Here is a 72,089-nt window from a genome sequence, read left to right as displayed (position 1 = left end):
GCAAGTACTTTAATCACCAGTGTTAACTTGACATTATTAATATTGCTTGCAAATGGCAGGTCACACAAAAATACCACTTCAGCAGGTGCCTTTAACCCTATTAGGTATTTCAAAATACAAAATGCAGCACCTCTTCTTACTTGATGCTTGGTACAGCGGCACCAGTTGCACAGCCCTAACCCTAGCACTGTTACGGTGAACCTACCCACCCCCGGTACATTTTGTCTCGAGAGTGCAAGCAGATGAAAGTTAATAGAACTTAATGCTTGGAGCCTAATCATATTTAAAAGTGAAACCATTCTGAATTGGACAATTCATTGCACACTATGGGCCTTATTTAAATCTTGGCGGAATCAGTCCCGCCATCGACTTTCCATAGAATTTCCTGCTCATCGACTTGGCAATCCGCCCACTCTATTTAGTTGTTGGCAGGCCCAGAGACGAAAGTCCATTGATGAACTGCTATCAATGCCAGGATTGCACACCCGTGTTGACGGCGCCATAGGCAAAAGTGGTGAGCGGTGGGACTCCAGCGGACCGATCACAATGTGCCTTCCTGCCGACGTAACTGTGGTGGCTAATCCTCGACACCTGTGTTGGTTGATTGGGAGAGATATAACCTCAAAACTTACCTTTTTTAAAGTGTTCTCAGTTCCTGCACCATGAACTCGAACTTACAAGTCCTACCATTGCTTCTGCTATTGGACCATGGCGAAAATCAACCCCATCATTGCCGGAACGGCAGGTAAGTGGATGTTTTACCTGTTATCCACTGAATTGTCGGTGTATAGTAGCACTGAACTCGTGCATGTTTAAAAAATACTTGCAAGCAATAGTACAAAGATGTGCAATGCATATGTGTGTAATGTGGTAGATAGAAAAAATTAACAACACACCTCAATATATTATTAACACTTACCAATCTGGTGCTAACTGCATTCATGCCAATGGATAACTACACAAAAAAGTCACATCAATCCCTAAATCGAAATGTGTCCATACAGCTGTGTGTAATCTTTTCCCCTAAACTACCATATCATATACATAAACATTGTAATTACATGGAGCCAATATAATGTAGCACTTGCACTACACAATGCAACAAGTAGGTTTACACAGAATGTACAACCAATGTTACCTCTAAACTTCAGACATGTCAGAGATGTATTAAGGTCACATGTCCCCTTGGTTTGTGTAATTTCTGTTAAATATTAAGGCACATATTTATACTTTTTTAGCGTTGCATTTGCGTAATTTTTTTAAGCAAAAGCAGTGCAAACGTACAAAATACAATTAAATTTTTTACGTTTGTGCCGCTTTTGCGTCAAAAAATTATGCAAATGCGGTGTTAAAAAAGTATAAATATGGGCCTAAATATCATTTAACTCTAACATGTCATTTTCCCTGTGTAATGCATATGTGTATATCACTAACACATCATGTTAAAATAATCACACATACATTCTCAAGTCACAAAAATAGAAATATTTATAATTTTGGTATAACTGTCCTGTAACATGATGAATGCGTGCACCAAATTAACATGTCCATCAGAAATGTGCAACACTAATGTATTCACTCTATAAATATGCCAAAAATAAAACTTGTGCTTGTCACTGTCAGAAATGAGCATAAGTGCATGTCACACACACTTTCATAAATAACATCAGCAAACAGCAATACTCATAATCTAAAATAAATGTCTGGACAAACGTATTGTAAATGACTGGAATATTAATATAACAATGAGATGCTTATCTTCATGAAATAAAAATAAAGAGGAATAAACTGTTCAAAGAGTCCAGGAGTGGACATGTGGGCTTCAGGCCATGAATGTGCCTCCTAATTGCACTGTCGAGAAGAACCTCCTCAGGAAAGAGCATCTATTGGGCACAGAGCAGGCACCTCAATGATCCTTCTGGAAGTGGGAGGGTTTGGTTTGGGAGGGGTGGGCTTGGTTTAAGGATAGGTGGGTCTGGGAGTGGTGGCTTGGGTTTGGGAGGGGAGGGGCGGGTTTACGTTTTAGAGGGGTAGTTTAGGAATTGGAATGGGTCTCGGCCAGGGCAAATCAAAGATCTTATTTGAGGAAATGGGTAGGATGGTTGGCAGGGAGTTGGGTTTGGGAGTTAGAGGGAGTGGCAGTGGGTGGTGTGAGTGTGTATGTTGAGGGTGCAGTTGCCTGATGGTCTACTTTATGTGGTGTATGTTTGGGTTTGTTTTTTTCCTGGGTCTATGTTTCTCAGGTGAGTGTGGGCGTTTGTGTCCGGAGGCTGTTGTGTCTAATTTATGTGTGTTTGTGTGTGTATGTGTGTGTGTATGTGTGTGTGGATGGGTGTGCTGTTGGTGTTCTGGCTGTGGTTGCAGTACTAGCAGATGTGGTGGTGCAAGTGGGTGAGGTGAAGAATGTGCATGTGGGTGTGCTGTCTGTGGGTGTACTGGTGGTGGCTGTGCATGTGGGTGTGCTGATGGATATTGTGTCTGTGGGTGTGATGGTGGTGGTGGCGCTGCATGTGGGTGTGGGGGAGTGTGGTGTCTGTGGGTGTGCTGGTGGCTGTTCTTGAGGGTGGGATGGTGGGTGAGGTGCCTGTGGTTATGCTTGTGGTGGCGGTGGGGGTGGTGGTTGGTGTGGTGTCTACATGTTGTTTGTGTCTCTCTTTGCTGTGTTTGTGTTTATGTGTGGATGTGTTGCTTGTGTGTTGGAGTGGGTGCGTGCAACAGAGTGAGTGTGTGTTAGAAATGGGGTCTTTGGTTGGCAGTCAGGTCACCCCCTGTCCAAGCAAGGACCCTCACTCTAGTCAGGGTAAGTCACACACAATGCAAATTATCCTGCGGCTACCCTCTGGTAGCTTGGCACTGAGCAGTCAGGCTTAACTTAGAAGGCAATGTGTAAAGTATTTGTGCAATAAATCATGCAATGACACAGTAGAGCACCACAAAAATATACCACACAGTTTTTAGAAAAATATATAATATTTATCTGGTAAGATGAAGGTCAAAACGATCAAGATTCAATAAGTATACGTTGAAATATCACATAAAAATGATATAAAGTGTCTTTAGTCTTTAAAAAAGCAAGAAGTGTCTTGCAAGCACAAAGTACCTGGTTTGAATTCAAATTCTCTGCAAGGGACTGCAGAGGAGGAGATGCGTGGAAAACAGGGAGGCGTGCGTTGATTTTTCCAGCGCACACAGACAATGCGTTGTTGAGTTTCCATGCAGGACAGGCTTTGCGTTGATTTCTGGTGTGTAGACTGGAATCCTTTTTGGGTTGCAGGGATTTCGGATGCCCCGGGGCCGATGTGCTGAAATCTGGCACTTGCAGAATGAAGTCACGGGGTCTGCGTCAATCCGGTGGGCGTTGCGTGGAAATTTCTACCGCACGGCAGGTGCTGCGTCGATTCCTCTCAGGAAGTCGGGCTGCGTTGTTCCAGCTCAGCTTTGCATTGATCCAGTGGGCCATGCGTTGAATTTCCGGTTGCTACACTGGTGCTGCGTCAATCATCTCCTTGCGAAGTCGGGCTGCATCATTCCAGTTCGGGCGTGCAGTGATTTTCTCACCGCAATGCAGGCTGTGCATCATTTCTAGCAGGCTGTGCATCGATTTTCACTGCACAAGGAGTTCTTTTGCAGGAATGAAGTCTTTTTGGTCATGAGACGTCAGGCAAAAGGTGGCAAGCTCTATACAAGCCCTTGGAGAGCACTTCTCAGCACAGCCAGAGAGCAGCAAGGCAGCAGGGCAACAGCAAGGCAGCAGTCCTTCTCAGAAAAGTAGTCCAGGTGAGTCCTTTGGGCAGCCAGACAGTTCTTCTTGGCAGGGTGCAGGTTCTGGTTCAGGGATTTTTCTCTAGAAAGTTTCTGAGTTGGTAGGGTCAGTGACCATACTTAAATACCCAAATGTGGCTTTGAAGTGGGGAGACTTCAAAGAGTGGGTTAGAGATGCACAAGGCCCCCTTTCAGTTCCATCCTGTCTGCCAGGGTCCCAGTAGGGGGTGTGGCAGTCCTTTGTGTGAGGGAAGGTTTCAGTCCTTTGACATGTAAGTGTTAGGCCCTCCACCCTCCCAGCCCAGGAAGACCCCTTCAACATGCAGATGCATGCAAGTGTGACTGAGCATCCTGTGTTTGGGGTTGTCTGAGTGAATGCACAAGGGAGCTGTCAACTAAACCTAGCCAGACGTGGATTGTAAGGCACAGAAGGATTTAAGTGCAGAGAAATGCTCACTTTCTAAACGTGGCATTTCTAAAATAGTAATATTAAATCCATCTTCACCATTCAGCATAATTTTGCATTACCATTCTGGCCATACTAAATAGGACCTTGTTACTCCTTTCAGATCAGAATCTACCACTCAAACAGTATATGAGGGTAGCCCTAATGTTATCCTATGAAAGGAGCAGGCCTCACAGCAGTGTAAAACTAATTTAGGAGTTTTACACTACCAGGACATATAAACTGCACAGGTACATGTCCTGCCTTTCCATCTACATACCACCCTGCCCTGTGGGTTACCTTGGGCCTACCTTAGGGACACATACAATTTAAAAAAAGGGGAGTTTAAGGCTTGGCAAGTACTTTTAAATGCCAAGTCGAAGTTGCAGTGAAACTGCACACACAGGCCTTGCAATGGCAGGCCTGAGGCATGGTTAAGAGGCTACTTGTGTGGGTGGCACAATCAGTGCTGCAGGCCCACTAATAGCATTTAATCTACAGGCCCTAGGCACATGTAGTGCACTTTACTGGGGTCTTACAAGTAGATGAAATAAGCCAATTGGGTATAAGGCAATGTCACCATGTTTTAAGGGAGAGAGCACATGAACTTTAACACTGTTTGGCAGTGGTAAAGTGCGCAGAGTCCTAAAACCAGCAAAACCAGTGTCCAAAAAGTGGAAGAAGGCAGGCAAAAAGTTAGGGGTGACCACCCTAAGGCTGTTAGGTCTATCATGTGTGTCCCCCAGCTGAAAGTGGGGAGAGCTACCCAACTCCTGGGAGCTCTCATCGCTAAGGCGGAAGTATCTGGAGAGACCATCAACGTTGGCGTGGTCGATGCTCCATCTTAAAGTCCATCCCCTGTAGGGAAATGAACCACCTCAAGATTTTAGGATTCTCGCCTCTCATCTGCATGAGCCATCTGAGGGGCCTATGGTCTGTCTGAACCCGGAAGTGAGTACCAAACAGGTATGGTCTCAGCTTCTTCAGTGCCCAGACCACAGCAAATGTTTCTCTCTCAATAGCACCCCACCTCTGTTCCCATGGTAATAGTCTTCTGCTAATAAAGACTACTGGTTGGTCTTGGCCCTCCTCATTTAGCTGTGCAAAAACTGCCCCTATGCCATGCTCTGTCTGCACAATAAATTACTGGGAGTAGTCAGGAACCTTGAGCACAGGGGCAGTGCACATGGCTTCCTTCAGGGAGTCAAAGGCTTTCTGACAAGCCTCTGTCCAATTCACCAACCTAGGTTGCTTTTTGGATGTGAGTTCTGTCAAGGGTGACACAATGGTTCCATAGCTCTAAACAAACCTACGGTAATAACCAGTGAGGCCCAAGAAGGCCCTCACCTCAGTTTGGGTTCTAGGTGGTTGTCAGGCCTTCATAGTTTCAATCTTGGCCTGGAGGGATTGCATCTTGCCACCACCTACTAGGTGTCCCAAGTGCACCACGGAACCCTGCCCAATCTGGCACTTACTGGTCTTGAAGGTCAAGCCTGCCTGTTGCAGGGCCTGAAGCACCTCCTTGAGGTGGAGCAGGTGTTCCTACTAGCAGAAACTATAGACGGCTATTTCGTCTAGGTAGGCTGTGCAGAAGGCATCCTTGCCAGTTAGGACCCCGTTAACCAACCATTGGAAGGTAGCAGGGGCATTTTTCAAACCAAAGGGCATTACTCTGAACTAGTAATGGCCCTCAGGAGTGGAGAAAGCGGATCCCTCTTGAGCCCCTTTAGTCAAGGCGATCTGCCAGTTCCCTGATGTGAGGTCAAAGGAACTTGGCAGTGCAGAGCCTGTCTACGAGCTCTTCAGATCTGGGGACGGGGTGAGCATCTGTCTTCGTGACAGAGTTGAGACCCCAGTAGTCCACGCAGAACCGAAGCTCTGCCGTGGCACCGCAAGCAGCAGCCTTGGGAACCAACACAACTGGGCGGGACCAGGGACTGCTGGACTTCTCTATCACCCCAAGATCCAGCATCTTGGAAACTTCATCCTTGATACTAGACCTCACTTTGTCTGACACCCTGTAAATGTTATTCTTTACAGGTGGCCTGTCTCCTGTTTCAATGTCATGGACACACAAGTGTGTGAGTCCAGGAGCGAGGGAGAACAGGGAAGAGAACTGTTCCAACAACTCGTAGCAGTCTCCCCTCTGATCTAGAGTCAGGGAGTCCTAGAGATTAACACCCTCCACTGACCCATCACCTTCATTGGCAGAGAGGAGGTCAGGGAAAGGCTCACTCTCCTCTTCCATGCCCTCATCTGTCACAAGGGTCATACTGACCTCAGACCTCTCAAAATGAGGCTTCAGTCAGTTGTGGTGGAGAACCCTTAGGGGGGTGTCTAGGGTTCTTGAGGTCCACTTAATAAGTGGCCTCCCCCTTCTGCTCCTTAACTTCGAATGGGCCAGTCCAGTGGTCCTGGAGAGCTCTAGGCTCTACCAGCTCCATCACCCCCACTTTGTCACCAGGTGAGAATTCAACCAGAGTGGCCTTCCGGTCATACTACTCCTTCATCACCTCTTGACTGGTCTTGAGGTTGCTCTAGGCCTGCTTCCAGAAGTGCTGTGTCTGGTTGGGGAAGGCCAGCATGTAACTGACCACATCCTGGGGAGGTTTCTTGGGAGTTTCTTCCCATCACTCCTTTACTATGCTTAGTGGTCCCCTGACAGGGTGACCACAGAGAAGTTCAAAGGGGCTGTACCCCACCCATTTATAGGGCACCTCCCTATAAGCAAAGAGAAAGCATGGCAAGAGGACGTTCCACTTAAGCCTCATGGCCTCAGATAGGCCACTAATCATGCCTTTTAGGGTCTTGTTGAATCTCTCAACATGCCCATTGGTTTGAGGATGGTAAGGGGTGGTAAACCGGTAGGTTGCCCCACACTCATCCACATGTACTTCATGTAAGCTGACATCAAGTCTGTGCCTCTGTCAGACACAACCTCCTTTGGGAACCCCACACGGGTAAATATTCCCATCAGAGCTCTTGTCACCACCGGTGCGGTCACTGTCCCTAGAGGGATTGCCTCTGGATAGCGGGTGGCATGGTCCACCAAAACCAGGATAATCCTGTTGCCTTAGGTGGTTTTGGGGTCCAAGGTACCAATGACATCAATGCCCACCCTTTCAAAGGGGGTGCCATTGACGGGGAGTGGGATCGGAGGGGCCTTAAGCCTTTTCCCTGTCTTCCCACTAGCCTGACAGGTAGGGCAGGCCCTACAAAAGTTATCTGAGGCTACCCACATTCTAGGCCAATGGAAGTGGGTGACAAGCCTGGCAAAGATCTTGTCTTGGGCAGGATGATGTCGTGAGCCAGACCCAGTAGGAAGGCCCAGTAACACTGGGGGACCACCAGCACATAGGCTGCCCCAGCGGCCAGTACCTTAGGCTCACTGTATAGGAGATCATTCTCCCAATATATGTGGTGATCACCAGAGGCTTCACCTGCTGCTTGGGCTGAGGCCTGTTGCCTCTGATCCTCAAGTGTGGCACACTCCTTCTGCGCTTTGCAGAAATCCTCCCTAGTTAGCCCACCCTCTACTTGCCAGCCAGCAAGTTCAGGCAGGTTATCCAGGTCGGCAATATCCTAACCCAATTGGCTCATGGGCCTCCTCCTCTGGGACCCCGTCCACCACAGTGGGAATATCTGGGGCTGGCTTCCCGCGGCCTTGCCCTTCCTCTGTGCTGCTGTCCGGGTCATTGTTCCAGGCTCCAGACGCCCTTGACTCCCTTCCCAGGCAGCCATGGACGTTGTGGTCATGCAGACACACTCAGGCAAACCTAACATCTCCAGGTAGTATCTGAGCTCTATCTCCTTCCAGGCAGTATGCTCAAGATCACTGCCTAACAGACAATCTACTGGCATGGCAGGACTCACAGCTACTTTCAGACCACCAGATACCCCCCCACTCAAAGGGAACCAGACTCACTGGTAGGTGACTCTCGTGATTGTCAGCGACTATGACCTGGTGAAATGTATTAGGGACTATCTGCTCTGCTGACACCAGCTGACTCTTGACAGTAGTCATACTGGCTCCTGTGTCACGCAGAGCCTCCACCCTTTGCCCATCAATGGCAACCCACTGCCAATACTTCAAAGTATTTTCTGGCATATGGGCTTTAGGCACCATCTCGCCTTCTCCCAGGGACATTAGGGAAACCTCTGTCTGCCCCCCAATGCTAACTGGGACTGTCTCCCCACTGAGCACTACACTAGCCAACCCAGGTGTCTGTCCAGTGGTGGACTGCGCTCAGTTGGAACACTGGGAGTCCCCCTTAGAGTGTCCATGTGGGTAGCACTCTAAGCATTTGGGGATGAACTTCCCTAATGTTCTATCAAAGTACCCTGGTTTCTTCCCAAATCTCGAAGAGGAATGGTTACCACCCCCCTCTGGGAATTGTTTTGGGAGCCTTTTGAGAACTCCTTCTCATCCCCCCTCTTTCTTCTGGTGGTAACCCTGACCACCTTTGTGGGTGCCCCCCAAATGCCTTCTTGGACACTCTGTTGCTAATCCAGAGGTCTGCCTCCTCAGCAAGCTTCCTGGGATCAGTCAGCTTACTATCTACCAAGTGCTGGCACAACTCTGTAAAAGAAATACTGAGCATATGCTCTCTCAGAATCAACCCTTTGTAATCATCTACTTTGCTGCCTCGCACCCATCCATCCAGTGCCTTGTTGGAGAAATTATAACAATCCACCCAAGTTTGTGTTGAAAGTTTGGTGCTGTCCCTGAACCTCTGACAGTATTTCCCAGGGGTCAGCCCAAAATTGGGCAGTAAAGCGGCTTTCATGTGTGAGTAGTCATTTCTATGCTGTGGAGCTAGTGTAAGAAGTGTGCCCCTCCCCACTGCTGGTACATAAAACCACAAGGCCACCCCCCAGTGCTCCTCAGAGGTCCCATGGGCCCTCAGTACAACTTCATAGGCAGCCAGCCAGTTGTCAATGTCATCTCCACCACAAAACTTGGCACTACATTCTTGGGGATAAGAACCTTTTTGTCCCCAACAGTCCTGCAAGTATGCTGCCACCATCACTGCTGGACGCAGACTGTCTCGCCTTGATCTCCAGCTCCTTGATACTCAGTTCATGAGCCAACAAAAGTTTATTTTCAGCCAACTCTCTCTCAGCTGCAGCCTGACTGCCTTCTATCTCAGCTTCAGCCTGTTTGGCTTCTCTCTCTGCTCACCTTTCCCCCTGTTCAGCCTCAATTTTTTTGCCTTGCCATCTGCAATTGAAACTCTCTCTCCTCTCTCCTTTCCTCTGTGGTCAGGCCTTGATCAGAGAAACTGCTCCCTGGTTTGGCAGGAGGCAAAATTGCAGCAGAAATCTCATCCACTGGTGGCAAGAAATCCTCTGAGGGGCCATCCTCTGGACCCTCTTCCTCAACATTCTCCTCTGTTTGGGCTTCTGCCCTAGCCCTCAGAGCCATTTGGAATTCCTCCTTCCTGGAGGCTTTCTGGGTAGGTACACACATATCTCTGCAGAGCGCCCTAAGCTGTTTACCACTGTAGGTCTCCAGCATAGCCATATCAAAATCTTCATCTCCTGCTTGAGACCCAGCCAGAGACATGTTGAATGAGGATTTTAGTCAAACAAATTGACAGGAAAAACAAAATTGCAGAAAAAGATTAAAAAATCAAGTTGACCTTTAACTGTGGGTAGGTAATGAAATACTTAGCTACTGTATGTCACTGCACAAATAAAAGTCCTATCCTCACCACTGACCACCAATGTTAGAAATGGGGTCTTTGGTTGGCAGTCAGGTTACCCCCCGTCCAAGCAAGGACCCTCACTCTAGTCAGGGTAAGTCACACACAGTCTAAAGTATCCTGTGCTCACCCTCTGGTAGCTTGGCACTGAGCAGTCAGGCTTAACTTAGAAGGCAATGTGTCATGCCTTGTGCCTCCACAGCACCCTCCCCTATGGGTTAACTAGGGCACACCTTAGGGGTGTCTTATATGCAGAAAAAGAGGAGTTTTAGGCTTGGCAAGTACTTTTAAATGCCAAGTCGACTAGGCAGTGAAACTGCACACACAGGCCTTGCAATGGAAGACTTGAGACAAGGTTAAGGGGCTACTTTAGTGGGTGCCACAATCAGTGCTGCAGGCCCACTAGTAGCATTTAATCTACAGGCTCTGGGCACACGTAGTGCATTCTACTAGGGACTTATAAGTAAATTAAATAGTCCAAATGGGTGAGATCCAATGTTACCATGTTTAAAGAGAGAGAGCATTTGCACTTTAGCGCTGGTTAGCAGTGGTAAAGTGCGCAGAGCCTAAAAACCCACTAAAACAGTATCTAAAAAGTGGAGGGAGGCAGGAAAAAAGTTAGGGGTGACCGCCCTAAGGCAGTCAGATCTAACAGTGTGCTTTAGACAGGGCTGGAAATAGGGAACTGGGACCGGGAAGGGGAGGGTGTTGGGGCACGAGGTTGGGATAGTTTGGAGGCTCTGGTCATTGATGAGGCTAGATCTTGTACCTCTGTAGGCAGACATAGCACTGTGAATGTGCTCCATGTAAGCGACAACTTTTTGCATCTGGCATCTAAGCCCCTGGATATCATTCAGGAATGCAGTCTGGCCTACAAAGATGTTCTGTAGAAGGTTGATTGCCTCTTCACTCAGCACACCCGGGGGGACAGGAGCAGGGGGAGATGCCTGTGGCGACGGTGATGCCACCCCTTTTATGGGGTGGGTTTGGCCAACTGGGGGGGAACAAGAGGGAGGGTAGAATGGTTCTCTGGGTGGCGGACCTTAGCAGTAGGCTCCGCCATCACTATGGATTTGTTGTCTGTGGTGGCCCTCGAAAATGACAGACTAGAACTCATGGCAGCCGTGAAGGTCCCCTTACCCTCCGTGCCACTAGGTCACTTGGTGTTAGTAGTCTCAACACCTGAACCACAGTGGCCAGCTGCTTCCCCGCCTACGTGGCCAATCTCTCCTCCACCTGCTCCAGATGATGCTAAAATGACGGATGCATAAGGGAGAAACATTGCACTGAAGCAGCAGGAGCTGTCACACTACAGTGCCCAGCCCTCTCCAGGCCTGAGGGAAAGGCCCACCTACTGCTAAACATGCCCAGAGACACAAAGATAACTGGTGTTCAGTGTTCCCACATTGAGGAGCGATATTGCACCGTGGCAGCATTAACTGCTGCATTACAGAGTCCAGCCTGGTTCTGGCCCGAGAGGAAGCCCTGCCTACTGCTAAATGTGCCCAGAGGTACGAAGGTAACTGGCGTCGGGTGATCCTGCAGCATGGGAGAAACATTGTGCTGTGGCAGAAGGAACTGTCAGACTCCAGAGTCCAGCCTGTTCCTTGCCTGAGGAGAAGTCCTGCCAACTGCTAAACACGCCCAGAGACCCAAGGATAACTGGTGTCAGTTGTTCCCACAGCAAAGGAGAGACATTGTGCTGTGGCAGCAGGATCTGTCACATTAAAGAGACCAGCGTACTCCTGGCCCAAGGAGAAGCCCGCCCACTGCTAAATGCACCCAGAGGCATGAGGAGCCACTGCTAAATGTGCCCAGAGGGGCGAAAATAGCTGTCTTTGTGTGTTCCAGCAGTGCAGGAGAGACAATGTGCTGTTTCAGCAGGAGCTGTCACACTACAGAGTCCAGCCAGCTAGTGGCACGAGGGGAAGACCCGCCGACTGCTAACCATGCCCAGAGACGCAAAGATAATTGGCGTTGGGTTTTCCCGCAGCACAGGAGAGATATTGCACTGTGGAAGCAGGAACTGTCACACTACAGAGTCTAGCCTGCTCCTGGCCCAAGAGAAAGCTCTGCCTGCTGCTAAACGCACCCAGAGGTTCGAAGATAACTGGTGTTGGGTGTTCCTGCAGCACAGAAGAGACATAGGGGGTCATTCCGACCCTGGCGGTCATAGACCGCCTGGGCCGGGGACCGCGGATGCACCGCCAACAGGCTGGCGGTGCATCCAGGCCAATTCTGACCGTGGCGGTAAAGCCGCGGTCAGAAAAGGGAAACCGGCGGTTTCCCGCCGGTTTTCCCCTGGCCTGAGGAATCCTCCATGGCGGCGATGGGGATTCCGACCCCCTTCCCGCCAGCCTGGTTCTGGCGGTTTTGACCGCCAGAACCTTGCTGGCGGGAACGGGTGTTGTGGGGCCCCTGGGGGCCCCTGCAGTGCCCATGCCAATAACAGGGCCCCACAAAGATTTTCTGCATAGCAGACACTGAAAATCGCGACGGGTGCAACTGCACCCGTCGCACCCTTTCCACTCCGCTGGCTCCATTCTGAGCCGGCATCCTCGTGAAAGGGGGTTTCCCGCTGGGCGGGCGGGCAGCCTTCTGGCAGTCGCCCGCCGGCCCAGCGGGAAACTCAGAATTACCGCGGCGGTCTTTTGACCGCGCTGCGGTATTCTGTCGGGGGAACTTCGGCGGGCGTCAGAATGACCCCCATAGTGCTGTGGCAGTAAGAGCTGTCACACTACAGAGACCAGTCTGCTCCTGGCCCAAGAGGAAGCCAGTCCACTGCTAAATGCACCCATAGGCATGAGTATAAGTGGCGTTGGGTGTTTCTGCAGCACAGGAGAAACATTGCACTGTGGCAGCAGTCTCTGTCACAGTACAGAATCCAACCTGCTCCTGGCTCAAGGGGAAGCCCTGCCCACTGCTAAACACACTATGAGGCGCGAGGATAACTGGCATCAGGTGTTCCTGCAGCACAGGAGCGACATTGCTCTGTGGCAACAGGAGCTGTCACGCTGGAGTCCAGCCTGTTCCTGGCTGGAGGGGAACCCCACCCACAGCTAAACGCACCCAGAGGAACGAGGATCACTGGTGTTGGGTGTTCCTGCAGTGCAGAAGAGACATTGTGCTATGGCAGCAGGAGTTGTCAAACTACAGAGTGCAGCCTGCTCTTGGCTTGAGGGGAAGCCCTTCCAGCTGCTAAATATGCCTGGAGGTGTAAAAATAACTAATGTCAAGTGGTCCCACAGCATGGGACACGTACACGGGTGAAGACTGGGCCAAGAATGGGCCGTCTGCGCTCATCCGCAGCCAGACAGGCTGGGCCTGCTCTCTACTCCCGAGCCACTTTTTTCTCCTACGGTATTTGGTACCCGCAGGAGGTAAGTGTTATTTGCAGCCAATATTGGCAAAATGTAAAGCAGGTGGGGCATTGGTGGGACTGACAATCACTCCAAGTATGACTATTACTAATAACAATATGCTGGAACCGGCTATGGGGATAATTTCAAAGGAAATCACACTAACTGAGAGCAGGTTATCATTGAGTTATTGCTCTAACTGAGAGGCCTGCCTTGACAAACCCTTTCCCAGTTGTACTTCAGCAAGTCCTCATCCTTGCCTTATAGGGTCTTCGGCTCATTCACAGGTTCCTTTATTTGGCCAAGAGGTGGTTCAGGTTGGTATATAAGAGGCCTCAGCTTCCCAAAGCCCCGTGAGTAGTTTGTTAGAATCTGAATCAGCTGTGAAAAAGAAAAGGGTTACTGCGAAGTCGCCACTGGGGGTAAAAAACATAGGCCCATATTTATACTTCCTTTGCGCTGGATTAGCGTCATTTTTTTTTACGCTAATCTGGCACAAACTTAATACCATATTTATACTTTGACACTAAACCCGTCTAACGCCAAAATGTCAGAGTGTGCGTCATTTTCTGGATGTGTGAAATCGCCTTGCGTCAATGAGATGCAAGGTAGGCGTTCCCGTCCAAAAAATGACTTAAATACCCGTGCACCATATTTATCCAACTGGGCAAAAATAGTGCACGGCTGGGAGGCGGAGCCGGAAAATGATGCAAATCCCAATTTGTACCAAATTTTAACACCTGGGTCAAGGCAGGGCGTTAAAATGGAGCAAACACACCACTACTTAAGGAAAACTCACACAAGCAACATCATTGCTCAAGAAGGAAGACATGGAGGTGCTCGAAGAACCAGAGCATAGGACTAACAGCAGCAGCTACCACCACATCAACATCAACCCCAAAGGCAACGCAGAAGGCAGGAGAGAATATTCAGGACCAGGACAACCCTTCAGGGCCTCAGGGAACATTATATCATCCAGAGGTACAGACTAAACTGGCAAGCCATACAGCAGCTGCTGAGCCACAGTTGGCAGCCAGCTTGCAGACACCCCACATCATTCCACCAGAGAACAAGCTGCTCGCTGTCCTGCACATGATGGCAAGTGGCTCTTTTCAAAGCACTGGTGCCCTGGTTGCTGGGATCTCACAGCCCTCATTCTCTGCCTTCCTTCTCAAGGTACTTGATGCCATCATCTCCCTCACACCGCACCACATCAGCTTCCCCAACACACAGCAGAAGCAGCAGGAGACCAAATAGGGGTTTTGTCAAATTAATGGCTTCCCGCATGTGCTTGGTGCTATTGACTGCACACATGTCCGGATTGTGCCACCTGCTGCAACCGAGCACCTATACTGCAACAGGAAGCACACACACTCCATCAATGTGCAGGCCATTGTTGATCACCAGGGATTGTTCACCAGCATTATGACAAAGTATCCTGGGAGTGTACATGATTCATTCATCTTCCACCACAGCACCATCAATCTGCACTTCCAGGATGGACAATATGGCAATGGCCTACTAGTTGGTAAGTGCAGAAACCTAGAAATTTACACACAGCACAGCAACCCTGTAGGACACCCAACACATACACCACTACATTGACATGTGGACAGGAAGACACTGAGGTGTGACACTGGTAGTCATGTTTGATATCCTGATCCAATGGGATACACACCTATGGACAAATGACGGACGCAAATAACAATAGATGCCACTCTAGAGCCACACAGGACCAATTTAAAACCACACAGTGACAATGACATGGCCTTAACTGGCAGTACAACTTGGAAGATGAACCTTTCAATATCACATAAGGCTACAGTAAATCCCACACACTTCCAAGCAATACGTCCTGTGTAAGGGGTGTGTAATGTATGTTGCTGCAGGTCAAACACCATGAGACACATAGCATGATGACGCTGACTCTAATGAAGGTGACATGGAATTTTTGAGGCAGTACCAACATCTCACATCACTCCTGGGGTGACATTGCCAGCTAGCAATAAGGAAGTGGACTGTGCTATGAAAACATGTGGATGTGACACTAATGCAAAGTACACACTGCTACACATATGGATTGAGATAATTCCCCATATGCATAACAGATGTACAGGGAGATGGTCCTTCCTACACTAAAACCTTCTCCCCCCCAACCAAGTTAGCAAGCTCACCTGGAGCAAGTTCAGTAGTGTAGGTGCACAGTTGCACATGAGCCAACTGGATGAGGGAACAAAAATAGGTTTGCATAGAACTTGTCACATGTGGGATAATTGTGCCTTGTCAATAGTGAACACTTCAGTGCTGCCAACGTATGGAGATGTGTTGTGCATTGTCACCTAGCCAAATCAAAGGGCCTCACTGTTGCATTTCACCTGCAATTACATTTGTCGAATTGGATGGGATGTTCAGGCCATATAGTGCAACCATGTAACCACCACAGTGGAATCTATTGTGTGTATGGAAGTATCATGTCACCTCCAGTGAATGCATACGGACACTTCTTTCTCACTACATAACGCATGGGAGATACACACCGAACTGCAAGTTTCTAAATATACCACAGATATCATGTAAATCAGCCAAACACCAGTTTTGCTAGTCAAACAACCCAATGCAGAAAGAACATCACAGAAGCATAGGATCCCACACAATACCACAAACACATATGAGTCACAGACCACACAAGAAAACAACTGCCATGCAAAGTGACAATCACAGTGCAACCAACAACAAAATACTTACCCACATTTTCTCTTTCAGCTGATAAGGGTTACGGGATCCAGCCATGGATTATGACCCTATTTGCCACCCCAGACACAGCAGCAGAGCGTGCCTATAATGAAGCACATAGTAGGACAAGCACCATAGTTGAGCGGACTTTTGGCATCCTGAAGTCCAGATTCAGGTGCCTGGACATCACCGGAGGCAGCCGCCTATATTCCCCTGAAATGGTCTGCAAGATCATTTTGAGCTGTGCCATCCTGCACAACATTTGTGTGAAGAGGAACATTCCCCTCTATGAACCGGAACAACAAATGCCTGAAGAGGAGGAGGAGGAGGATGCTGTCCGTGAAAATTAGGGGGAACGTCCAAACACAGCTGCAGGATTGCGTCGCAGACAACAGATCATACAAAACATCTTCTAACTATAGTCACCATCACCACTTTGTTATCATATGGAATTAAAAACCTCACTTCATCACTCATTCATGCTCTGGGTAAGTATTTATGCATCACATGATCTCTAGGAATCATAATCAGAGTTTTGCCTCATGGAGCATTGCAGAAATACAAATTTGCATACTGCAAAAGCCACATCACATTTGATGGGTATGAATATAAAGCAAACATTATACACGTTATAATGACATATATCCTGTCTATTTCACATTTGAAGGGCAATATCATAGGACCACAGCTATGAGACACATCCATGTTGCCAACGTGGTCCATTGCAGCATATGACACACAACTAAGACACCATCAATCATAAGGTAAAAAAGTGCATCATACTTGAGGCAGGGGATGTGCAATTGCATTGGTAACAGGAATGTATGACCAGACCCTTGACAGCAGTAAGTGTGACATCAGCTATCTCTGCAAGGAGCATGTGTGACAAGAAGTGCATCAAACATGAAAATGGATAGCACAAGTGCCGCAGGTATGACAAGCATTGCTCACAGGACATGCCCTGTGCAGACCATTCAAGGTAATAAGTCCTGTCACTGCCATGTTTTAAGTCTCTGCCCACCCTTCTCTAGGGGGCGCTGTAAATGGACTATCTGTACCCTGAGAATCATCATCTACACTCACCCAGACTCCCGTTCTGACTCCTGTGTGCTTCCCTCTTCAGTATGGCATGTCATAGTTCTAGTTCATCAGTCTGCATGGACTTCAGGTCCGATGATGCACTGCCTGGTAGTCGGTAAGACCTGTAATCTGTTGTCCATTGCTTGCCATGTGAAAGGTCTGGTTGGCCCTTTGAACTTGATTCTCAACTCCAGGACTTGTGAGAGACTGAAGCTGCACACACCTGTGAGCACTTCATTGCAGCCCAGCCATTTGAACCTTCCCTGCCCTTGTTGCTGCCTGAAACTGCTTAGAAGCTGCCATTTTCTGAATCTCCTTGTTGTACATTGGCGTACAAATTACTTGTGTACCAGAGTCCTTGGGGGGATTGTGTAACCGTGCAGACTATAGCAGAAACTGATCTTTGTTCCCACAGTGTTGTTCCTGCTTGTCCCAGTCAGAGTCTGCTCACTGTGTATTTGCCTTGTTCATTTTTGTTCCTGACAGAGCCTGCATCCTGTTAGCTAGACTGCTTCCAGTCTTTGCTTTAACCATAGACGTTCCATGTGGCTATATTTGGGTCATAGTTGGTCTCCATGCCCTCTGTTTCCTCTTGGGGTATTGTGTTTGGTAGGTCTACGATAAATCCTCAAATGTATGTATAGTTTAATTACTTTACTTATCGTATTTTGTCCGGGGACATGTAATCAAATGGCCTAATCCAGCCCCCATCCCTTGTCTGGTTTTGCATGTATTCATTAGTGCCAAACAGTGACAGTGTGCTTTGGCTGTATGCATGGATTTGGTATTGTGCCTCCAGCACAACAAACAAGGGTTGCTAATTTGTATGTAAGGACAAAACATGTTTGTGCCCTGACGGTCCTGACACAGATTCACTTCTGCCGCCACCTTTTGATGGGGCTTGCGTGGTGACTAGCTGTGAGATAAACAGCACAGAGGCATTGATGTTCCCTGCTGGAGTGGGAATTTTAGAGCCCATCCTGTGTACAAATGTTGTGATGAAACCTGCCTGTTTCCTATTACTGATCCATAACATATTTGAGCACACCAAGGTTGCTCTGTCGTCAGCCTTCTAAAATTTCTGCTGTGCTATAGCTGGACTATCCCCATCTATGCCGTTAGTTGATCGTTGGCTTTTGGTCAAAACTGATTTGAAGGATACTCTGTTAATTCAAGGGTTGGCTCCACAGACTCATGACTAGACCTGCACGTAACAGTGACAACATGGAGCCCAATACTGACACAAGGTATACATGGCCACACACTTGAACTGGACACCTTTGTGCAATGAACCACTGGAAATATGTGAACACATGCAGCATGGCATGCTGGTCCTCCACAGCCACATGAGAAACATAGGTCATTTACATGACTCAAACTGTGGTGTACATAACAATTTTAGGATTGGATTTGAGACTCTGTGTCACAAACACTGTACCTACCTAGCATGTTCAAATGCCTGACTTATGGGTAGTATACACACAAGTGATCATGAAGTGGTATCAAACATTTCATTACATGTGAGGGGTAACATATCTGACATTGCCATTATCAGCCGTCCTCGATCTTTCTTGTGTATGCTTAGTCATGGGAAATGTTTTTCCCCAATGTCAAGCAAGTACACACACAGCATAAGAGGCAACAGATATTACAAACACATATCATGACTGATGTACCACAATGAATGGCATCTGATGGTTATACCCATTTGTAACACATTCATACATGCACTTTACTCCAAATGTTTTGCATGCTGTTCCCACAGAGGCACAACAATAATTTGAACAGGCAATTCACACTCATAAACACATGAGTCTATTTGTTTAGTAGCGTAGCCTTGCTGTCCTCTATTGATGCAACACCTTCTCAAACTAGAAAAATCCTACTTTATTTCCAAAGTTTGTGTTGCTGTTGCGTCAGTTAAGAGAGCTAATCCTGCACAACAACATGAGTATTATGGGCTGCAGTAGTATGGTCTGCCACATGTGCCCAAACACTAGAACACACACTGCAGGTCATACCATCCTGTATTTGTATAGTTATAGGCTGCATGCATGTTAAAAATTAAAAAAAAACTCAAACACAGTTGAAGACAGATTTTTTTATGAGAACGCATCAAAATATTAAGCATATGCATTAAAAAATTACGCTCATGCACATTATACATCAATTGGTCCCTAGCGTTAATTCTACCAACGCACACCAGGAATGCGGTTATCCATTGAAAATGTATTGATCCCTGAATGCGTGGGAATTTGCACGCATATGGGTAAAAAAATATTGATGCAACCCCCGTGTAAAATTACACGCAATATAACAAACGGGCCGCAATTGAGACAGGAAGTGATGTAATAGGATATCCTGTTTTCAGAAATGGTACAGTGGGTATACTCTCACTTTCACTTTGCTTCTGTGATTATTCTAGTCTGTGTGGCTGTGTCTTGACTTGTCTCTGTGAATATTGTGAATTTGTCTCCTGTGTGCTCTTTATATTGTCTTTTGGTGTTTTGGAAGTGTCTGTGGTATCCTGTGTAAGTGTTTTTTTTGTCATTTATTGTATTTAGATTTGTCTTTGTACTGTTGGGAGTCTGTTTGTAGGTATTGTTAGTTGGGGTATTGGTGGGCTGTCTGTGGGTTAGATAAGTTTCCTTTTCCTACCTCCTTTCTCTATTTTTCACTCTTAACCTTTTTCTTTCCTAATTTTGTTGAGATGTTGGGAAGGCCACAGCTGGGGCGAATGGGTGAGGAGGAGCTAGGGGCATTTGTGTGTGGATGGTGTGCCACTTGCTCCCCTTAATGTTGGAGGCTGGGGGCCATGTGATACAAGGGTATCACACGGAGGCAAGAAGGCTGAGGTGGCCAAAGGTGATGTTCCACCTGCGGCGCATATTTAACAGCCAGCGCAACAACCACCAGCTGAAGCATCGCTGGGCTGACCTGGTGTCCCAAGAGCAGGACCTGCTGGACCACCTGGGTGTGGTGATTGGTGGGCCTCTTTGTGAGTACAAAATTGACTGATGTGTACAGTACAATGCTCTGGAGTGACAGTAGCAGAAGTTGTGACATGCTGCATGCAATGTTTGTGGACATGTGGAATACACGTTGAACAAACTGTGGCCCTGATTTATACAATTTTTGCAACGCATTACCATCATTTGTTGATGCAAAAGCCGCGCAAACTTACAAAACACAATTGTATTTTGTAATTTAGTGCCGCTAGCAGATGTTGTGACATGCTGCATGCAATGTTTGCGGACATGTGGAATACACGTTGAACAAACTGTGGCCCTGATTTATACAATTTTTGCAACGCATTACTGTCATTTGTTGATGCAAAAGCCGCGCAAACTTACAAAACACAATTGTATTTTGTAATTTAGTGCCGCTTTTGCGTCAATAGGTTACGGTTCACAGCAGAAACAAAAGCATGAATCAGGGCCTGTGAGTATACAAGGAATGGGATGTATTTCACATGGTAATACATGGAAACAATGTAGTCGCCAGTTTTGTGGGAGCCTGTCCGAACAGTATTCATGGCCATATGTACCAAGTTCTTCATAACCTCCGCTATTATCTTAGGCCCATATTTCTACTTTGTTTGTGCTGCATTTGCGTTATTTCTGGACGCAAAAGTATCGCACACTTGCTACATTCAAATATATTTTGCTAATTTCCATAGCTGTAGCGTAAACAAATGAAGCAAATGCAACACAAAAAAATGACACATCTGGCCCTAAGTTCACTGTTTGAGTGTTTACGTCTGGACAGATAATCTTTCACATGGCCAAACCCAAGTGGGCCATGATGCTACAAGATTGCAGTAGCACAAAACAGGTTCATCTCGTGGCTTTTCGGAGTAGGCGTTTAAATCCTATCATGAAGTAGCAGGGCCCAACAACATTTTTGGCTTGGGCACAATTGCTGGTATTGAGCTAGGGCAGTTACCATCTGTGTCACTTTTGTGCCAACCCATTTTGTAAAGTGAATGGTCATCATGGGATCACTGCTCTTTGTGAACGCATGGTCACAAACTATTTTTGAGCATGATGTTATGCAAGGGACCACTGACTGCTTCCATGATACTATTTTGGTGAAGATATAGGTTGTTATTTTACTTTTGGTACACCTCTGCTGATATATTGCAGCATTTCTACAAATGTTAACATCTCAGTATGAAGGCAGTCACAGACTTGATGGTCTGCTAAGATCAGCAGGCCAGCATTCATGTGAGTGCCGCCATCCTCAAGGTGCTTTCAAATAGAGATCTACCTCATCATGATTGCAGAAGTAGGACATTTGCTAGCCCATGTTTTTATTAGCGGACAGTGTCAGTTCGTTTGTACTACCACTGATCACCCAACTTGGCAATTTTAAGTTGCTGATTCTGGCAATGTATGATTTACAATACCTGATATAGGTACACAGGGCCCCGAGTAACACATTTCAGATGCAATGACTACACCTGTGCCCATGCATTCTGTCAAGGATGATCAACTAAGACAAAATCAGCATACATATTTTTGCTGTTTTGAATCAGAAAAGTGGCCAATCCATGTTTAGTGTAACATTGTCATCAAGTAACACACAGGAACCCTGCCATCATGTTGTCTTAGGGGGCATATACGGCTCAGGGTACGCTGCCAATGTGGCATATGTAACCTGCATAAAGCACTGGCACACCTATTATGGACCACTGAAAGCACAATAATTCCTGAACGCAAATCAACCCACATGAGCATCACACAGTTACTCATTGTCCCTTGATGCACAAGCCACAATACCTGAATACCTGAGTCATTGGTATTGCAGTGCACCAGGAATGTGGCATTGCATGTGTCTCCCAATTACAACATATGAAATGGAGTACCCTCTGGAATGAACTAAGCACAAAATTGAGCAATCATGTTTGGCACCATATGATTGTTAGGGCCAGTGCATGTGTGCATATGTGTGTCTATCTCTCACTGGAGTGACAGTGCCAATGCATGTTTGCAGTGGTATGTCTGTTGGGGTGTCAACATGCCTGATGTGCAGCTCTATCATATAAAATGTCACACACAGTGATTTGTTGTTCCAACTTTTGTACAGTGAACAGAGATTGAGCACATATCACCCTTCCATGTTTTACAGGTGGACCAGCCCCCTACACAGTACGTGAAGTGGCTTGATTTGCGGACCCAGACGTATCTAGTAAGTGTTAATATTTTTGTCCTGTGTTGTGTTTGAAGCTGTTGTGTGATTGACTCCTGTTTGTTGGACTCATTGCAAGATATGATGAGCTGGCACTCATCATATGATGAGCTGCCATGTGATCTGATATGTAACTTGACTGGAGGTTGACATATTGTTCAATGGAAGAGTTAGACATTCAACAGCAGAGAGTCATATATTGAGAGTCAAGTGCTGCGCAATAGGCATGGTCAGGTGAACACGGTGATTTGTTGCTACATGTATGCCAGAAATTGATTTGGAGGTGGCCAGTGTCATAATTTATTCAGCAAGTCATACCCTAATTCACACAAAACAGTGATGCATCAGTTTTACACACAGACGTGCGCATCCTTGTTAAGTAATGAACATGTAGGACTGTATGGGTGACTGTCCCGCAGTATCTAGCTCCACATGTTGTACTCCATTTATGTGGCACTTGAGTGAAATGTATTAGGCGTGCATACAGGTCAAGGCCAGATGGGTGCTTGTATCAATGTGGTTGATTTTGGTAATGTGTCAGTGAGATCTAATGATGTTGACAATTGTCCGCAAATAGAAACATGAATGTAGATGTGATTGTCCAATGGTTGACTCAATCCTAGTTGGCAGGCCTCCTTACCTGTGGTGTGCTGACTGACCCCATGTACAGCTGATCAAAGCTTTGTGGTTGTCCGTGATGTCTGAAAGTATGTGTTGCATGTCCAACCCCCTCCCCCCAGGGTTAGGGCTAGAAAATATGTGTAGCTAGGTGTGATGGTCACATGGTACATGACAGACATGCAATTCAAGCATTCATATGTGCCAAACTACAATGCCCCCTTATGATTACCAACTGCATACCGTCCTGGCTGTTTCATATACAAATCACAGGTCTTGTGTGCCTTGAATTTGATCCAGAAGATAGTTATTAGTTGGCCTGGCACATGTTGAGTACTTGCAGCATTTGTTATGTGACTTATAGCACTACAAATATGCATGTATCATTTAATTAAGTATACACATTGTTGTGTATTGCTGTGCTGTTAGTTAGTTGATAGGTAGGCTGCATTGGCATGTCATTCCTCAGGGACATTCTATCATCTGTACTGTGATTTGGACTGCATGTGCTATTTTTGATGAAGTGTTAAAATATGATCTGTACATGTATCACACAATGATGTTACTAATGTTTGTCTGTCTCTATTTTTACAGCTGCCAACATGAATGCCAAGGAAATACATGAATTTCAGAGGCGGGCAGTGCGGTACCGCCACATCCTCGATGTGGAGGCTGCGTTCTGTAATATGGCAAGGAGCTATCATCATGAGAGAGCCACAGTGGCATGGAGGGCATTTAGCCAAGGGGGGCCAGCATTGCCCACAACTGCCACCACCACAACAGCTCAGACCATGGTGGACCCAGGGATGACAGCCACTCCAGCTGGTCTCTCAACCTCATCAGCCTAAGGCCCACAAGCAGGACCTTCTGCACCTCCACCTCTAACCACAGCACCAGCTACAACAAGTGCTACCCAGACGACCCCAGCTGCAGTAATGGACATGACCGAGTTCAGGACACTACAACGTGACATGCAACGTATGTTGCCCCGGATGGACACCCTGCAGCAGGAGGTGGCCGCAATAGCAGGAGATTGTGAGGGATTAAGAAAATCCTGAGGAGGGGCAATCTGTGACTTGTTGATCCTCACCCATAATCCCGTCCCCTCCTTCCTCTTTCCTGGTTCTTTTCTTTAGTGGGCTTAGGAAGCTTAGTGTTAGGTTAGAGTAGGCTGTTAGTTTAGTTAGGATTAGTGTGTTGGGGTGTGGGGGAGTTATATTCTTTCATGTTTGTTTTGTTGGTCGGTGGGTGGGTGGGCGGGATGATGTTGGGGTTTATGTGTAATTTTTTTTATATAAAATAAAAAAATACAAAAAATATATATTTGTTTAGCATACGTTAGTATCTGTTTAAGTTAGTATATGTTGTCATACAAGTGTCCCGTCATATAAGGGGGGCAGGGGGGTTGATGTTTAGAGTGTTTAGTTACATGTGGTAAGTAAGTTTAGTTTAGGGTAGTTAGGGCCAGTTGTGGGTAATGTATAGCTAGGATAGGTTAGGTGTTTCCCATAGTTTATGTTTCCTTTCATACTGATATAATAAAGTTTGCTGTACTCCTTTACAGTATGTGTCATATGCTTCTGGATCAGGGCCTTTGCATGAGTGTACAGTGTAAAAAATGTATTTGCATTTGTGTTCCATCCTGCATCCAAATCCCATTCTTCACAAGGTTATTCCCACTTCTAAATGAGCTGTCACATGGCAGCTACAACAAAGCTACTTCTCTATGCATCTGCCATCCATTGCACCCACCACTCAAGGTAACTATGGATCCCAATGTGTTGTAAAGGTTGGTGTGATTTTCAAACTGTCATTGTTTGAGTCCTATATTGGAATTGTGGGCACTGAGGGACGTCTGCCTGCAGCCTGATGTTCATGTGAACTCTGAGAAACTGAGTGGTGTCATAATCTTATGAAGTTCAGTATACATAAATCACACCTATGATTTCTTACATTGTACTCCCAGGTGACGTTACTGTCCATACCCTCGTACGCATCCATTCCTGTTGTATGGTGTGGGTGTGTGATTAAAGTTTAGAGTCAGATGTCACATACATAATGATTGCCTTGAAGGGAATGTGGGTCACACTGAGTTTCATCCTGTACATACTTTGGACCTGACATATTCAATTCAACACTGCATTATACTGTTTGTGATCTTTTAACTTCAGAAATAAGCCTAAGGAAGCACAGATGATGATAAAATACAGACCCTTGTGCATAGTTATCAGCCCACATTCTTTCTAGACTATTGTATTGGCATTCTGTGGCCATTGACATGTTACAGGCATCACAAATCTCCTACATAGTTGATGTGTCACATTACACAGACAAAGTGGTTGTGTAAGTGCTATTTATTTTAAAGTGCTGTAGTGCAATATTTACATAGTCCAGGATTGTAAGTCCATTAGTGTGAAGCCTTCTATTGTGACTCAAAACACAAGTGCAATGGTGAGGGACGTGTCATTGGACATGCTGTGATGGAGTGCATTCAGTGCAGAGGAACATGAATTGCCAATTAGGTAGTGACAGACAACTGCAGGGCATAGTGGTAAGGTAAACAGTGTGCTGGAGAAGAGTGCATGTTAACAACTGTAGCAAGACTGGCATGTTAACAAGCACAGGACATAGGAAATCAGTGCCCATGTGGCATGGACTGGTGCTACCGGGTACTCCTACGGGTGAAGGTGATCTGTTCCACGTCTTCATCTTCTGATGTGTGTGTCATCTCCTCTGCCCTTGGTGGTGGTGGTTTTGAAGGGGCAACACACACTTCAGTGTTTGAAGAAGTGGACTCAGAATTCCAGGTAGCTGCCAACTGTTGGGCTAATAAGGGCATTACTACAGCAAGGAGGAGCTGCTGGTTCTTGAGTATAGCAGCTCCATTGCAGCCAGGTCGGCCCTGAGGGGGTCATGATTGCAGTCGTGCACGCAGTGAAATGTTTAGGATGCCAGGTGTTGTGGCAAGTCCCTAACTGCTGTGGTGAAATCCCTCACACACTGTTGTAGTCCTTGCAGTAGGGATTGTTGGACTTGCATGGCTTCTGACTGTTCTGCGGATGACATCACGCACATGCGCATCCCCTCAAGACTGGCTGACATATTTTGCATCCCCACCCGCACCTCCTTGGCCAGCTCCCGCTATACTCCCACTACTGTCCTCTCAAAGGTGGTACCAGTGTCATCAGAGTCCTCAGCTGCGTTTGATCTGGCAGGTCGTACTATTGGGGTGGTGGGTGGGTCCTCTGTGATGGCTGCTATACATGTCCTCCTCCTTGCGACTGAAGGTGGGGTCTGGAGGGTTCCAAGGACATCTTGGAGGGTTTGCTGCCTAATGTTTGTCAGCTCGTCATCCATGTCATCAGGGAAGTCCAGGACAGGCATATCCACAGGAGAGCCATCGTCCTCTGCAATGAGATATTGTACAATTAGTGTGTGTGTTGTGGCAGTTGTGATGTGACGTCAGTGACTTCCTATTAGTGGGACATTGTAATCTTGGTTCCTGTTCATTGTTCCTGTCATTAATATTAGCATCCTCACAGGCCTATGCCCCACCTGCATGTCACATGTAGTGTGGGCAGTTTGGGGAATTGTCTGCATCACATCCTCTATGTGTAGGTTCTGTCCAAATTGTGTGTTGCCACCTTCTTGTCCTACTCAACCCTCCCTCTACTTCCATTAGCATGGTGAGGCCTTGCAATAGCTGTGGGTGTTCTGATGCCACTTGCACCACACTTAACAATATGGGACTGACCCAGTCTCTGATATTTTACATACACCTATACGTTGCTGAGACCTAGCACATGCTATGTATAGCATTGGCATGGCACGATACAGGTGTCAACATTGGTAGTGTGTCATGTTGATGTTTGCCAATGTGTGCTACATTGCATTGCACTGATGGGCCTGGCAGTATTCCATTTCCTCTTATGACTGTGCAGGTGTGTTTCACTAGCTAGACACATATGTCCTCCCCCTCAATGCTGTTGTCTTAGCAGTATGATAGTTGAGATGTTGTAAGGTGGCATTGCAGCTATTGTAACACAAGCACGGGGTGGACCCTGGAATGGGCAGCATGTGTATGACATTACTGCTGTGTACTTCATAATGTAAGTAACAATACATGATGTTTATTGCACCTATAGACATCAGCATTTGACAGGATTTACACTTTGTTAGGAATTAAAGGGGAATGATCACGTCATCATCCTGAACCCTCTGTTTTGGGTGTGTTTGTTCCATGGGCAACTAACTGCCATTTGCTACTTGACCAGCACACACAGCACAGGTGGTAGTGGCAACTGTTGTCAATGGTAAATGCCACTTGCGGAAATGGCCTGAGACTGGAAATTGAGCCCTAGTTCATATTGTGACAATACCAGCTGTCCTGTGACAGCAGCCCAGTTTTACATTCTAGCCCACCGGCCTGGACTGGCTTTGCCTTTCCAACAGCCTTCCCATGGCAGAGTACCCCCATGCAAAGGTTGATGGTGTAGTTTTGTGCTGTGCCCCTGATTTCCCCTGCACAGCCCATGCACCCGACCCGTGCCCCTTTGCCCTTTCCACTGCATGATTTCCATGGCTGACATGCATTGTGTAGTAGGTATGTACCTCCCCCTGCTTACAGTTAACATTTAGGCATTTTTGTCCCCATGCAACTTACTCTGCATCTGTGTTGTGACCTGGTAGTCTGCGCTGTCCTGTCCTTGAACTCCTGTGACGATCTCCTCTGGGATGATGGCTGCCACCATCTCCTCCATCTGGTCCAGGGCCTCCTGCGGTGCTGGACTCCCACCTCCAGTCTGCAGTGCTGCCTTCCTGTTCCTTGCCATTTTTTCCTTGGTCCTGTGCTTGCAGTCATGCCAGTGTTTATTGCACTCCGTGACTGTTCTACGGACCTCTGCCACACTGTTAATCTTGTTGACAATTTATTGCCAAATTGCCTCTCTCCTCCCAATTGGCAATTTTGAGGTGACAAAAAGTTGATGCTGGTGTTCCGTCACCTCTCTGACCAGTATTTCATGTTCCTCTGCACTGAAACGACACTTCCTTTTCTTCTTCTTCCTCTCCTGGGTGTTGTCTGTGTCCTCCTGGCTGGTTCCTGGTCAACTGGGGACTCCCTGGGGTCTCTCCTGGTTTCTGGGATTCATTTCGGGGCTCCTTAGCACTGTTTCCTGCGTTTTCTGCACTTTTCATTGCTATTGCGGGAAAAAATGGCGCATATCCGGTTTGTGACATTGCAAACCGGATTAGAGTCATTTTCTCTGCGTTAACATCGTTTTGCTTTACGACGTGGCACAATGGTTAGAGTAAAAAAAATGACTATAACCATTGCGCTGTGCACCACCGTGCATCAAAGTATCGATTTCACACCCGGGTGGGGCAAAAAAAAATGGCGTTAGCCAGCGTTAAATTTTTTGACGCAAAACTGCATTCGCGCAACTGTCTCTGAAGGTCCCTAAGTGCCACCCAAGGATACTATTAGATTAGCCACACCTGGATTTGGCGGATCAGATGCGAATACCTCTAGGCCATGGCAGAGGGACAGGCACATTTCTGGAATAGCAATGCAGAACAATTTTATTCTGGAAGTCAGTCTACCCCAAGCAAAGATCAATTGGACTTGACCTCAGCATCCTGTCCCTATGTTGCAGTGCTGGTAGGAGTCCCCCCTGTTAAAGAATCACAAGCAGAATCATGGGTGGAGCTCCATGATAAAAGTGCCAATAGGCTCATTAAGTACAAATATTTTAATCCAATGAACACAAGGGAGATAATAATGGCGTGAAGAGTAGGGTAGGTGGATCGCTCGAAGAAAGATATGGACAGGGACCCAGTATGTTAAATTTTCGCAGACTACTCTGTATAAGGAATTTGTTGAGATCTCAGGAACTTACTGGTTGTAATGATACCAACATATGCCTGCTTCCATTAGGATACTTACAAACCCAAAGCAATGGGAGTCCTGTGGAGCTCCCAACTGCCTTATACCCAAAATCCAGAACTTGCACTATGTAATAGGTTCTCCGCCTAGATGGGTTAGATTGACTGGGGACCAGTTTTTCTGATAGGGAAGAACTTACATCAGAATCATTGGATAAATTACCCGACCTCGTTACTACCCCAATAGGGATCTACATTGAGGTTACTGAGCTACAATGTGGCAGGTCTTCAATCTTAAATCACGATACCTGAATGGTTAACCTTTGTAAGACAGTATGATGTACTTTTGTTACAAGAAACGAGGGTAACACTGGAATTATCACTTGATGGGTTAGAATGTTACTGTATCCCAGCTACTCCTTCTCAGTCAGGGCGAGCGTCGGGCGGTCTGGCCATTTGGGTAAATCTCTCTGCCGGGGGCAGCGTGAAGATGATTGAGGCCCAAAACGACAACTTACAGGTTGTGATGTATGAGAGGGGACCAACTTTGTACCTAATTAATTTTTACAATAATGGTTTTAATAGTGTTCTGAACGCTAAATTCCCAGTTTTATTTGATTACATTTTTTACAGAGTGATGGTGGCATTGAAGGGCAGTTGGCAGGCTTCTGCTTAGCAGGAGACTTTAATTCTTGAATCTCTACACAAGGGAATCCCATAAATATTGCAACGATCATCACAGTAAATAATCAAGTAATCCTTTCAAACAGCACTGATATGCGAAGTGCTGAATTGACGGGGTATCTGGACTTTCATGATTTAAATAATGTAATGGAGGTTGTTGACTGCTGTAATTCTGTGTTAACTACCTTTAGGGATAGAGGTTGCACCTCTACAATAGATTGTCTTTTTATCATCTAATTTAGTGGATTCACCTTTGGAGGGTAAGGAAGTTCTGTCTGACTTTGGGGACCATAACCCTATTGAGGTGTCATTCTCATTGTCACCTAGGTCTAAATTTAGAGCATAGTGTGTAGTCACAAATATCCAACCCACTACCAATGGTTTACATTTAGATTGGTCAGCAGAGGAACCCGGCAAACTTTTTTCTAATATGATTAAGGAGAATTTAAATTTGGTTGATGCCTGTTTACTCTAGAATGATTCCAAGCTTGAAGTAGTAGGGGCTTTTACACAGCTTTGTTAGATCATCATGAATAAACTATCGCGCCAATCATGCATGTTATCCTTTAAGTCTAGGTGGTTTGATCATGAATGTTCTGCGGCAAACCGCCAATTACTCAGGGCACTTACAGCCTACCCTAAGGACCCTGTGGAGGTGGCAGTCCGATGTAAGGTATATAAAGATATAACTTCAGAAGGGAGATGGAAGTGCTACAACTCCAATGGGATTCATTGGCTTTATCTGCAGCCAAGAAGAAAAGGTAATTGTTTTAGGAGGCTGTGTCAGAAATAAAGCGTTTCAGCCTAACAGCAACCCCAATTAGCTGTCACATCTCAAGTGAGTTATTGGAGGCACATGTCACGGAAATGTTTGCTGCAACATCAGTATCAAGTGATTTCCCAGTTAGGCCCAATTTTAGGAAGATGCAGATATCCTTGAATGAAGTTGAAGATGCAATAGTCCAGAGTGTCGGATGTGAGGCACCTGGGCTGGACGGAGTCCTAATTGATCTTATAAAGTACAGTCCTGAGCTTTGGGCACCTCTTTTGGTAATTGTTTTCAACGGTCTTTCCCATTGCCCATTACCTACAATACAGTAAAGATTCTTTGAAGGTTCTTGCATAACTATCGCGCAGCGTCACGCTATGCGAGCCAAACGTTCGGCTCGGGACGCGGCACGCAGCAGTAGGATGCGCCACACCCATAGCCTTTCTTATCTTTATCGAGGCCCCAAAATGGGCATGGGACCTCGCTTCTACATTGGTGCTGCGTGCCCCGTTAGTTCCTGCATTCCCCGCTCACCTTCTATTTTCTTTTTTCTTCTTTTCTGTCATCCTTGTTTTCTTCCTACTTATGCTTTCCTTTCCTACCCATGTTTCCTTTCTCTTTACCAGCATGCCTTCCTTTTTCCCTGCATTCACTGGATCCCTATTTAATATGGTGCTTTTCCTATAGAATTCTATGACTTGATCCCAATTCAATATGGTGACGTTTACTTCCGGTCACTTCCTGTTCTCTGGGTATATAAGGTGTGTGATTCCTTTTCTCTTTGCACTGCAACACTTCCTTTGGGTTGTGATCTTCGCTCCTATTCTTCTGCGTCAGATATTGATTTTCTGATTTTGTTCCAGCTTTATTCCTGGTCATTTTTTCCTTTTTGTTCTGATTTTCTTTCACCTTTGTTTTTGTTTCAGGAGTTCCTTTTTGAGGTTTTTTTCCCCTTTTTTGGGTTTTTCTTTCCCTCAGGGACTCCTTCTGGAGGGCAAGGACTTCCTTTGGCGTTCCCTCCGTCAGCAGTACCGTGGCTACCAGAAAGGGTCGCCCCTATTTGGGCCAAGGCAGAACCTACAAGAACAAGAACTTCGCCACACTTTCCGTGGGCCACAGACACAGACTATGAGTAGGTCGTGACAGATTGCAGCGCCAAACAAACCAGACCTCGCCAAGTCGAATGGAAGATACTGTAACGGCGGCTGCAGACCCTGACCAGTCCCTACTCGTAACTATTCAGCAACAGGCCCAGGAACTGCAACAATTAAGAAATGAAAATGTGGCTTTACGACAAGCCTTGGCATCCTGAAGTACTGATGTTCCTACTGTCTCTAATACAACTCCTCGGTTTTCAGGAGACCCAATTAAGCTGCGAGAATTTCTGGATGCTCTGACTGTCTACTTTGCTTTCAGACCCACACAATTTTCATAAGATAAGACGAAGGTGGGTTATCTCATCAGTGCATTATCAGGTCCTGCCTTGGCCTGGGCGACCCCGATAGTAGCCTCCAACAACCCAGTGTTGTCTGATTAGTCAGCCTTTGTGAACAGATTCAAACAAATGTTTGAATGCCCAGGATTGGAAGCATCAGCCGAAGAAGCGCTCTGTGATATTCAACAAGGCACTCATGAGGTTCTCCAATACATCACACACTTCAGACAACTGGCGGCTGAGACAACATGGGTAGAGCGTACTCTGGTAACTCTGTTTCGCAGAGGGATGCGAGAAGAAATCAAAGACGAATTAGTACACTCTACCCGAGTAGAAGATCTTTGAGGTCTGATGGATTTAGCTCTCTCTATAGAATATTGTCTCCAAGAACATCATTTGGAGAAAAGAAAGAATCGAGGACCTTCCCAGCCAAGCACCTCACGTGTTTTTGTACATCGTCCTGAAGAACCTCAACCTATATCTAGAGAACCTGAAGAAGAACCTATGCAGGTACATACTGCTCGTGGTCCGCTCTCAACCAGCGAACGTGAAGATAGATGGAGAAGAGGATTGTGTATTTTTGTTGTGGTGCCGCTGGCCATCTGCTTCGTACTTGTCCAGTTCGTCCTATAAAGTCTTCGGGAAACGCTACTTCCCATCTTCTGTGAGAAGGGAGGGGACGGGATCGTCTGCAATACCTTCCATCAGTTCTTTCAAGGAAAATGCCACTATTTTATTTATGTTACCTGTTATCCTGCAAATACCTGATGGTCGTGAAGAAAGAACCCTGGCATTATTAAATTGTGGAGCTAGTGGCATTTATATGGATATGACCTGGGCTAAAACACTACAAATACCAACAATGCCTAAAGAGATTCCAGAACAAGTGCACACTGTAGATGGATCGTTACTATCATTCGGTCCTGTTATAAATACCACCTCAAGTTTAGGTCTACAATTTGGGAAACATCAGGAACATGTCTCCTTTGATTTAATTTCCTCCCCCAATCATTCTAGAATCCTAGGGATTCCATGCTTCATAAGACACAATCTGTACACTAACTGGGAATCCAGAACCATTTCTTTGTCTTCTCAGTTCTGTCACGATCATTGTTATGCCTTGGACACCTATTGGTCTCCCAAAAAGATAATAACCTCGGAACCAAATGTAGGGCTTTCCATAAATATAGTCCAGGAGGTACCAAGCCAATATTTGGAATTCCAAGACGTATTTAAAAAACCATCTAAGCCAATATTACCTCCACACAGAGACTATGATTGTGCCATTCCCCTAGAACCTGGAGCAATTGTTCCTTTTGGGAGAATATATTCTGTCACTGAACCACAAAGAAAGATTCTCGAGGATTAGCTACAAGAAAATCTACACAGTGGTCTTATTACATCATCTTCTTCTCGGGCGGGGGCTTCCCTCTTCTTCGCACCTAAAAAGACGAAGAATCTTCACCCCTGTATAGACTTCCGTGGATTAAATAAAATTACCATAAAAGATCATTATCCACTACCCCTAATCAAAGACATTCTGTCAGAGGGGCACAAAGGTTCACAAAGTTAGACCTTCGCGGAGCCTATCATCTCTTGCGTATTAAGGAGGGAGATGTGTGGAAGACTGCCTTTCGGACCCCTTTTGGACATTATGAATATAAGGTAATGCCTTTTGGCCTAACTAACCCCCTCTCAGTGTTTCAAAGATTTATGGATTCCATATTCTCGGATTTGTTTAACCACACTGTAGTGATCTATTTGGACCATATCCTTGTATAATCCATACGCCCTGAACTTCATTCTACACACGTTAAGCAAGTCTTAAATAGACTCAGGCAACATCAACTTTACTGTAAACTGGAGAAATGCGAATTTGATAAAACTGAGGTAAAGTATTTGGGTTATCATATCAGTCCACTTGGTGTCTCTATGGATCCGGAAAAGGTTCAAGCCATTCTAGATTGGCCATCCCCTTCATCAATCAAGGAAACTTAGGCGGTCATTCTGGCTTTCCCGCTGGGCCGGCGGGCACCCGCCAAAGGAGCGCCCGCCGGCCCAGCGGGAAAGGCCCTGCAACACAGAGGCCCGGCTCCGAATGGAGCCGGCGGTGTTGCAGGGGTGCGACGGGTGCAGTTGCACCCATCGCGATTTTCACTGTCTGCTGAGCAGACAGTGAAAATCATGCTGGGGCCCTGTTAGGGGGCCCCACGACACCCGTTCCTGCCATCCTGTTCCTGGTGGTAAAAACCGCCAGAAACAGGGTGGCGGGAAGGGGGTCGGAATCCGCCATGAAGATTCAGCCCAGACAGGGGAAATCTGGCAGGAAACCGCCGGATCCCCTTTTCTGACCGCGGCTTTACCGCCGCGGTCAGAATGGGCAGGGAAGCACCGCCAGCCTGTTGACAGTGCTTCCGTGGTCCTCCACCCTGGCGGTCGATGACCGCCAGGGTTGGAATGACCCCCACAATGTTTCTTAGGGCTGGCCAACTTCTACCGTCAATTTATCCTGGACTTTGCGAAACAAACCAGTCAAATTACACAAACTCTCAAAAAAGAAAGTCTGCGAAACGGGTTCATCTGGACAGACACGGCTGAGACGGCTTTTCAAAACCTGAAACTGGCCTTCACCCAAGCACCAGTACTGAGACATCCAGACACCAATAAACAATTTATGGCTGTTGCAGACGCTTCTGAAAGAGCCATTGGGGCAGTATTACTACAACAACAAGACGACGATGGTTTAGAACATCCATTCTTTTACCTATCCCATGTGCTCTCTAATTCCGAACATTAATCAGTACTGGAAAGGGAACTGTTGGCTCTAAAGTCTGCCTGCCAAGAGTGGAGACAGTCTCTCATAGGGTTCTAAGGAGCCTTTTGAAGTAAGAACGGACTATCGTAATCTGCAATGCTTACCCAATTTTCAGTGCCGAAACAGTCGTCAGGCTCGTTAGGCCTTTTTCTTTAGTCAATATGATTTCTATGTTACCTATATTCCAGGATCTCTAAACATTCCGCCCAATGCCCTATCTCGTCCTTTTACAAATTTAAAGAATACAGTGCATCCTTACAGCAATATACAGAGCAGAGTTATGGGGTATTCAAAGATGTCACATAATCCAAACTGAAAAAAAAACAGGTTCTGTAGACAGGTTCTTGCAATGCCTATTTTATCTTCACTCCAGATCTGTCACAGGGAAGTGGGCTTGGTGAAGCTATTTTTTATTGATACTAAGGTTTCACTCAGGGTCTGTAAAGATATGCTGAAAAACAGCCTTGCACAGGCTGGATTTCACACTGACTACTAAGGGAATGTCGAGGCCTATGTCACAGCAAAGGCAATCCATGATGATGTCTCTAGTAAGGCTCGCCTCCTTATTGCTCCACACTGCCAACAATAGCAAAGGTGGGGGAGCTCCAGTATGATCTTCTACATATGGGCTTCTAGATTTCACGCTCTTGAAGGGCGTTGACCTATATGAATGAGAAAAAACGAAAGCAAAATATGTTTTGAGTGATTTTGTTTGTCTGCAGTGCTGTGACACAATTTTGTTGCATCTCTCAAAAGCATTTCTAAAACAGTCACTATAGATTATTTACCAACATTTCAAAGTTCCTAGGAAATACTAATTTGCAGTGACCTGTTGAGTATCCTCAACACTTTCTATCTCCTCATGTTACCAATCCAGGCCACAACCTTCATCTGAGCCAAGGCTCTGAAACCTTTCCTGTAGTGAGACCCAATTCTGATTAGTCCAAATTATTGTGAGCTACTAAAGGCTAAACAATCTATACATTATTTGCACACACACCCATGCACAGCTACATTGGCTTAATGCCTATCCTTATTTGAGGGAGATACTCTAGTTTGAACCACATATAATGACTAATGCAGTATGGAAGCGCTGCCATGTGTGTCAGTAAGAGCATGGATTATGGTGATGTATGAACAGGTATGTGAGTAGGAATGGGACATTCCAGTATGGCTGATTGATAGCCAGTGTCATTTGTACTTGCAGCACAGGATATACCTGTCCCCAAAAGTGGCTCCATGACATGGCTAATACCTACAGCCCCTCATTTCTCACAAAATGGGAGAAATTTAAAGTATGAAAAGAAAAATTCAGACAAGTTCATAACTTGAAAGTTTCTTTTCTGCATTTTGACATTTGGCTGTATTTGTCACCTATATTTATGGTACAGTGTCTACTAGCCACTGAAAGTAAGGGGCATGCAGGTTGTAGCATAAAATCATGGTATGTCAGTAAATAGAAATGTAAGGTCAACTCATTCATTCAGATGGCTTTTCTTTTCAATTTACATACAATTCAAACATTGATAAACAGCATTATGTCCCTTGCCAAATTATTGAGTTGACTATACTCCAATCACAATACTTCACTCAGGAACTACAAGGGACAAATTAGCCTGCATCTTAAGAATAAACAAGTTAGTAAGAAATACTTTTTACAAACAAACATGAACCTGTTCGTCAGGGTTCCCAGAGAGGTGACTGTACAGGGACAGGCCCTCCGTGGTGAGGAGTTACAACTACTCAGCTGAGAAGGAAGGAGCCCTGTCACCTGCTTTGCCTGGCATTTTGGCTCCCAGAGAACGATAACAGTAACAAAACGTGGAGGAGGTGTTGATGTTAGGTGTTAGGAGGCAAGTAAGCTTTTTTCCTAATATCACATACGTGTACTCGACAGTTAAGATCCACGATGGAGACAGACACAGCCATTGGTTTTCGTGCATAGCCATCACATGTGTTAGCCTATGGCTGTGTCCATCGTGGAGTGTTACACATCCTATGTGGTGAACTGCCGCCAGCATCCGGCAGATGGCCAATGTTCTGATGGCAAGGTCAGGTGCCCGCCATTTTAGGATGTGAACCAGTGTATTTTTAACATCAAGTACAGGAACAGCTTGTAACATAGTAAACCAATAAGTCTGTGATGGTAATTTAGTTGTAATGGTTAGTACAGGAAAATCAAAGGCAAAGATGTTTGTTGATCAAAATTTCCATAGATTGACTACTGTGTTCACTGTATTCTAACTTATTATTTGAGTCAATTTTCATATGGGAAATCATTCATTTTTCCCTTGCTATATTGTTTTAGGATACTTCCCCATGTCTTCTTCATTTGGACATATCAAAGTTGTGACATTTGCAGTGATATGTTGCTGTTGGAAAGTACAAAGGGAACAGGGGTTGATCCTGGGACAGACATACACTTTGGATGTAGCGACCTTGTGTAGAGACAAGTACAGTGATTGAATAGAAGTCCTTAAGATTGTATTAGACCTGTTTTCTGTTGGATATTGCCACCACGGCAACATGTGCTACTTAACATGATCTAACCACATGTATGTCAAGCCATAGCATACTGATCTCCCTTCACTTTGGCTAAATCTTCAGTTTGTGTTGTGTATGAAGCTGTTGATGTATCTCATCATTGTAGAAATAACTTTTTATAGCACACCACTGAAATTTGGTTGTGGCATTGCTCTAGATACTGCCACAGAGTATTGTAATGATCCTGTGGCCACAAAATGTAGTACTGCCATGATTTTGAGTATCGGTGTAATTGATGTGGGATTCATATTGTGAGGCAGGATGTCTGGCTCCAACTGATGGATCAATAATAGTTTGCCTATTTAATATGTTTATTTGGATTGTTTCTCCTTCTTCCATGGTGTCAAGGTCTTGGAGTATTAAATCCTAAATGGCATAGACTATTAGGCTTATGCATGGGTTGTAAAAATGATCTAAAATTTGGACAAATAATTTTTACAAATGTATGCCACCAAGACATTAAGATTTCATTTTTTTGAAGTTTGTTAGAGATTGGAAAGACATAACCTAATTGTTTTATCTTATTTTGTTTTTACTTATTGATTAATATTAATATATTTTTTAATGATGGTGGAAAGAACAAAGGAAAAGGGAAATACCACAATAACTACAACATTAGTCTTTTACTTTGTGTTATGTGAAATTATTATGTTACCACAAATTAACCAAAAATAGTTTGAAATATCAAATCACATGGAAAAGAAAAAAAGAAATAAAGTCCATTGTGGTGGATGTAACTATTTATGATGAGCCAATGCAAAAATACAACTGCCCACAAAAAAGGTAAATGTGTTCATGAAGTAGTCCACAGAATGAATTGTAGACACACACTGGAAGACATTAGGTTCAGCATCTCTTGGAGGTGGTGGCGGAGGTCTTACCATCCTCTCCTGGTGGTCTGGATGAACGTCTTCTCCTGGTGGTGGGGGCCAGAGTTGCAGGGACTGGGGTGGGTGGAGCAGTTTCCTGTGTGGCAGGGCCCCCTCTCTTTGGCAGGGAACATAAATTGGAGTTGGGATTCTGCAACTCAACATTGTGCTTCCTTTGCAGCTGCTTCATGTACCGGAATCTGCAAGGACCTGGATCCTCACGTCTTTGGATTGCTGTAGTGCTCCCAAGGCTCAGTCAATGATGGTCTGGGAGACAGTTATACCAGTGGCCTCACTTTGCTGGCCCAGTGATTCTCTCCCATGACCCCTAACCCTACTACCCTATGCCCTTGAGGCAGTGTGCCCCATCCCACTGGGACCTGGCAGACATGGAGGTGGTGGTGGTGTTGGGTCAACAGCAGCTAGGACTGGGGGCCACAAGATTGGTGTGATGTTCTTTTGGGCACAGGAAGTGGAAGTATCCTGAGGCTGAGGTGTTGTTGTGGTCAGGGTGGGAGGGGTAGGTGAGGGTCCAGTGAGACTCATTATAGCTGTCTGCCGAGACAGACCTGATAGACCAGACAGCTCCACGTCATCCAGACTTGCAGGAGCAATGACTTCACTGAAGGCTTGATCATGGTCTAGAGTGGAGGTATCTTCAGTTGCAGATAGTCCACTGGCCCTGGGTGTTGGAGCTAAAAAGATTTACAAACACTATGAAATTAAAAGTCTGGATTGTACCTCAATTGTGTCTTTGGCTACAACTGAAGCAACCTAAAAGTGGAAATTATGATTAATGGAATGATTATGCCTCTGTGTGATTTTTATTATTTTACACTTGCAGGTTAATTTGTACAGATGCAAACTTCAGTAATAATGTTGAACATCTGTCCTGAAATGAAAAATGTTAATTAGAAAGTGTACATTATATGTACCAGACATTCAATACAAGATATTAGTGAGGAGACTTGAGAATTAACCCATATCCAAGGCCCAGCAGGCTAAATAAAATACTGTATTACTTATTGGAATTATTGGCATTGGTCATATGGACTTTGCAAAGTAATTTGTGTATCAATACCATTTATATTCAGCACAAAACATGGCTGCAAATCTTTGATTCAACAAACTGTGAATTATGTGTGCAATTACATCAATTCAATGGAATAAAAAGAAGGTGACAACATACAAGATCAAAACAACGAATGACATTTTCATATATAGCATGAAATGGTGAATGGCAAATGCATAACACTTTGGCATATGTGCATATATGGAAGTAAAGGGAGGTTGAGCAACATCACATTGTACTATTGCTTTCCAGAGACAAAACCAGGGCATCATTATAGTTGTAGTAATTTGTAAACACATTTGACAATACTTTTTCAGATGTGAGTTAAACATATCTATTTAAATATCTACAGTGAAAATGAACACACATTTACAATATGTACACACGTATGTGAATGATGTAAATAGGTAAAAAAACACTTACAAGCACTATTCCTTCATGTGCAAATAGGTGGAGTTTGGGACCTGTTTTTTAAGTATAACAACAGACAGACATTGAAATAAAACAAGGAACTAGGCAAATGTAATGGATGACCCATGGAGAACAACACACATTCTGACAAAGCATTTTGAACATTGTTGAAAAGAGTGATACAACCACGATGCCAGTAATTTGGATAAAGCAAGATATGTTGGTGAATGAAGGTTAGCTATATATGTTCTGATAAGGGTCTTGAAACATTCTGAACAGCTAACTTAAGGGCAAAAACTCAATTTGTGATTATTGAGACATTGCTAAGTTGAACTTACCAGTCTCCACTCCACCAGGGGTTCCTGTCAAGCTTTCACGATGTAGGATCTGTAAGACATTCTCTCCCCAGGGAAAGAGTTGTAGGGGGAGCTGGGAGAAGCACCACTATTCTTCTGGGCCTGCAGGTAAAACTTGAAGGCCTGTGAGCACACTCTCTCCCGCAGGTCGTTCCACCTCCTCTGGGTTTCCTTGTGTGGGTGCAGATGTTTTGCTACAGCATTTACTCTGTCAACTATACTGGTCCAAATTTGCCTTTTCTGCGATATGGTTGTATTTTGAAGGTGGGCTCCAGACAATTGTGGCTGTACTCTAATAATTTCATCCACCATGACTGAAAATTACCCCACTGTAAAAACATGGATTTCCCCTCCCTGCCATATTGAATGTCTAAAAAAGCTAGTGCCCCAAAAGTTGATGAAAATTAAAACAAATGTGAGGAAAGAAAACAAATAGAGGAAGAAAAATGAATGAACAAACCCTGACCTCTATGTTGCAAATTTGGCACCAAAATGCTCTCCTACAGTTGAATGGCAAAGGATCATGGTCTGAAAAGGGGTGTGCTTTATAGTGTGGGCTATTCGATTAAGATTTAGATAGTGTGCCAGCAATTGACCACTACATTGATATGTGTGGCTTCTATGTGCTGTAGAACTGTTTTGTGTATTAGACTGATTTATAGTGGACACTTAAGTATCTCATCAACTGCACAGCAAAAACTACTGTTCCCTCATCAACATTGCTTGATTGGCTGTGTCAGCATTTCATATACAATTAGCATTTGTAGCTAAAATGTTGTTATTTTGTGAATTTTTGTTTACCTGCTGTTGAAGTGAAATACATTGTAATTCCAGAAATTACATGTTTAATAAAAATATTTGTTTTCAGTTTTGAGGGATACCTAAACTGTACTGTTTATTGTAATTTACATGCAAATTAAATTACAACTTTATTATATTGTACTTGCAAGGATAAAAAGCCATTTTCCAGCAAATTATGAGAAGCTGGGAAGAAGTCTTCAATTAACTAGAAATGTGGCATGCCTTGGTCTCTTCATAATGTATTGCTACATGTAATTTAAATATAAATTAAATTAAGCAATTGTAAACAAAGTTTAATAATAATTTTTTCTGTCACAGAGGGAAGAGACATGTTAGTTAACTACGGGTTATGGACAACAACGTTTGCTTCAATAATTAAATCACACCTTTATAAACAATTCAAATCATCTCTTACAGTAGGTCTACTTTTATCACAGCAGCCAACATAAAGCCTTAATGGGTGGGTTCTTTGAGGCACACTTGTGTCACTAATCAATTCATTTGTTCACAAAGTGAGGGCGTGCATCCAGATCAGATGTAGTCTTGCCAGTAGCGAAAGTGGATGTCCCATTGTATGAAATCCTCCATGGCTGTTCACGGCCGATTTACTGCTCCATCTTTGTGGGAAATCACTGTCCTCACTTCTCCCTACCAATCAAAGTGCTCGCTCATCAATAAAACACATTAATGATTATTTTTTTGCCATAACTAATCAAAAACCTATGTTTATTCCTTAGTTCTTCTTGAAATCTAGTTTTAGATGTACTAAAGGGATTGTGTATTATGGTTCACTGTTCAAAACTAGAACTACACTTAGGAAAATAGTAAATGTCCAAAAATATTAACTTAAATTTTTTGCACCATTCAAAGGGTGAGCCTCTCTCTCTCTTACATTTTTTGCACCGTTCAAAAGGGTGAGCCTCTCTCTCTCTCTCTCTCTCTCTAGCCACATTATAAGCTGTCATACCAGGCATTGTGACATTCAATAATTATAATAGTTATAAGATGCATTTGTGTGTATGTTTTATCATATAGGGTATTAGAAAAAATTGGGACAGATGGGGTCATTTAGGTTTGGCCAAGCGGGAGCCGAGATATATATGGCTGGAACTGTGCCCTGGTCATTGTGGGTTTACTTTCTAATTTAGAGGTGAGGTAAACCTTAGGTTTCTAACAACAAAAATGTAACTGTGTCTGCTCTATAGAAACTATGACGTGATGGTGCTCTCAACTGCGCCAGATGAATGCTTCGGACGGCCCGCCCTGCTTCCGGCTTGGTTGATTCCTTCCTCCTTTGCCCTGTTGTGACTCAGGGTTGCGTATGGGGCTTAGACGCGCCCCCAATGTGTGTGCAGCGCATCTATTGATCGTTTGGTAACTAACCCCTTTTGTCAGTCTGGAGGCCTGGATCCCAAAAGAGTCAATTACATGCCAAACCTAATAATCATTAGCAAAGCCAATAGCATTTATTTATGCCTTTGTTTGCACAAGTTAGCTCTTTAAAGCCAGGCCTATTGACTTTGGCAAAGTATATTGTATATTCCTGTGCTAAATGTTTTACAGTAATAGAATTAACCAGTCCTGTTCCACTGGAAAAATATAACATGCTGCTTACCTAACACAAAGAGAGTAAATAAGACCCTACGTACAGAATCAAAATGTTGTTTTGCTCGTCTCTTGACCTTCATGTGTTGTTTATGCAGCGATGCTATACTGTGTGCACTTAAGTATATGGCTTCCATATGGTATAATTATATACTCCCTAACAAAATGGAACATCTGTCAAGATACTTAGGCAGGCAAACTGCTACTATGAAATCTGGTGTGCTATGGTGTGCCTTACTGATACCTTCTACGAAAGACCCTGTAGCAGATGGTGCCTTGTTGATCTGCGGCCCTAAAAATCATCAACAGTATCAGTAGCCATGAAAACAGAGAAAATAATAAAATAAAAATAGCAAAGAAACTAAGGAAAGGTTTGGTTTGTCAAACTAATACACAGAAAATTAACAAGCATTTGCAATGCAATAGGTCTTGCGTTTGTGAGAGTTAGAGCTCTTGGCGTTGTCAATGACAAAGTCTTTTACTTATGTTTTTTGGTTTGGAGTGTAGTGGATGTATGCCAGGTGCCACAGCAACCTTCCCAGGCTTGTCGCTGCAGGAGAGAGGACACAACAAGGCCGTCATCTTGGGAGTGTTCTTGCCTCGTTCCTACAAACTGGCTGTGATACTCTAGAGATGCAACCCTTTCCAGTGTGTTTACCTCAACTTTTATACAACCAAACAAGCCACAAAAAGGCACCTTCATGGCATTTAACCTGGAGAATGAAGGGATCAAAAGAGTTAGGAGCAAAGAAAAGGGGGCAGCCATATATTTCTGTGTCTTAAACTTTTAATTTAAATGAATTATTCCTTTACATTGACAATACCAGCCTAACTTTTAAATACATTGACAGTATACAAAGAGAATAACAGAAGAGGCAGCTTAACTGCAAATTAATCATAGCCAATTTGTTAAGAATAGCACCTGCTTTGCCGCGCTATGAAATGGCGGAACCTATGTTACCAAGTGCTATATTAAAAAATAATTAGTTATTCCCAAACTGCGCCAATACACACCAGACAAAGAAACCTAGGGGAGAGGATGTGTTGCAAGGGCCAGAGATGCCGACTTTATTGCTGGGGAAAACAGTTCGAGTCTCTGTGGTGTATCAGCTTTCTGTGGTTCTGGGCAAATCACTTAATCTTCCCTTGCTACCAAAAATGAATGTAGCCGCTGCTCATGTGAAGTGCTGTAATACCTTTGTATCAAGGTCATGCTAACTGAACTCTATTTGAAGGGGCCCAGTTTACATCCAAAGGCTAGATGTTTTTATAATCAAGTTTGAGGCCGTGAAGTGCTTAGGTCTGGAGTCACAACTCCTTTTTTGCCACTTTGGAGACAACACCTTTCGCCATCTTCTTGCCTAGAACTAACCTATGTGCTTGGTTGGTGACCCTCCCGAGGTTATCAAGAGCAAGAGCTATCGCCTAGTGTTAAGTTCTACTCAAGTCAGTTGATTAATGCATCCACTGCAGAGCTCTTGACGGAATGAGAATGTCACAGATTACAATCCTGACATAGCTTTGTCACCTCTTCATCTCTGGAAGGTTGATGCATGTGAATTATAGTAATTTTGTTAAGAATGGAACCTGCTTTGCAGTGCTATGAAATGGCAGAACCTGTATTACCAAATGCTATATAATAAAAAGTTATTCCCAGACTGCCCCAACATGTACCAGACAAATAACCCTACAGGACAGGATGTGGTGTAAGGGCCAGAGCTGTAGAGTTTGGAGCTGGGGAACAGGGTTCGAGTCTCAGCACTGGCTCAACATTCTGTGATTTTGGGCAAATCACTTAATCTCACCTTCCTACCAAAAAATAATAACTTCTTGTGTAATGTAATGGGTGCTCATGTAAAGCAGTGTCATACCTTTGTATCGAGATCACGCTATATCCAACTGCAAAAAAAAAAGTGTTCCAATGCCTTTGTCACGTGTTTTCACTACATAAAACTGCAAAATAAAATAAATACAATAGACATCGCAAAGAAACAACAAGATGCCTAAAACCAAGGAAGATGAAGAATCAACATACTGCCATGAGTGAAGCGGTGAGGCAAAAGAACAAATAGTGTGTCACGCTAAGGTACACAGCTAATCGTACATTAATCAATGTAACAGGGTCAGTGTCCAAGGCAGTAACAAAACAGCCTCAAGGCGGCACAAACAAAAGCATTTACTAATGACATAAATGGATTTTTGATAGATAGGCCCAGGAATGAATAAAAGAGATGGGCGTGGTTAAAGCCCACAGAATAGATTACAACATGCCAAGAAGACAACCTAAAAAGGAAAGACAACATTCAGCAGCTGTAGGAAGCTGACTCTGTATATACTATATCAAAATGAGATATAGGCCCTCATTATGACATTGGTGGTAATGGTGTAGCCACGCCGGGGATGGCTTTCGGACCAAGCCGGCGGTGCAGACTGCCATACTACGACATGGCAGTCAACCCACTGAAACCAAGCCAGTTTGCCGACAGTACCGCAGGGTGTGGCCAGACCGCCGCGCCTGCAGGTTGCCATCCCCAGGCTTTTGGTAGCCACTGCAACGCCCATCCTATTGTGACACTGAAAACCGCCACAAATTCCGGGGCACGACGCCCGTCACCCAAAGCCTGGCAGAAACAGAGAGTAGAAAAGGACTCACTCACCTCCAGGGACACAGATGACTCAGGGGAAGCCATGAAACACCACCTTGAAATCTTCTCAGCGCTCTTCCTCGCCTTCCTCCTCTATGACCGCTGACGCCATCGGTGAGTACACCTGCAGAGCACACAAGGGGGGAAGGGGAGAGTAGCACACCCCCCACACAGCAAACACACAAATGCACTGACTCCAGCGCACACACACACACAAATGCAACACAATACCCATACCGAGACACACACACCCAAAACACAGCCAGGCCAAACACACAGGTCACATACACACACCCAGATGACAACTATACAACCACACCAATAGCACCATCAAGCAGAGACACACAAACCAATACAAAGACACAACACTACATACAGTGCCCAAATACAAGAAGAATGGTGAATCTGAATGAAAAAATGCCAAGAAATGCACATTATACTGCACATGATAGATGGATGGAAACTCACCAGAAAACAAAAAGACTTGACAACTGTATGTTAAGGAAACCAACAGGAATCCTGTTTAGTAAATATGTATTAATAACAAATGCAATGATAGGTGAACATAAAGCACCATGTCCTGTAGGTCAGTCTAATGTCCAATTGGCACAACTATGCCTGTCAAAGGCCCCAAATTGACTCCTGACAGCCTAATGACCTCCACAACGTAGGGGCATCAATGGGTCAGGCAGGTAGCTCAACAGTCTCGGGGTGGGGGTTTGGCTTTGGGAGGGGGGTCCTTGGGCTTCGGCTTAGGAGGGGGCTCCTTTGGCTTTGGTCGGGGAGGGGTTGGGGGATTCAGCTTTGCTGTGGACTGAGGGACAGGGGCTTTGGATCCTTGTTTTGTGGCAGGTTTTCTTCTGGGGACAGGGGAAGGCTTCTTCATGGGTTGAGGGGCAGCAGAGGTAGACGGGTGGTCATGGGAGGACTTGGAGGTGGAGGGGCTTGGCTTGGAGAGAGAACCACAAGAGTGAGGGGCAGCAAGGGGTGGGACAGGCTCAGGGAACAAGTCAAGGCGGGCAAGGAAAAGCTTCCTAGGAACAAGGGGGATGGATTGGGAAACAGGTTTGGGAGTGGAGGTAGAGTGAGTGATTGTAGGACGTGTAGGTGTGCTGGATATAGGTGCAGATATATGCAGAGTATGTATGTGTGAGGTGGAGGAATGTTTGGTGTCTGAGTGCGGGCGTTTATGTATCTTGGGAGGAGGGGTGAAGAGAGGCTGGGAGTGGACAGATAGGTAATGTGGATGAATGTTGGGGTGGTGTCTGCATATAAGATGGGTGTGCTGCATGTGTGAGTGATGGTGGTTGTGGTGAGTGTGGATGTGGTGCATGGGGTGCATGTATGAGTGTCTCCTGTTGTGGTGACTGAGGGAAAAGTGGTGACAGGAACTGGGAGTGAGGATGCAGTGCTGGCAGGTGTGAGTGGTGATGTAACAGCAAGGGAGGAGTTGCTGAGCAAGACAGGGGAGGTAGGGGCTGAAGTTGTGTCTGCTTTAGTGTGTTGAATGTGTGCATGCTCGTGATGTGATTTGTGGTGCCTGTGCCTTTGCGTACCTTGCCTGTTGTTTTGGGTGAGTGCTTCTCTGTATGTGTGGCTTGGCTGGCAGAGGGCTCTGGGATGGGGCAGAGGTAGCAGGAGGGAGAACGGATGTACTAGGGACACTGGCTGCCATCAATAAAGAGGCCAGAGCCTGAAGTGATCTCTGTAGGCCAGTCAAGGCACAGTGAATGCCCTCCAGATAGGGATTAGTCTTCTGCATCTAGGATGCCAGGCCCTGGATGGCATTCACGATGCTTTACTGTCCTGCAGAAATAGAAATCAGGAGGTCAAAAGCCGCAGCATTGAGGGCAGCAGGGCTGATTGGGGGCAGGAGCAGATGTGCCCTTGGCGAAGAGACGCCCACCTTCCTGGGTGAGCAGGTACGGGCAACTGAGTGGGGAGCTACTGGGAGGGCGGTGCTGGTAAGGGGTGTGGTAGACGAGGATGGTGCTGGGATGGTCCCAGAAGGTGCCGCCAGGGAGCTTCCATCGGAGGAGAAATCTGTATCAGTGCTATCTGCTTCAGTCTCCCCTATGGTGCTCCCCTTGCCCTCCAACCCACTGGTCCCCTTAGCTTCAGTGGTCTCTGCCTCCTGGGTCCCATGGGTTGCAGCCTCCCCACTTGCCGGTGCTCCTTCTCCTTCGCCTGCTGATGCTAATTCACACAAGGATAGGATGGTACAAATAGGAGGGGAGGGAGTGAAAAAGATGGGAGCATAGGGTCAATACCAATCCCTATTGCACATTAGTACATTTCAACAACATTACTCTATGAACATTCCTGACTGCACTCTCTACAACGTCAACAGACATTTCCCTACACCTACTGTGCATACACTCTGATGTGCATACACAATCATGGCCCCACTACATTTACACTCCGATACTATTCTACACTGTTAGGGCTGTAGTATACAGGATCATTACTGTGAGAATTCTGTCCATGAGTGACACTTGTACATTGTCATACTTACCTGTGTCACCCATAATGGACATATACATATATATATGGTATAGGAACCAACTTGAGATCCTGTATGTCCATGTCAAATCCTACATTTTTGGCACTGTTAAAATGCCATGACAACCTGTTGCTCAGGTGCTCACCTATCACAGCTACTTCTGTTCACAGCACAACTGTCTCCTACCTGCATTAACTGTCATACCTACAATAGACATCCATGATCCCATGGCTAACACACCCATCCAGTCTACAGCAATCTGTACAGGAAATGTACCCTGTCACTCACCCCCTTGTGGAGGCTGTGTTGCCCTCAAGCGCCCATCCAACTCCAGGTAGGCCACCACCAGTGTGAGGGCCATCAGGGGAGTCAGGGTCCGACGGACTCCTCTTCTTTGTTGGGAAGCTGTCCCCAACTGGGCCTCTGCAGTCTTCCGGGCCCAGCGTATCAGGTCCTCCTACTGCTTCTTGCAGTTGGTGCTCTGCCAGATATGGACCTCCACGGTCCGCACTTCCTTGGCAATGGCTTTCCACGTCGCTTTCTTTTGATAGGCGCCGACCTGCATGGCAGAGACAGAAGGATTGGCACTTTAATGTAGACCCAACAACCTATGACATTCATAGGCCTTCTAACAGTACACATATCAGCATCGTACACGACTTCACACTTCCACAACATTCCTAGCAGCCATGTCCGTAGGTACATCGTCCACTGGAACATCCTGCATACACATACTATAACACACTTCCATACCCATGTAACAACAAAAATGACAATAATGTGACCTACCTGCTGTTCTGGAGCCCCATACAGCTTTGTGTAAAGGGGTAGGACCCCATCCACAAGTTTCTCCAATTCTTCTAATGTGAAGACAGGGGCCCTATCCCCTGTAAAATGCGCCATCGTAGCTCCCAGGAACACGACAGAGCAGCAAACACTCAGTTGATGGTCTTGATGGCTAGAGAGTCAGGAGTCAAGTGAGATACACTGTAGAAAATGGTGGTAACGGCCGCAGCGGTGTGCACTGTCATCACTGGTGGTAGTTGTCATTGGTCCCTGAATGCCATAATCATCAATGTTAACCAATGAGGAGTTGCACGGTGGTTCTGACTGCCTACCGCCGTGACAGCATATGCCAGCGGAATGAGCTCACAGACATCTGTCCCCTGCATGCAGGACAGGCAGCAGCCATTTTGCACTGCAACAAATATATAATTTCATACCGTCAATACTCATTTCCATCATGGACATGTGATGAGTTACTTCCTGGAACAGTGTAAATTACAGTCAGGCAGTATGAACTTGGAGTGTGCACAGATTCAGGAAATTACATCATGACAGTGTGGGAATAATGGTGACTGTACACTAGCAGTGACAGACAAGCATCTCAATGATGTCATCCATTGTATATTGCAGATGTATGTGCAAATAACTTTGGAATTACAATGGCTCAGCACTTTTAAGTCTGTTTTGCATGCAACAAGTGGCAGCATATGTAACGTTGATTTTCCATTTGTGACCCTGCAGTAGGATGCATGAATAGTGATCATTGACATACTTGTATTGTATTCCATGTGTAGATGTTGACCGCTGTGGAGGGAGAGGCAGGCACCTGTGTACCAGCCCCTGGTTGACTTGGCAGCAATGGAAGAATGCCACATCATCGCCCACTATCAACTGAACCGTGCTACAATCAGGGAGCTGTGTACCAAGTTGGAGTCTGATCTGCTGCCAGCCATTCAACAACATACAGCCATTCCTCCGACTGTGCAGGTGGTATCTGTCCTCCATTTCTTGGCCACTGGCTCATTCCAGGGGATAGTGGGAATAGCAACAGGCATGTCTCAGCCTATGTTCAGTAATGTATTGAAGAAAGTCTTGTCTGCCTTAGTCAAACAATTGGACAGCTACATACAATTTCCCAATCCTGTAGACTTGGCCACTGTGAAAGCTGATTTCTATGATTTCTATGCAATGGGACACATCCCTCATGTGATTGGGGCCATAGAAGGCACCTACATTGCATTAATACCACCCAGGGCTGAGGAGCAAGTGTATAGGAAACTTAAGGTCGTTCACTTCATTAATGTGCAGATGGTCTGCTTAGCTGACCAGTACATCTTCCAGGTGACTGCAAGGTTTCCAGGGTCTTGTCCATGATTCGTACATGCTCAGGAATAGCAGTGTCCCACAGTTGATGGTGCCTCTTCAAAGAGTCAGAGTCTACCTCATCAGTGAGTATGATGAGTGTATATGTTCTTACTGCTAGCCCAGCCTTACTACTCAGTCTCTATCTGACATAGTGGAATGTAAATGTTAGTTTACCCTATCCACAGGTGATTCAGGTTATCCCAATCTCCCAGGGCTACTGACACCCGTGAGAAATCCAAGGACAAGGGCTGAAGAACAGTACAATTCGGCTCCTGGGAGGACAAGAAAGGTGACCAAAAGGACATTTGATCTCTTAAAGGCAAGGTTCAGATGTTGGCACATCTCTGGTGTTTACTTGCAGTACTCACCACAGAAGATGTGCCAGATTGTGTTGGCCTGCCGCATGCTCCACAATCTGGCACTGAGGAGGAATATCCCATTGCTGGAGGAGGTAGGAGTAGGGGACAATCCGGTGGCAGAGGACAGAGGAAATATGAGTGATGAAGACATGGATGAGGAAGACGTAGGCACAAGGACAGAACTCATCCAGCAGTACTTCAGCAAAGCTTCTGGTAGGTGTTAATGTTTAACGTGTCAAATGTTGGTGTACAGATTGGGTGTACTTCATTATGCAGTCCTGATATGAGTAAGTGTTGACCTGTTAGAAATGGGGTCTTTGGTTGGCAGTCAGGTTACCCCCTGTCCAAGCAAGGACCCTTGCTCTAGTCAGGGTAAGTCACACACAATCCAAATTATCCTGTGCCCACCCTCTGGTAGCTTGGCACTGAGCAGTCAGGCTTAACTTAGAAGGCAATGCGTAAAGTATTTGTGCAATAAATCATGCAACAACACAGTAGAACACCCCAAAAATGCACCACAGAGTGTTTAGAAATATATATAATATTTATCTGATAAGATGCAGGTCAAAACAATTAAGATGCAATAAGTATATGTTGAAATATCACTGTAAAAATTAAATAAAGTGTCTTTAGTCCCTTTAAAAGCAACAAGTGTCTCTTGCGAGCGCAAAGTACCTGGTTTGTGTTCAAATTCTCCGCAAGGGACCGCAGAGGAGTAGATGCGTGGAAAACAGGTGTGCGCCGACTTTTCCAGCGCACACAGACAATGCGTTGTTGAGTTTCCACGTAGGGCAGGCTTTGCATTGATTTCCGGTGCGTAGACTGGAATCCTTTTTGGGTTGCGGGGTTTTCGGATGCCCAGTAGATGATGCGTTGAAATCTGGTGCTTGCACAATGAAGTCATGGAGGTTGCGTCAATCCGGTGGGCGTTGCGTGAAAATTTTAACTGCACGGCAGGCGCTGCGTCGATTCTTCTCAGGAAGTCGGGCTGCATTGATCCGGCTCGGCTTTGCGTTGATCCAGTGGGCCGTGCATTGAATTCCCAGTTGCTTAGCTGGCGCTGCGTCAATCTTCTCCTTGCAAAGTCAGGCTGCGTCGTTACGGTTTGGCGTGTGGTGATTTTCTCACCACGTTGCAGGCTGTGCATCGTTTCTTGCAGGCTGTGCATCAATTTTCACGGCACAGGGAGTTCTTTTGCAGGAATGAAGTCTTTTTCGTCCTGAGACTTCAGGGAACAGGAGGCAAGCTCCATCCAAGCCCTTGGAGAGCAATTCTTAGCACAGCCAGAGAGCAGCGAGGCAGCAGGGCAACAGCACGGCAGCAGTCCCTCTCAGAAAAGCAGTCAGGTGAGTCCTTTGGGCAGTCAGGCAGTTCTTCTTGGCAGGTTGCAGGTTCTGGTTCAGGTTCCTCTCCAGGAAGTGTCTCAGTTGGTAGGGGTCGAGGCCCTGCTTAAATACCCAAATGTGCCTTTGAAGTGGGGGAGACTTCAAAGAGGGGCTTAGAAGTGCACAAGGTCCCCTTTCAGTTCCATCCGGTCTGCCAGAGTCCCAGTAGGGGGTGTGGCAGTCCTTTGTGTGAGGGCAGGCTACTGTCCTTTGACATATAAGTGTCAGACCCTCCACCCTCCCATCCCAGGAAGACCCATTCAATTTGCAGATGTATGCAAGTGTGACTGAGCATCCTGTGTTTGGGGTTTGTCTGAGTGAATGCACAAGAGAGGTGTCAACTAAACCTAGCCAGACGTGGATTGTAAGGCACAGAAGGATTTAAGTGCAGAGAAATGCTCACTTTCTAAAAGTTGTATTTCTAAAATAGTAATATTAAATCCAACTTCACCAGTTAGCAGGATTTTGTATTAGCATTCTGGCCATACTAAATATAACCTTGATACTCCTTTCAGATCAGAAGCTACCACTGAAACGGTATATGAGGGTAGCCCTAATGTTAGCTTATGAAAGGAGCAGTCCTCACAGCACTGCAAAATGAATTTAGGAGTTTTACACTACCAGGACATGTAAACTACACAGGTACATGCCCTGCCTCTTGTCTACACAGCAACCTGCCTTATGGGTTATCTAAGGCCTACTGTAGGGGTGACTTATATGTAGAAAAAGGGGAGTTTTAGGCTTGGCAAGTACTTTTAAATGACAAGTCGAATTAGCAGTGAAACTGCACACACAGGCCTTGCAATGGCAGGCCTGAGACATGGTTAAGGGGCTACTTAAGTGGGTGGCACAATCAGTGCTGCAAGCCCACTAGTAGCATTTAATCTACAGACCCTGGGTACACATAGTGCACTTTACTAGGGACTTATAAGTAAATTAAATAAGCCAATTGGGTATGATCCAAGGTCACCAGGTTTTAAGGGAGAAAGCTTAAACACTTTAGCACTGGTTAGCAGTGGTAAAGTGTGTAGAGGCCTAAAACCAGCAAAAACAGTGTCCAAAAAGTGGAGGGAGGCAGGCAATAGGTTAGGGATGACCACCCTAAGGCTGTCAGGTCTAACATGACTCCATTTGGGTTTGGGATGAGTGTATACAGAAATGGTCTGACAAGTATGTCAACAGTGCCACTGTGATGTTAGCTAGTACATCTTTTTGATGCACATAGTTCAGACATCATATCTACTTCTTCACACATTTGTGACTTCTCCATTCTAGTATCACATGTTCATTGGCATAGTTTGCTGCTTCTTGTGACTTCAAGTGCTGTTAATTCTTGGCATCTAAGGGTGTGAGCTGTTTAGTACACCTACAAAGAGTGTCTATGACTCAGGTCATTACTGTTAGATGCACCAATTATCTTGTCTCATAGTGCCTGACCAGGGTTGTGGTCATATGTGCAATAGCATTGGATTGTCTATCAATGTGTAAACCTACAGTGTAAATCATTTAACCATCATGATATGCAGGTACATACTGTTGGCAACAGGGAAAATAATATGTGATGTACATTCTGTGCTATAATTTGCAGATGTACTATGGATGATGGTTCACCACTCTTCCCAGTCTGCTACCAGAGGACCCAGGGATGTGTGGACACTGACCGTGCTGCAGGAAACCGGATGACAGCATGTTACATACACATCCTCCCTGTGTTTTATGACTCAATTTCTGTGACATCTCACACATCTGTTGCACTATTACAATGAGTAAACACATAACACCAAAACTTGTGTGTAAGTGCATTTAAAAGTTATACCAAAGGGTGGCTAGGGTGCAAAGCAGTGGAAACATGGTGATCAATTGCATCAGTCCGTAGGGCCCAGCAGTTGGTAGCACAGGTCCAATACCCATGTGGCATTTGGAAATGAGTCTATGGCAGTGGGAAGTCAACAAGGTGTCTCAGTGGCACACAAGGGAGACAGCTCTTGAGAGGCTCATTTCCTGGCAGTGGGGTTGGTCTTTGCTTCTGTCCCTGCAGGATGTCTGGGTCTGCGTCCATGTTTGTTTGGGGGTTCCTCAGCAACAGGGGGTAGCTCAGTGGTGGCTTGTGGAGTCCTCACGCAGGACCACTATCCCACTAGCTGCAGCAGATGTAGAGGGCTGGTCAGTCGGTTGGCTAGTGCAAGTGGCCTGGTGGTGGGTGGAGGACTCACGCAGGACTGTGATGAGCTCCTGCATCAAGCCTTTCATGGAGGCCATGGTGGCACTGAGGATGTGCCACTCCTGCATGGACTCCTGGTGGTACTACCTTTGCTGGCTCAAGTTTTCACCCAACAGATCTAATATCTGTCCCTTCTTGTCCTGGGATAGGTTGTATGCTCCCAGGACTTGTGCTATTGCCTCATGAGCAGGTGACTCTCTGGGTTGCCCCACCCTGTGACCCCTAGGTGGACTCCCACTGGCCCTAGCCCTCTGTACCTGTGTCTCTGGCATGGTGTGTCCACAACCACTTACACCAGGACCTTCATCGTCTTGTGTAGTGGGTGCTGACTCAGGCCCCTGTATAGATGAGCACACTATGGGTTGGGGTGGCCTTGAGACACTGGTGTGGGGGTGTTGGACAACAGGTGTTATGGTGGTAGAGGTTGTGGGGGGCTCCATGGTGTCCTGGGTGGAGCTGGTGAAGGTGGACTGCCCAGAGAGCCTGGATGGGCCAGGTAGGTCTTCCAGTTCCAGATGTCCTGTGTCGCTGTCATCACTGGGGTCTTCATCAGTTGGGGGACTGGCTGTAAGTGGCACTGGTTGTATGACGACATTCTCAGTGGCACCTGTGGATGATAGGGATTGTTATTCACATCTGCCTGATGTACTTTACAGGGGCTGTGAGGTGAGTGCTATGTGTTATGCTTCAGGACTCAGGTGTAGTTATGCGAGGGGAATGTGCATTGTTGGGTGGCTAAAGGGTGATGCATTGTGGGAGTTGTAGTGCTTCATGCTGTACATGCATTGAGTGCATTTGGGAGTGTGGACTTTGGGATTGGTGTTAATGTGGTAGGGTGGGCATGCAGGGGATGGGGATGCATGCATTACAGGTATACGTCTTGCAAGGGGACTATAAGTGACTTACCAGTTTTCAATCCTCTGAGGATTCCACTGAGACCCTCCTGGTGCAGGATCACCAAGATCTTCTCCTCCCATGATGTGAGCTCCAGGGGAGGAGGTGGGGGCCCACTGCCACTCTTCATGAGGCGATTTGGTGTCTGGACGCCATGGACCGGACCTTCCCCCTCAGATCATTCCAACTCTTTCATATGTTGTCCTTTGTGCGTGGGTGGCTTTCCACTGAGTTCACCTTGTTGATGATCCTCCGCAATAACTACATCTTCTTTGCCAGTGACATTTGCTGGACTCGTGCCCCAAAAAGCTGTGGTTCAACCCTGATGATTTTGTCTACCATGGTCCTTAATTCATCATCAGTGAAACGGGGGTGCTTTTGTTGGGACATGGTGAGTGTGATGTGTGTGTGAGTGTAAAATATTTTAAGTGAAGTGTGATGCGTGAGAGGAGTGCAGGTGTCTCTGATGTCTGTGTTCAGTGCGATCTTCAGCGTGGTCGTGCAATGTATGGCAGTTTTTTGTCATGGCAAGGGATTGGTGGTTGTGTGTGTTTGTGTTTTATAGGGTGGAGGTGTGGTGTGTGTACGTACATCAGGTGTGGCATATTCAAATTGGCCTATGTGGTGTTGTGTTGCAGTGGAGGTTCCATTTCAGCCGCCACAGACCTGATCGCCAATGGATTACCACCATGCTATGACCGCTGTGCTGATTTATGGATAGTATTGGGGAGCTGTCTTTTTCTGCTGTGGCAGTATGGGTGGTGGGACCGCATCTCTGCCTCCATCGTTCGTCCTGACGTTGTCATTTTTATTGCTGTATTCTGGTGATTTTGTTTTTGTGTGTCATAATTGGGCAGGTGGATTACCTCGGCCACTGCGCTCTTTTGGCAGCCGCCATCACGGTGGTCTTGGGGAAAAACCGCCAATGTTATAATGAGGGCCATAGTGTGCACAGAGTCCAGGGGTTCCACAGAGGCTTAACAGAGGCTAAAGTAGATACTAATGCTCTCTTTTGTGGTGGTGTGATCGAGCAGTTACGCTTATCAGAGGGTAGTGAAAAGCATTTGTTGTACACACACAGACAATAGAAGAAGCACACTTAGACCAATTGCTTTTATTTAGCAAAAATATCTTTGCACTGGGAGGGGCACAGGTAAGCACCAAACTCACACCCTCAGCGGTGCAGGGGCAGCCGGGAGCAGGGTGCAAACAGCGTCGGGCTCCCAATGCTTTCCTATGAGGGCACCCCGGGGTTCACTTAGATGCTGCAGGTTGGTCCAGGTGGTTGGTTCCGAAAAAGCAAAAGCTGGGCAAGTAGGAGGGTCACCTGCTGAACGTTGCTGCACTGGAAGTCAGGTTCCCCAAGGACGGAGGGCTGCGGGTGCAGTGTACCTTTTGGGGTTGTATATCTTCATCCAGTGCTGTCACAGTAAGGGGGTCCTCTGGATTCACACTGCAGGTGTCGTTATGGGGGACAGGAGAGGTCAACCCAGGGTGGTCACCAGGTCAGAATCGCCTGAGGATCCTCTCTAGTCCATTGGGCCAACTGGTCAACGACCATGGGCGTCGGGTGCAGAGTGGTCGGACTCGCCGATCCGGGGAGGCTCTGGAGTCCTTAGATGTAGTTACTTCTTGGACAGGGCCATTGTCCATGGGAGTTCTTGGTCCTATGTAATGCACATAGTCCTCTGGAAGCTTGGCAGAGGTCGCTGGACTCTCAAGATGCGTCACCTGCTTTTACAGGGCTTTTGAAGCAGGAGACAGACGGTAGGGCTGGGGACAAGTCAGTTTTCATCTACCTTCTTCTCTGCTGGGGTTTCAGCTTAGCAGTCCTTCTTCTTTCTTATGACGTTGCCAGGAATCTGACAAACTGGGTTCAGGGGAGCCCTTTAATCCTGGATTTAGAGGCATTACAGGGGTCAGAGGGCAGTAGCCAATGGCTACTGTCCCTTAGGGTGGCTACAACCGTCCTGTGCCCACTTCCTTTGGGGAGGGAGGCACGTTCCTAACCCTATTGGTCCCTGCCCTCCAAACCAAGTTGGAGGATTCTGCAGGGAGAAGGTCAATTCAGCTCTGGACACCTTAGGTGGTACCAGCTGAAGTGATCACTCCTTTTTTTTCTTAAGTTTCCCACCAAACGCGCCACCAAAAGTAAGACTTTGTCCAGTGGGCAGCCATCTCCACTACCTGTAGTGCCCTGGTGCACTGTAACGGGAGGCCTGAGCCTTTGAGGCTCACCGCCAGGTGTTACCATTCCTGCACGGTGGAGGTGTGAAGCACCTCCAACCAGAGCAGGCTTTGCTTCTGGCCTCAGAGAGCACAAAGGCCCTCACCCCAAGGGGTCAGAAACGTGTCTGCTAGTGGCAGGCTGGCACAGACTAGTCAGCCCTACACTAGATAATTGGGTAAAATACAGGAGGTATCTCTAAGATGCCCTCTGTGTGCTTTTTAGAATAAATCCAACACTGCCATCAGGGTGGGTTTATTGTGCTGAGAAGTTTGATACCAAACTTCCCAGTATTCAGTGAAGCCATTATGGAGCTGTGGAGTTCGTAATGACAAACTCCCAGACCATATACTTAATATAGCCACACTGCACGTACAATGTCTAAGAATGGGCTTAGACACTGTAGGGACATATTGTTCATGCAGCTATGCCTTCAACTGTGATATAGTGCACCCTGCCTTAGGGCTGTATGGACTGCTAGAGGGCTAATTTACCTATGCCACAGGCAGTGTTTTGTGGGCATGGCACCCTGAGAGGGATGCCATGTTGACTTTGCCTTTTTCTCCCTACCAACACACACAATGTGCCACGGCAGTGTACATTTGTTTGGTGAGGGGTCCCTTAGGGTTGCACAACATATGCTGCAGCCCATAGGGACCTTCCCTGGCCATAGGGCCCTTGGTACCACTTGTACCCTTTACAAGGGACGTACCTGTGTGCCAGAGGTGTGTACACACACAGACAATAGGAGAAGCACACTTAGACCAATTGCTTTTATTTAGCAAAAATATCTTTGCACTGGGAGGGGCACAGGTAAGCACCAAACTCACACCCTCAGCGGTGCAGGGGCAGCCGGGAGCAGGGTGCAAACAGCGTCGGGCTCCCAATGCTTTCCTATGAGGGCACCCCGGGGTTCACTTAGATGCTGCAGGTTGGTCCAGGTGGTTGGTTCCGAAAAAGCAAAAGCTGGGCAAGTAGGATGGTCACCTGCTGAACGTTGTTGCACTAGAATTCAGGTTCCCCAAGGACGGAGGGCTGCGGGTGCAATGTACCTTTGGTGTTGTATATCTTCATCCAGTGCTGTCACAGTAAGGGGGTCCTCTGGATTCACACTGCAGGTGTCGTTATGGGGGACAGGAGAGGTCAACCCAGGGTGGTCACCCGGTCTGAATCGCCTGAGGATCCTCTCTAGTCCATTGGGCCAACTGGTCACGGACCATGGGCGTCGGGTGCAGAGTGGTCGGACTCGCCGATCCGGGGAGGCTCTGGAGTCCTTAGATGTAGTTACTTCTTGGACAGGGCCATTGTCCATGGGAGTTCTTGGTCCTATGTAATGCACATAGTCCTCTGGAAGCTTGGCAGAGGTCGCTGGACTCTCAGGATGCGTCACCTGCTTTTACAGGGCTTTTGAAGCAGGAGACAGACGGTAGGGCTGGGGACAAGTCAGTTTTCATCTACCTTCTTCTCTGCGGAGGTTTCAGCTTAGCAGTCCTTCTTCTTTCTTATGACGTTGCCAGGAATCTGACAAACTGGGTTAAGGGGAGCCCTTTAATCCTGGATTTAGAGGCATTACAGGGGTCAGAGGGCAGTAGCCAATGGCTACTGTCCCTTAGGGTGGCTACAACCATCCTGTGCCCACTTCCTTTGGGGAGGGAGGCACATTCCTAACCCTATTGGTCCCTGCCCTCCAAACCAAGTTGGAGGATTCTGCAGGGAGAGGGTCAATTTTTCTCCCTACCAACACACACAATGTGCCACAGCAGTGTACATTTGTTTGGTGAGGGGTCCCTTAGGGTTGCACAACATATGCTGCAGCCCATAGGGACCTTCCCTGGCGATATGGGCCCTTGGTACCACTTGTACCCTTTACAAGGGACGTACCTGTGTGCCAGAGGTGTGTACACACACAGACAATAGGAGAAGCACACTTAGACCAATTGCTTTTATTTAGCAAAAATATCTTTGCACTGGGAGGGGCACAGGTAAGCACCAAACTCACACCCTCAGCGGTGCAGGGTCAGCCGGGAGCAGGGTGCAAACAGCGTCGGGCTCCCAATGCTTTCCTATGAGGGCACCCCGGGGTTCACTTAGATGCTGCAGGTTGGTCCAGGTGGTTGGTTCCGAAAAAGCAAAAGCTGGGCAAGTAGGAGGGTCACCTGCTGAACGTTGTTGCACTAGAATTCAGGTTCCCCAAGGACGGAGGGCTGCGGGTGCAATGTACCTTTGGTGTTGTATATCTTCATCCAGTGCTGTCACAGTAAGGGGGTCCTCTGGATTCACACTGCAGGTGTCGTTATGGGGGACAGGAGAGGTCAACCCAGGGTGGTCACCCGGTCTGAATCGCCTGAGGATCCTCTCTAGTCCATTGGGCCAACTGGTCACGGACCATGGGCGTCGGGTGCAGAGTGGTCGGACTCGCCGATCCGGGGAGGCTCTGGAGTCCTTAGATGTAGTTACTTCTTGGACAGGGCCATTGTCCATGGAAGTTCTTGGTCCTATGTAATGCACATAGTCCTCTGGAAGCTTGGCAGAGGTCGCTGGACTCTCAGGATGCGTCACCTGCTTTTACAGGGCTTTTGAAGCAGGAGACAGACGGTAGGGCTGGGGACAAGTCAGTTTTCATCTACCTTCTTCTCTGCGGAGGTTTCAGCTTAGCAGTCCTTCTTCTTTCTTATGACGTTGCCAGGAATCTGACAAACTGGGTTAAGGGGAGCCCTTTAATCCTGGATTTAGAGGCATTACAGGGGTCAGAGGGCAGTAGCCAATGGCTACTGTCCCTTAGGGTGGCTACAACCATCCTGTGCCCACTTCCTTTGGGGAGGGAGGCACATTCCTAACCCTATTGGTCCCTGCCCTCCAAACCAAGTTGGAGGATTCTGCAGGGAGAGGGTCAATTTTTCTCCCTACCAACACACACAATGTGCCACGGCAGTGTATATTTGTTTGGTGAGGGGTCCCTTAGGGTTGCACAACATATGCTGCAGCCCATAGGGACCTTCCCTGGCGATATGGGCCCTTGGTACCACTTGTACCCTTTACAAGGGACGTACCTGTGTGCCAGAGGTGTGTACACACACAGACAATAGGAGAAGCACACTTAGACCAATTGCTTTTATTTAGCAAAAATATCTTTGCACTGGGAGGGGCACAGGTAAGCACCAAACTCACACCCTCAGCGGTGCAGGGTCAGCCGGGAGCAGGGTGCAAACAGCGTCGGGCTCCCAATGCTTTCCTATGAGGGCACCCCGGGGTTCACTTAGATGCTGCAGGTTGGTCCAGGTGGTTGGTTCCGAAAAAGCAAAAGCTGGGCAAGTAGGAGGGTCACCTGCTGAACGTTGTTGTACTAGAAGTCAGGTTCCCCAAGGACGGAGGGCTGCGGGTGCAGTGTACCTTTTGGCGTTGTATATCTTCATCCAGTGCTGTCACAGTAAGGGGGTCCTCTGGATTCACACTGCAGGTGTCGTTATGGGGGACAGGAGAGGTCAACCCAGGGTGGTCACCCGGTCAGAATCGCCTGAGGATCCTCTCTAGTCCATTGGGCCAACTGGTCAACGACCATGGGCGTCGGGTGCAGAGTGGTCGGACTCGCCGATCCGGGGAGGCTCTGGAGTCCTTAGATGTAGTTACTTCTTGGACAGGGCCATTGTCCATGGGAGTTCTTGGTCCTATGTAATGCACATAGTCCTCTGGAAGCTTGGCAGAGGTCGCTGGACTCTCAGGATGCGTCACCTGCTTTTACAGGGCTTTTGAAGCAGGAGACAGACGGTAGGGCTGGGGACAAGTCAGTTTTCATCTACCTTCTTCTCTGCTGGGGTTTCAGCTTAGCTGTCCTTCTTCTTTCTTATGACGTTGCCAGGAATCTGTCAAACTGGGTTCAGGGGAGCCCTTTAATCCTGGATTTAGAGGCATTACAGGGGTCAGAGGGCAATAGCCAATGGCTACTGTCCCTTAGGGTGGCTACAACCATCCTGTGCCCACTTCCTTTGGGGAGGGAGGCACATTCCTAACCCTATTGATCCCTGCCCTCCAAACCAAGTTGGAGGATTCTGCAGGGAGAGGGTCAATTTTTCTCCCTACCAACACACACAATGTGCCACGGCAGTGTACATTTGTTTGGTGAGGGGTCCCTTAGGGTTGCACAACATATGCTACAGCCCATAGGGACCTTCCCTGGCCATAGGGCCCTTGGTACCACTTGTACCCTTTACAAGGGACGTACCTGTGTGCCAGAGGTGTGTACACACACAGACAATAGGAGAAGCACACTTAGACCAATTGCTTTTATTTAGCAAAAATATCTTTGCACTGGGAGGGGCACAGGTAAGCACCAAACTCACACCCTCAGCGGTGCAGGGGCAGCCGGGAGCAGGGTGCAAACAGCGTCGGGCTCCCAATGCTTTCCTATGAGGGCACCCCGGGGTTCACTTAGATGCTGCAGGTTGGTCCAGGTGGTTGGTTCCGAAAAAGCAAAAGCTGGGCAAGTAGGAGGGTCACCTGCTGAACGTTGTTGCACTAGAAGTCAGGTTCCCCAAGGAGGAGGGCTGCAGGTGCAGTGTACCTTTTGGCGTTTTATATCTTCATCCAGTGCTGTCACAGTAAGGGGGTCCCCTGGATTCACACTGCAGGTGTCGTTATGGGGGACAGGAGAGGTCAACCCAGGGTGGTCACCTGGTCAGAATCGCCTGAGGATCCTCTCTAGTCCATTGGGCCAACTGGTCACAGACCATGGGCGTAGGGTGCAGAGTGGTCGGACTCGCCGATCCGGGGAGGCTGTGGAGTCCTTAGATGTAGTTACTTCTTGGACAGGGCCATTGTCCATGGGAGTTCTTGGTCCTATGTAATGCACATAGTCCTCTGGAAGCTTGGCAGAGGTCGCTGGACTCTCAGGATGCGTCACCTGCTTTTCCAGGGCTTTTGAAGCAGGAGACAGACGGTAGGGCTGGGGACAAGTCAGTTTTCATCTACCTTCTTCTCTGCTGGGGTTTCAGCTTAGCAGTCCTTCTTCTTTCTTATGACGTTGCCAGGAATCTGACAAACTGGGTTCAGGGGAGCCCTTTAATCCTAGATTTAGAGGCATTACAGGGGTCAGAGGGCAGTAGCCAATGGCTACTGTCCCTTAGGGTGGCTACAACCATCCTGTGCCCACTTCCTTTGGGGAGGGAGGCACATTCCTAACCCTATTGGTCCCTGCCCTCCAAACCAAGTTGGAGGATTCTGCAGGGAGAGGGTCAATTCAGCTCTGGACACCTTAGGTGGTACCAGCTGAAGTGATCACTCCTTTTTTTTCTTAAGTTTCCCACCAAACGCGCCACCAAAAGTAAGACTTTGTCCAGTGGGCAGCCATCTCCACTACCTGTAGTGCCCTGGTGCACTGTAATGGGAGGCCTGAGCCTTTGAGGCTCACCGCCAGGTGTTACCATTCCTGCACGGTGGAGGTGTGAAGCACCTCCAACCAGAGCAGGCTTTGCTTCTGGCCTCAGAGAGCACAAAGGCCCTCACCCCAAGGGGTCAGAAACTTGTCTGCTAGTGGCAGGCTGGCACAGACTAGTCAGCCCTACACTAGAGAATTGGGTAAAATACAGGAGGTATCTCTAAGATGCCCTCTGTGTGCTTTTTAGAATAAATACAACACTGTCATCAGGGTGGGTTTATTGTGCTGAGAAGTTTGATACCAAACTTCCCAGTATTCAGTGAAGCCATTAGGGAGCTGTGGAGTTCGTAATGACAAACTCCCAGACCATATACTTAATATAGCCACACTGCATGTACAATGTCTAAGAATGGACTTAGACACTGTAGGGACATATTGTTCATGCAGCTATGCCTTCAACTGTGATATAGTGCACCCTGCCTTAGGGCTGTATGGACTGCTAGAGGGGTAATTTACCTATGCCACAGGCAGTGTTTTGTGGGCATGGCACCCTGAGAGGGATGCCATGTTGACTTTGCCTTTTTCTCCCTACCAACACACACAATGTGCCACGGCAGTGTACATTTGTTTGGTGAGGGGTCCCTTAGGGTTGCACAACATATGCTGCATCCCATAGGGACCTTCCCTGGCCATAGGGCCCTTGGTACCACTTGTACCCTTTACAAGGGACGTACCTGTGTGTCAGAGGTGTGCCAATTGTGGAAACAATGGTACAGTTTTAGGGAAAGAACACTGGCGCTGGGTCCTGGTTAGCAGGATCCCAGCATGTTCTCAGTCAAGTTAGCATCAATATTAGGCAAAAAGTGGAGGGATAACTGCAACAAGGGCCAGTTTCCTACAGCAGCCATTTTAGAATTCATCTTTTTAGGTCTGGTATTAGTCTTGACCTTTTGAGTTTGCTAATATGATATACACAACACCACCTCTATTCACCCATTACTCTGTTGTTGTGTCATTCACATTTTGCTTCTGCCTATTACAGCATACAGAATGGTGCAAAGAATCAGCCTACTTATGCCACTGGTTAACTCCACTTTGAGTGACTTCATTTTGCTCTCTCACAATAAGCACATGCACACACAAGGTAGTTCTCTTCATTAGTTTATAATTACTTTAGCATTTGCCATTGTGTTTAGAGCTTAAGGTGAAAGCAGGATGCTTTATACTAGAGGAGAGCACAGGCCACAATTCAAGTTTATCAGTTCCTTGGCTTCTGAATATGCTGTTGCAAATTCCTTTTGAAGTGTACTTTGTTTAGCTGACTTCTCATATTTCACAAGGTCCATGTGAAAAGTTCTGTATTAAGTTATCCACATTTTACTATTCATGCAGTACACAAATGGATAATTCTTCAGAACACATTTATTCTGGGCACAATTTCACTTGTGGTTATTCAATAGACTTTACCCAGGAAGAAATACAGTATTTATTCTAAGTAATTTGTAGCACTTGTAGCTCTTTTTAATATTTATTTCCTTCTTCCTTCTTTGTTTCTTATCCTTCTTTCTTGCTTTCACTCTCTTGCCTTATTTATTTTCTTCTTTTTTTCTGTCCTTCTACTTTTTTCTTCATTCTTTTCTTCCTTAGTCTTCTTTCTTTAGTTCCTTGCTCTTTTACCCCTTCTCTTTCTTTCCGTTTTCCTCTCCTTATTTTCTCCTTCTGTTTTGTTCTTTCTTTCTTTCTTTCTTTCTTTCTTTCTTTCTTTCTTTCTTTCTTTCTATATCAAATGGAAGAGGCTGGCGGACAGTCAGAGAACAATTGGCTTTTTTAGGTGTGTGTGAGCCAAGATCTTTTGATTTGACTAAACATATGTACATAACATATTTGCTTATAGGGTTTTTCAGCCTCACTTCATTCATTTGTCTTTGATTGTCCAATTGCCATTAACATTTCACAAGGAGCACATCCCCACAGAAAGTAGTTCCCTTCAGTGCCAGGGAGTACTATGGTAATGTGTGATCTTTTGAAACTGAAAAATAGTTTTGTTTTTAGTAAAAAAAAATGATTAGGTTGTCGAAAATGCCTTGGAGGTTCATGAACACTGAAGGTTTGCAAAAATCATGACAAAACAACTAAATGCTTATTTAATCTGAATCTTTGTTCCAGGCTTTCAATGCAGTTAAAAATCTTTAATGCTCAGTCCTGTGTTTTGAGTTTAAGCGCATGGTTGTTTAATGTGAAATCAAATAGAACAGGTAAAACCATTATTTATCAGATATTTAGACTGGAAGCACGGGGGAATTTTCATCAGGGATTTTCCAGCTGTGACTCCTGAAGGTTATTCCACAATGCCATCAGTGAAATGGAACTAAGAATACTAACTTCTTCGGGTAAGTGTAGCAGGGTTGGAAACCAAAAGAACCCACTATTGTGTAATTGTTCAATTACTTATCGGTAATCTTCATTACTCAGAATACCTTTTTCTAGTACCAATACTTACTTAAATGAGGTGTTCAACCTCTACGCAGGCACCATGTGACCTAGCCCAAACCAATCACAATTGTTAGCAGTATACACCCCTCCCCCCTTCTCCAAGCCCCTCCCACCACACAAGGCAGTGCCACAGCTAGAACTCCTGCCCCAGACTCCAGCCCCAGACGATAAGGGTAAAGAAGGCAGACGGGAATGCCCAGGAAGCTAGCATACATAGGGCAACAAAAGAAGCACCCCCCGCAGAAGTCCAGGAGGCCGCCAGGTGATGTGTAGAAGACCCCCCATACCCTGCCAGGAAAATGCTTAAATTGAGAGGCACAAATAAGAGAAAGTAGAGATCAAATCCACCAAAATAGGGTAAGAGAGGGAGCCAGCAGGAAGTCCCTGAGCACCAGAGGAATACCCCAGGCATGAACAGGAGACTGAAGGGAAGGTCAGAGCAAAGAAAAAGCCTTCCAGGAAGCGAAAACCCAAACCAACCAAAACCTCGACACCCCAAGGAATCGTAATAATGGTGAGCAAGACAGCCCCTGGAAGTCCAGAGCCCTCCGGACAGGAGCCATGTAATAAGACAGAATGTCCACCAAATGTCTAGGGGAAGAAATGCAGACCGGAGCGAGCAGGGGCAAGAAGAAAGAACCCTCCACTATCCACGGCAAGCAAATGCAGTGAAGCAGAATGGTAGGAGGGGTGTAGAAACTGACAAACAGGGGAAAGAAACCCAGCACCAGAAATAAGCCAGGGGAAGACGGAAAGAGGCCGATGAGCCTGTCGGAGCAAACAGTGTCCTTCCCTCAGAAGCAAGCTGCAGACAGAGATCGCCGATGAGACACTACCCCAGCCACAATAGGAAAATCGTCAGCTGTCCGGGACAGAGAACCTGTCCCAAAGCGAGTTGACAGAGCTATGTTCCACAGAGGTGACAGGTGAAAGCCGAACCATCGGAGTGTAGCAAGCAGCACAAGAGTGCTAGAGAAGAGCACCCAACACCTTCCAGACCGAGGAAAAGAGTGAGACGAAAGGCGACCATGACCCTGGGACCGAGAGACCATCCAAGGCCACACCTGACCCCATCACCCAGGAATTCGGGAACATGACTCGGCATGAGGGGAGGAAGAACCAAAGAAATTGTGGGGAGCAGAGTCGCCAGAGCTCACCACCACCAGAATGCAACAGACTGTGCCTTGGCAGACCCCTGACATGAGGGAGACAGCCTGAGCTGCCAAGGAAGACACTCACACAGAGGAGAAGAAACAGCAGAAGAAGCAGACCCACAGGAAAGTGAAGGTCGAGTAAGTGGAAACCGCCGACAGGAACAAGAAAGGAGGCTGTCAGGGCCAACCCCAAAACCACACAGGAAGACAATAGGAGTGCATCCATTTCAAGGGCAAGCGAAAAGGAGCAGGGAATGCACACTGACAGCAGGAGCACAGAAGACTCCCTGTGCGATGACACCCTACCATACTGACCTCAAAAGAGCAAACCACCAGAAAAGGGCATAGGAAGCCAACCAGGCATCTGAGAAAGTGAGACCATTATTTCCCCAAAAAAAGAAGCAGGGAGAAGAGGCCAACCCAAAAGGTGTTCCCTGAGAGGTCACAATGGCCAACATGCCATACACCCCACCCCACGCAGAAGAGCAGCACACAAAGAGTGGAAGTCCCACTGAAGCGATAGACAAGCAGAGGCCACATAAACTGCAGAAAGACCACAACCCAAAATTGGAAGGCAGGGAAACCATCTGCAATGAAAAGGAAATCCCACATGTCTCATGGCTAGAAGAAAGGGGCACTGTCAGAAAAGGAGGAAGATCTGCCATCACCGGACATATACAGGCACACAAGAGCCTATACAAATTACCACCCGAAGAGCTGCCAAGCATATGGGAGGGGAAAAAATTAATTCGGAAATAAACCATGAAGGTGGTCCACCAAAGGGACAAAGCAAAGTTCTCTGAAGAGGGCTAAAACATTCCAAGAAAGGAAGACAGCATATGCCCTATGATAGGCAAGAGGAACCCCATCCCAGGTTCAGGGTGAGGTCAAGCTGCTGCAAGATGCTGCTGAGGGACTGCACCAGTACTAGCTCCAGTACCAGGCCCCCCATGCACCGGCACCAGCAGTCAGGGAGGAGGGGGGCAGAGGGAGGCAAGGAGCCAAACCGTTGATACTAAAAGAAAGTAACAGAAACTCAGCGGCAGAACCAAGGGTCGAACCACAGCCACGCATGCAGAGGCCCTGAAGAAAGTAAGAAGAAACTGGCAAGCAGAGCAGATAAGAGCTGAAGGACCTCGGAGCCATCGGCCCACCCACAGGGGACACCTGGTACAACAAAGCCATGAGGCTGCAAATCACCAATGTGCCATGTCGGAAACTGACAAAAGAAGGGTCAGCCCAGCCCTACATAAAAACCTCTAGCACCCTTTATGCGGCCAACCCAGAGGAAAGAAAAAATTATAGCAGAAACAAAAAAGATTGATGCTGCCAAAAAATGAAGAGCAATGACTTAACTCAAACGCCTGAACTGGTTCAGAAAGCACCACTAGAGGCACAGGACCCTACCACTGAGCCAAAGCACCTTGGCAACAGCAGGGCAGACAGACCAGATGCCAAATATGTAACAACAGATGCAGCCCCAGATTGATAAGGTAGGGCAAGTGCTACCGGAAACCTGCTGCAGAAGAGGGCCAAATCATGCTGCAGGACCAAACAAACCATGTGGCAAGAAAAGCCAAGAATGTGGCACAATCCAGCACAATGAATAACAGTATTCCTCCACTACTGCAACATCATAAAATCCGGTAACACCCCTTGGGTATAGATCGCACTGCAGCAGTCCCACTCCAAGACCCAAACAGAGCAACAGAAAGACAACCATTCAAGGCCTTCCCAAGAGCCTGCCAATGCGGGCCAGGTAGTTGCAGTGTTCGTAGCAGCCCCGAACTGCGGAACTAGAAATATGATGTAGACTCTTTCACTTTTTTTTAAACTCTAAAGTACGTCAAACACACATGGAATAGAAGCCACACCCATCAGGGTGAGGGTCAGGAACCCTGACAAGTATGCCACCGGGGAATCCTGCACTGGAAAATCCACAGATACAAAGTATGGCAATGACCATAAACACTCTAGTACAGAACCCCCAACTTCAAGTTGAAGGGTCTGTGACCATAATAGGCTACTGGGTCTCAGTAAGGAGCAAATGCACCACATCCCTAATAAGGGTAAAAACGCTGTATCCTCACAAACTCATAACTCCAGTGGTCCCAGTGAAACACGTGAAAACATGACAAACACCATGCCACAGAGCCTCGGTATAGAAATAAAACAGAGATGTAGGAGTTAAGAGAATCCAGAAGAGGGAGGAAAAGACACAGAAAAGCCACGCCGCTGGTCGAAATGCACCCTGAGTAAGTCAGGGGAAAATAAGCAGGCTCTGAGAGAGCGAGGCTGAAGGAGCGCTCACCCAGTCGTTCAGCTGCCGAGAAAACCAATGCGGCAGCAAACTAAGAGCCCCGAACTGGCTAGGCTTGGAAAGCAGGAGCGTAGACATGCCCGACATGGGGGACACTGCCTAGCTTGGTGGAACAGCTAAAGAGATACCAATGTTCCAGGGAAAAGAACACGCATCTAGCTCTCCGAACCACATAAGCCCCCCCAGCAGCTCAAGGGGAGGCGGAAGGGAAGTGGAGGAAAAACAAACCACACGATGCCAGGAGGTATTGGACCCTGCTGCGCGCAGAAGAAATGACAAGCCTCACCAACTAGGCAGCGCAGACAGAAAAAGGAGAAAGCCTGGCCACAAGCACTAGGCTGCTCAAAGCAACCCATAGCCACACAAACGGAAGACCAACTCTCCCATGTCTATGGCAACAAGACGTCCCCTAGGAACCCAAAAGGCCCAGCGGATTGGAACACTGGGGACAAGATAAACAAACAATGCTCCCCACACTCCAGATACTTTGCCCAGCAACTACCTAACTTACCAAGAGTAGGTGGAGCACAACTGTGAACCCCTTACCAGGAGAGCCCCGCATCCCCAGGCTTACCTTATTGTATGAAGTATCCCAGTAAGTTCCACTCATTGAGCTTATATCACAATAATGGCAAGACAAACATGATTTTTGAATTCCAAAACAAACACTATTTCCTCACACGGGAACTATCTTGTAATATATACCTATCATTAGAAATATAAGAAGTAAGAATAATAGTTCCTGTAATACCTTATGGACAAATGTCAACAGTGTTCAACATTTCATATCCCATTATATTATTTACAGTCTTGTGGTAGAAATCCAGTGCTGTCATTTTATCTTCTACTCATATTAATACTCTTCACCATAGTTCTCAACCATAATTACAGTACATGTCGGCCAGTCACTTCTTGTTCATTCTATAATCCAATCAAGCCATAGTGGGAAAATACCTCTCTTCTGACTTTAGTATCTCTACATATGTAACAAGGCAAAATAGAGCTTTTAATAAACAGAGGAAGGTCACAAAAAACAATTACAGCTCAAAACTCCTAGCTCATTAGTAAAAGGAAGTCAGACCCTCATGAGAAGAAAAGAGTAGAGTTTGTAAGTCAGTCGACTGTGTCACTCTCTGTAGTTGTCACCCTGTGGAAGTACGGATCCTCACCCTAGTCAGGGTAAGCGAGTCACACAGCTAAGATAACCCCTCCTCACCCTCCTGGTAGCTTGGCTCAAGCAGTAAGGCTCATCTCAGAGGCACACATACAGTAATCCAGTGAAAACACCATACTCCACACCAGTTTAGTAAAATAGCCAATATTTATCTGAATAAAACAAGACCAAAACAACAAAAATCCAACACACAAATGTCAAAATATCTCTCTTTAAAAGTTTAAGCAGGTCTTAATCCATAGGAGTCAATGGAAATAGCTACAGAGATACTTGCTTCAAAAACACAATGATGTGGGCCACAGGGGAGGTGAGGCACTGGAAAAGCAAAGCGATGCGTCGGTTCCTTACTGCACAGGAGAGGTAATGCGTCTATTCTTTCCTCGCAGGTGAGACGATGCGTCAGTTCCTTACTGGCAGAGGAGGTGATGCATCAATTCTTTCCTTGCAGGAAAGGTGATGCGTCAATTTCCAGACATGTGGTCTCAATTCCTTACTGTGGTGCAGAATCGATGAAAAATTTACACCCATGGATGATGCGTGGAAAATAAGACGTGCTGTGTTGATGGGACCTCGGTGAAACAGGCGATGGGTCGATTCTGCAGCTGTGAGACAAGTGTTGCATCATTTCCCCAGCCATGGGGAAGGTGTTGCATCGATTCCTCAGCCGTGAAACAGGTGCTGCCTCAATTCTTCTGGTACGGCACATTAATATGTGGATTTTCTCCTTCAGATCACCAGCTTGCACTTCCACAGTCCCAGGGACAGGAGTTGGCACCACTTGGGAAGTTAGGACTCTAAGTCAAAGAGCCCAGGCACTGGTAAGTGAAGCGTTTGATGTCCCTGAGGCTTCTTAACAAGTGGCAAGCTCAGTCCAAGGCCTTTGAAAATCCTTGAAAGCAGAATGTAGAAAGTCAAGTCCAGATCTTTTGCTCCCAGGACAGAAGGAGCAAGCAGCAGGCCAGCACAACAAAGTAACAGGCAGAGTGGAAAACCATCGTACAGCATCCAGGTCCTCTTCCTGGCAGAATTTCCTCAGTCCAGAAGGATTCTAACTATGTGGTGTCAGAGGTCCAATACTTATACCCATTTCTGTCTTTGAAGTAGGCAAACTTCAAAGAGAAGTCTTTGTAGTGCAAAAGACTGTGCCTTTCCCTACCCTGGCCCCAAACACACTCCAGGGGGTTGGAGACTGCTTTTGGTGAGGACAGGCACAACCCTATTCAGGTGCAAGTGTCAGCTCCTCCCACCAACATAGCTCAAAGAAATCTGAGTTTAGCAGTATTTCACTATCAGGATGTGTAAAGCACACCAGTAGATGCCCTAACTTTTACTTATACTTTAGGGGTGACCTACATGTAGTAAAAGGGAAGGTTTGGGTCTGGCAAGTGGGTACACTTGCCAGGTCGAAATGTCAGTTTAAAACTGCACACAGAGACACTGCATTTGCAGGTCTGAGATATGTTTACAGGTCTTCTGATGTGGTTGGCACAATCATTGCTGCAGGCCCACTAGTAGCATTTGATTTACAGGCCGTGGGCACACCTGGTGTAAATCAAATATGCCATTCATGGATAAACCAATCACCAACACAATTTAGACAGGTAGTTCTTGTACTTTAGAATTGGTCAGCAGTGGTAAAGTGCCCAGAGTCCTAAAGCCAGCAAAAACAAAATGTAGCACAGTCAAAAACAAGCAGTCAGGGGAAAAGAATCTGGGGATAACCCTGCAAAAAGGGCCATTACCAACACAGCATCATTTCAAAACAGAACAACAAAAATTGTTCTCAGCCTTCCTGAGAATAAAGAGAAGTCAAAACAAGACAGGAAAGCATCATTTGTGTTTAATCCCCTACATGAACTTTAAGTTCCCCTTCAGTGTTGAGCCCAATACTGTTCTTAGTTTCTAAGACAACTATATATGTTTGATTCTTTTCTTCTTAATGTGAGTGATCTATTGCCTCCCCTTGAGTCACTCTGCACTTGTTCTATAGAGCAATAGTTCAACATATTTCTATTGCTGAAATGACATTCAGCAAAGTGTCGGGCAACAGGATAATGCTTATCATTTTATCGATTGACCTCACATGCTCAAGGATGCATTTTTTAACATGTTGCATAGTAGCCCTATTGTATTGTTTGCCAAAGGGGGATATACTAGGGCATAAATCAAACAATTAGAATTATAGCTCAGAAATTGCCTGTTTTCTCTTTTACCATTACCATACTGAAGAGGTTACTCTCTAACACTTTCTTCTCTTTGAATCTCCTCATTGCTTTGCCTAATACCCAATTGGGGTACCCTCCCGTTCTGTGTCTTCTGATCATATTGTTTTGCACTGCATGGAAAACCTCCTCTGTGCTACAATCTCTACGTTCCTTCAGGAGTTTTCCATACTGAATTCTCCACTTGAGAGTCTTCCGATGGTCAGTGAGGGCATGGCAAATTATATTACAAGCTGTGAGTTTTCTAAACAGTTTGGTACGGATCTTATCATTGTGCATTTCTATTTTTACAGCCAAAAAAGTGATCTCTTCCATACCTAATTCTGCTGAGCACCTGAGATTATACTCATTCCTATTCAGATATTTAACAAATGCTTCAGCCATCTCTTTTGTCCCTTGCCTAATAACAAAGAGGTCATCGATATAACGTAGCCATAGAGCTACATGTTCAAAACCTTCCTGAGTTTCATCTGCAATGGACACTTGCTCCTCTCACCAACCCATCTTGAGACCTGCATAGTTAGTTTTGTCTGGTTAGCGAGCTGAAAAGAGTGTGCAACGAGGTACGCTACTTATTATAATTTCGGATTTTTAAAGTTTGTGCAATTTAAACCTGGCTTCTATAGGGAAAATACATTTTCCTAACCATAACTAAACTTTAACCTTTGTTTTTTTAACTGAATGTCAATGGTTTTTTTCAATTTTTTAACCAAAAATGTGTTTCAAATCATAGAATCTAGTGTCACGAGTGGAGAGTTGTTATGTGGAGTGTCGTACAGATTAGTTGAACAGTGTGTTGCAAAGTCTATTGTCATAGACCAGAGTATTGTGGAT

Source organism: Pleurodeles waltl, chromosome 5, assembly GCF_031143425.1.
Source record: "Pleurodeles waltl isolate 20211129_DDA chromosome 5, aPleWal1.hap1.20221129, whole genome shotgun sequence".
Lineage (NCBI taxonomy): Eukaryota > Metazoa > Chordata > Amphibia > Caudata > Salamandridae > Pleurodeles > Pleurodeles waltl.
The sequence above is the reverse complement of the archived record's forward strand: the minus strand, read 5'-3'. Positions refer to the sequence as shown.